General features: G+C 38.2%; 2 protein-coding genes across 2 annotated transcripts; both read right to left on the bottom strand.

The window, feature by feature from the left end:
* Positions 1 to 27,722: 27,722 nt before the first annotated feature.
* C5H6orf163 (chromosome 5 C6orf163 homolog) lies at positions 27,723 to 47,765 on the bottom strand. Its single transcript, XM_063098338.1, has 5 exons — positions 47,618 to 47,765; positions 43,200 to 43,294; positions 41,498 to 41,605; positions 36,302 to 36,504; positions 27,723 to 28,155 (listed from the first exon to the last, which is right to left on the bottom strand). Exons 1-5 carry the CDS (start codon positions 47,763 to 47,765, stop codon positions 27,723 to 27,725), a joined length of 987 nt encoding a protein of 328 aa, XP_062954408.1.
* A 4,289-nt stretch (positions 47,766 to 52,054) lies between these two features.
* Positions 52,055 to 60,924, bottom strand: SMIM8 (small integral membrane protein 8). The gene is made up of 3 exons (XM_063098029.1): positions 60,873 to 60,924; positions 54,158 to 54,315; positions 52,055 to 52,372 (listed from the first exon to the last, which is right to left on the bottom strand). Exons 2-3 carry the CDS (start codon positions 54,290 to 54,292, stop codon positions 52,214 to 52,216), a joined length of 294 nt encoding a protein of 97 aa, XP_062954099.1. The 5' UTR covers positions 54,293 to 54,315; positions 60,873 to 60,924; the 3' UTR covers positions 52,055 to 52,213.
* Positions 60,925 to 71,692: the final 10,768 nt, after the last annotated feature.

The raw sequence follows: 71,692 nt of genomic DNA, 5'->3' as shown, positions 1-71,692 counted from the left end.
TATAGTGCCCCTGACAACACTCCACGTCACCTGTTGGTGTTTGTGTCTGTTTTCCTTTACTACAGTGTGAACTTGGGGTAGGGGCAGGAACCCAATCTTATTCTCTCTGTGTTCCCAGTTCCTAGACTAATGCCTGACACACAAGATATGCTAATAACTATTTTTGTGAAAGAATAAGTATTACAAATAAATATTCTAAAGTCAAGATTCTATCAGGCTTCAGAAACAGCCCATTTTAAATCTGTCACTGACAGGTAAAAACCTTGAAGAAGAAATATGTCTTCAGACAGATCATCAAAATATTGTATATTATCTCTTAAATCACAGTCTCTTACTGGAATTGTGTCCCATTTAAAATTGATCCACAAGAGGCATGCCAGTTTGAGTAGATAATTGAGGTGGTTTGACAGGTGTCACAAGGGAAGGCTGACTGCACACGAAGCCATTCTGGCTCCAGCAATTATTAGATAGATACCTACAATATTGAAAGCATGAAAATGTGGCTAATCATTCACATATTTATTGTCTAGATTTAAAAATAGTTTATTGGGACATTTTCTATTATAAAAGTAACACATACTCTTTATGGAAATTTTGGGGAAAAAACTCTCCACCCATAATTTCTTTAACAAAAGATTAATATTATTTAGATATTTGTGTAGTTGCTCATCCTATGTGTCGATTCATGTTTATTTTACATTCCTGTCTTACTTTATGTTATTCTTTTAAACTCAACATTACAACACAGTTTCACATCTTATTATAAACTCTATTTTTAATAGCCATATAATCTGCAATTGTGTGGATATGTAATAATTTTCTGAAGTGTTCTCCTGTTATTGATTATTTTGCATGTTTTCAAGTTTTCACCATTATAAATCGCACTGGGACAGATACTTTTGAGTATAAAGTTTTTTGTAGTGCATGTAATTTCTTCAGGGAAGATTTCCAGATGTGAAATTTCTGTCTCTCTGTCTTTTTTTAAAGTCTGCTTTGCTTGCTACTCTATTCCTAGTACCTACAACAGTACCTGGCATTTTCATATATGGTAGGCATTTCATTAATATTTGCTGCATGAATATGAGATGTTAAGTAGAAAAAAGCTGACTCCACATGTAGATAGCAAAGGCATGTTACAGGCATATCATGTGACAGGTCCTAGGGAAGGCTGTCCCCACTGTTTTTCTTTAATTAACAAATTTTATTTTTTAAAGCAGGTTTATGTTCACAGCAGAACTGAGTGGAAAGTACAGAGTTTCCATCCACCCCATTCTCATCCCCCGCAACAGACAACCTCCCCTACTATCCTGCACCATGGTGGCACATTTGTTATAATTAATGAACCTACATTGATACAGCATTATCACCTAAAGTCCATAGTTTACATTAGGGTTCACTCTTGGTGTTGTGCATCCTATAGGTTTGGACAAATGTATAATGACATGTATTCACCATTATAGCATCATACAGAACCGTTTCACTGCCCTAAAAATCCTCTGTGCTCTGCCTAGTCATCCCTCTCTTTCCCCCAACTCCTGGCAACCATGGATGCTTTTACTGTCTCCATAGTTTTGCCTTTCCAGAATGTCATAGATAGTTGGAATTATGCTGTATATAGCCTTTTCAGATTGGCTTTTTCATTTAGCAATATGCATTTAAGTTTTCTCCATGTCTTTCTGTGGCTTGATGACTCATTTCTTTTTATTGCTGAGTATTATTCCATTGCATGTACAGTGTGTACCATAGTTTGTTTACCCATCCACCTACTGAAGGACATCTTGGCTGCTTCCCAGTTTAGGCAATTATGAATAAAGCTGCTATAAACTTTTGTGCACATGTTTTTGCATAGACACACGTTTTCAGCTCATTTCACGAAGTACTAAGGAGTGTAATTGCTGAATCACATTGTAGGAGTATGTTCAGTTTTGTAAGAAACTGCCAAACTGCTTTCCAAAGTGGCTGTACCATTTCGCATTCTCATTAGCAATGAAAAAGAGTTCCAGTTCCTCCACATCTATGCCAGAATTTGGTGTTGTCAGTGTTTTGTTTTTGGCCATTTCTAATACGTGTGTAGTTGTATCTCATAGTTGTTTTAATTTGAACTCCCTAATGATATATGATGTTGAGAATCTTTTCATATGCTTACTCGTCATCTATATATCTTCTTGGGTGTTTTGCAAAAATTTTCTTCAAGTCTGTGACTTGTCTTTTTATTCTCTTAAGGAGGTCTTTCTCAGAGCAGAAGTTTTTAATTTTAATAAAGTCCATCTTATGAGTTTTTTTTCTTTCGTGGATCATGCTTTTGGTGTTTTATTGAAAAGTCATTGCCAGACCCAAGATCACCTAGATTTTTTTCAGTGTTATCTGCTAGAGGCAATATGATTTTGTGTTTTACATTTAGGTATATGATCATTTCGTGTTAACTTCTGTGAAGGGTGTAGGGTTTGTATCTAAATCTTTTTTCTTTTTTTGTTTCTGAATGTCCAGTTGTTCCAGCACCATTTGTTGAAAAGATCATCTTTTCTCCTTTGAATTGCCTTTGCTTCTTTGTCAAAAGTAATTGACTATATTTGTGTGAGTCTGTTTCTGAACTCTCTGTTCTTTTCCTTTGATCTATTTGTCGATTCTTTGGCCAAAACCTCACTGTCTTGATTACTGTAGATTTGCAGTAAGTCTTTAAGTCAGGCAGTATTAGTCCTTACACTTACTTTTCATGTCTTTTCCCTCTCCTACTGCTCTAATTGGGACTTCCTGTTCAATGTTGAAGAGTACTAGTGGTAATACTGAGCTCCATTATTTTAAAAGAAATGCTTACATTATCCCATTAAGTATGGTGTTTGCTGAAAATAAATACCATTTTTTTCTGCTTAAGGAAGTTCCCTGTTACTGGTTTTATGGGAATTTTCATTTGAACAAGCATTCTAGGCTATTCTAGTTCAGGTGGTTCAGGGGTACACACTTTGCAAAAGTAATTAGTAAGTGCAGCAAGCACTTCCTCATCTCTTCAGTATTATATATAAATTCTATCTTTGATTCTGATAGACAATGATACATTTGCATATTAGCCATTTTAAAAAATAGGATAGCTCTGTTAGTGACTTAGTAATAAAAATGACTTGAAATACCAAAAATGTGAGCCCCTAGTATATTGATACTTAATCTTTTACCAACGTATATACACTGCAGGCTTATTTGTATGATCTAATCACAATTTAGTCAAGTGTGTTTAAAGGAACTTACCAGCAGTTATTAAAACTCAAATGAAAACACTACACTAGATTTTTATTTCTTTTTTTAGATTTTCACTTCTAAATGTATTTTATTGGTACAAGAATTATAAAGAAGATCTCAATTTGTCAAATATTCTTTTATAATCTATCAGTTTAATAGCAACATATTGTTTGATTATTCAAAGCATCCCATCACTCAACAGTTTATCGTCCTTTTATTTCATCATTTCAATTTAGAAAATAGACTAAATAGCAATTCTTTTTCAGTAATACTTATTCATTGAATATTCTTAATATTCTACTACTAACATTTAATGTGGTTTCCAGAGCAAGACGGCCAACTAGAAGACCCTAATGCTCGTCTCTCCTACAAAGACAGACAAAACAACAAATAAACAATCACATTTGGATGAAAATAATTAAAGGAGAGCACCAGAGCACATCAAGGGAGTAACAGAAAGGCTAGAAACTTAGGACAGCCACACAGAGAACGGAGGGAAGTGCTTGGCCTCCACCACCCCATTCTCCAGCCAGAAGCAGCTGGGAACCAGGAGGAACTTGTCCCTGCAGGGAAAAGGTAAGTGAGAGGACCCCAGCAGTCTTCATCAACACCTTGGACACCTACAGTCCTCACGTCTGGGGACTCCTGTAGTCCTCACAGACAATAAGTCCAGCTGAGGGAGCCGTCTGGAGTCCACAGAGCTGTGCTCCCCCAGAGGAGCTGACATTGTATCCTGCTCTCTGTGGCCTGCACAACTGCTGTACTATGCCATCTTGGAACTGAAACTACTGCTGAAGTGTGTCTTTGTCCCAGGAGTGAGTGACAATCTTTCATCGCAGAGGCTTAGTCACCACTAAACCACACCTGGTGGCCAGTCATCCCCAAGCAAAGCAGCTAGCAGATGTTACTCCCTACCCTGAGGGGCAAAGTGGTGGTGGAGCTGCTCCATCCACCTCTCCCAGTTACAGCTGTGCTTCTCCCCCTTGGGCAGGAATTGAAGCTGCACACTCACTCTGGGGGGTCTTCAACCACCCCTCTCAGTCATGGCTGTGCTCCACCCACCAGGACTAAGCTGAAGCAGTATATTACCCTCTGGAGAATTGGTGTCTTGGTTGAGAAGTTGTTAGGCTGAGAAGCTGCTTGGCTGAGCTGAGCAACCATGCACCCCAGGACTGAGTTGACATAGTACCTCAAATCCCAGGGAAACAGAGTAGTGACTGATCTGGAACACCCTGCCCTACAGGCTGAGCAAATCTAGTACACTGCTTCCCTGGAGCTGGACTAATCCTGTAGAAACTGAGCTGCTGAGACAACCCTCTCCTCAGGGAATTAAGTCAGTGCTGTGTTGCCCCCTGTCCCTCAAAGCCCAGATGACCATTGTACCCCACCATACTGGGTCCTTGCTGCCACTACACATGGCATTGTAGAGGCTGAGATATTACCAAGTACCACTGTCAACTGTTAACACTACATGGAGCCTTACCCCTGCAAACTGATTCATGACTGAGCTCCATTTTTTCTGGTTCCTGAACTGCAGCAATACTCTTCTCACTGGGACCAAACCTCTAGAGCACTTCTTTCCCCCTCAGAGTCAGGCCAGTACTGTGCCCTGCTCCCCAGGGTTAAAGTCACAGCTACAACCTGGCTCACTGGGCCTGAGTTGCCAGTGGGGCCTCAGAGTCACAAATCCTGGCACTACAGGCAACCTACATCCAACCCTGCCACAGAGAGTGAACTTGCACCCCAAGACTAGGTGCAACAATAAATGTGTGACACTGAGCCCAGCCACCAAAAGGAATGAATCCCCTTGGCTTAGTCTCCCTATTGTGGGGGAAAAAATAGGAGGACCCTAAAAGCCCTTGCCACTAAAGACCTTAACAACTTACATCACCACTGCTGCTACTACATGTTTAAGCTTAGGTCACTGAGGCACCCACAATTATTGTTGTTGTTGGTCACAGCTGAAGAAGCTGCCTGGAGACTATACCAGTACATCTATGAAAAACCAGAATCACCACAGCTTACTAACCAGCACACTGACTCAACTGCAGATGAAAGACTCTGTCAATGAAAGCCACTCATTGGAAAGTTTGGAAGAAGTGATTGTTTCACAAGATTCACAGACATCAATGCAGGGACACAGAAAACATGAAAAAGCAAGGAAATAGGACACCACCAAAGGAAAACAATAATGCACCAGTGGGCAGACCCCAAAGAAAATGAAATGTATAAACTGCTAGAAAATGAATTCAAAATAATGATCTTAAGAAAACTTAACAAGATACAAGAGAATACAGATGGACAATTCAATGAAATCAGGGAAACAAATCATGATTGAATAAGAAATTTAACAAAGATGTTATAAAAATGGGAATTAAACAGAAATCCTGCAGCTGAAGAATCCATTGAATGAAATTTTTAAAAAATGAAGAGCTTCAATAGCAGACTAGAGCTAGCAGAAGAAAGAATCTCTCAACTCAAAGATAGGTCATTTTAAATTACTCAGTCTGAGAAAGAAAAAGAAATAGGAATTTAAAAGAATTATGGGACACAATTAAAACAACAAATATTCAAATTATGGGTGTTCCTGAAGGAGGAGAGAAAGAAAAAGGCATTAAAAACCTATTTAAGAAAATAATAGCCAAAAACTTTCCATGTCTTGGGCAAGATATGGACATAAAATCCAGGAAGCTCAAAGGACCCAAAACAGATTTAACCCCAAAATGTCCTCTCCAAGGCATGTTATATAGTCAAAATGTCAAAAGAAAAGAGCAAGTCTAAAAATAGTAAGAGCAAAGCATCAGGTTACATATAAGGGAATCTCCATTAGTCTAAGAGCAGATTTCTCAGCAGAAACCTCACAGCACAGGATAGAATGGGATACAATATTCAGTGCTGAAAGAAAAAAATATCCAGCCAAGAATAATATATCTAGCAAGCCTATCCTTCAGGAGTAAAAGAGTGATAAAATCTTTCACAGGCAAGCAAAAGCTGAGGGAATCCATCACTTCTAGACCAGCCTTACAGGAAATACTCAAGGGAGTCCTACATCTGGAAGGATGTAGAAACAATAACTACCATCTAGAAAACACACAAAAGGGTTAAAAATCATTAAATCCTTAAAGTAGGTACACAAATAAGAAAGAGAAAGAAATCAATCCTTATTACTACAAAAAACCATCAAACCACAATGGTAAAAATAAAAGAGGAAGAAAGAAATAAAAGATATATATAAAACAACCAGAAAACAACCAACAAAATGACAGGAGTAAGTCTTTACCTATCAATAATAATCTTAAATGTAAATAAACTGAGTTCTCAAGTTAAAAGATATAGACTGGCTGTATGGATTTAAAAAACAAGCCCAATTATATGCTGTGTTTTAAAACTCACTTCACCTGTAAAGACACACATGGACTGAAAGTGAATGGATGGAAAAAAAATACTCCATGCAAATGGAAACCCAAAGCAAGCAGGAGTAGCTATACTTATATTGGATATCAGACTTTAAGTCAAAAACTGTAAAAAAAAAAAAAAGACAGAGAAGGTCATTATATAATGATAAAATGGTCAATTGAGCAAGAGGATATAACACCTGTAAATATATATGCACTCAACATTGGATCACCCAGATATACACATAAAGCAAATATGATAAGATCTACAGGGAGAAATAGACTCCAATACAATAATATTTGGTGGCTTCAACTCCCCACTCTCAGCATTAAACAGATCATCTAGACAGAAAATCAGCAAAGAAACATTGAGTTTAGATTGCCCTATAGTACAAATGTACTGTATCACTCTGTTTATAACAGATATACATGAAACTGGGTAATTTTTAAAGAAACAATATTTATTGCTTACAGCTCAGACAAGTCCAAAGTCCAGGGAACACTCATGGTGAGGGCCTTCTTTGGTGGTGACTTCAGCAATGGAGGGTATCACATTGAGAGAAAGGGATCAAGAGAGACAGCTAACTCCTTGCTCCCTCTCCTTTTGAAGACCTCAGAACCATGCCCATGACCACCATTAAACCATCAATGGATTAATCCATTTACTTGGGCATGGTCTTCACAATCTGAACACCCCGTCAAGGCCCCTTCAATTACCATAATAGAATTTCCCACCCTCTTAACTCTGTCACAATGGGGACCAAGCCTCCAACACATTAAACTTTGGGGAAGAACTTTGGGGAGGACACAATTCAATCCATAACATGTATCTTACAGACATTTATAGAACATTTTATCCAACAGCTACAGAATACACATTCTTCTCATCAGCACATGATGAGGGCTGACTATACTTTAGGCCACAAAACAAGTCTCAACAAATTTTAAAAAACTGAACTCATATCAGTCTTGAAATAGAGAAGACAAAGTTGAGTAAGAGATTTGGAGAAGCAAGAAGACAACATGAACTGAGAAATCTAGTCATTACAAACGGGTACAGGTGTAACAGTGAATTTCAAAACATTTACATTTAATGAAGTCTAACTTAATCAACCTTTTACTTCATAGTTAGTGCATTTTATGTCTTCTTTAAGAAACGTGAGCCTACCCCAAGGTCATGAAGATATTCTAAGTTGCCTTCTAGAAATTTTATTGTTTTGCTTTTCACATTTAGATCTATGATACACTGGAAATTTATTTTGATGTTTGGTGTGAAGTAAAAGTCAATATTCATTTTTTTCTATGTGGAGATCCAGTTGGTCCAACACCACTTATTCAAAAGAGCACTCTTTCCTCATCACAGTACAGTATCTCCTTAGTCATAAATTGAGTATGTGTATATGTGTTGTATGTTAGTCTGTTTGGATGCTCTATTCTGTTCTTTTTAACATATTCTTTACATCAGTGCCATTACTGTAGCTTTGTAAAAAATCTAGATAAGAGCAAAGTTCTCTAACTTTGTTCTTCTTTAGATGGTATTGGCCATTTTTGGTCACTTGCCCTTCCATATAAAATTTAAAATCATCTTGTCAATTTCCACAAAAACACTTGCTAAATTTTTGTTGGTATCTATAGATCAATTTGAATCTATATATTAATTTTTTTAAATGTTTGTAATATCAGATCTTTTAATGGATGAACATGGTATATCTTTTCATTTACTTAGTGCTTTAATTTCTCTCAATAATGTTTTGTAATTTTCTGTGTGGATGTCTTACATATCTTTTGTTAACTTGGGGACCATTGGAAAAATACTGCTGCTCAAGTCTTTTCCCAGAGATTCTGAATCAATTGGTCTGGTATAGTTTCAGGCATTGTGATTTTCCCAAGATGCCCAGGTGATTTACTGTGAAATCACAGTTCAGAAACACTGCTCCGAAAACTTCTCTCAAGGCTGACATTAATCTATTATCAGGATTTTTGAGGTGTTCATCCAGTTAAAAACAAACAGTACACACACACACACACACACACACACACACACACACACACACACACACACACAAGTACACACACACACATATACATACACACACATATATAATATAAAATCATTTTTATATAAAAAATGATTTTTATATTTTTTAAATATAAAAATATATGTTTATATTTCTTATGTATATATAAACATAAATACAAAGAAAGACTTTTATAAAGAAAGACATAGTAGGTTGAATAATGGCCACCCAAATATATCAAATCCTGATATCTGGAACCTGTAAATGTTACTCTATTTGGAAGAAGCATTTTCAGAGATGTAATTATGTAATTATGTAAGCTAAGGATTTTGAGATGAGGAGATTACCCTGGATTATCTGGGTGGGCCCTAAATGCCATTATCAGTGTCCTTATGAGAGGCAAAGGGAGATAACACATATCTACAGAGAAAAAGAAAATGTAAAGATGGAGCAGAGAAAGAGATGGGATTACAAGACAAGGAGTGCCAACAGTTGCCAGAAGCTGAAAGAGGCAAGGGACAGATTTTCCCCTAGAGCTCCCAGAGTGAGCATGGCCCTGCTGATACCTTTATTTCAGACTTCCGACCTCCAGAGCTGTGAGAGTGTATGTTTCTGTTGTTTTAAACCACCTAGTTTGTGTTAATTAGTTACAGCAACCCTAAGAAATTAATATAAAACAAATACCATATGTTTTCAAATAACATATGCTAGTCTAACCCCACAGGTTAAATATGCTAGAAAAACATATAAATAGAGCGAAGTGAGAAAACACCTAGACTTTGGACATAACCAGCTTTACTGGCAGTGTGATCTTGGGAAAGTTAAACACCATGGCCTCACTTTTCTTATCTGTACAATAATACCTACCAACCATGTGGTTCTTGTGGTATTTAAATCATTTAATATACAGGAAATCTTAGGGGAAAGCCTGGAACAAGGTTAGCACTCACGAAATGGAGTAGTTGTTGTAAGAAAAAAAAATCCCCAAAAGAGATAAAGAATATGATATAGCAAGTAGGGTGGTTAAACTTTTTTTTGTTTTTTGTTTAAGGAAAGGTATCTCTTTCTCTGAAGTCAGAGGTTTTCGATCAGACATGCGTAGAAGAGCTTCAAAGTCTGTGTGAACCTGACGCTCCATTCTGACTTTTGTATGGGCAGTTTTTTCTAGAGAGAGGGGTCATGGTTTCAACAGATTTTCAAAGGGTTTTATGATTCAAGAGCAGTTAAGACTCAACTCTGTACCCCATAAATATGTATAAATTAAAAAAAATTTACTACAAACAAAAAAAAAAAAGAGGGAGAGAGGTTAAGAGGTAAAGAACAATGAAAAAGATTGAAAGGGTGAGAACAGGGTGTATTGCAGTGGGGAGAAACCTGTTCAACAGCCTCAGGCCTCCCGTTCTCCATCTTCTCATTGAAACAAACTTCACAATCATCCTTTTGGGCAGGAGCGTCAAGGTTTAGACTCACCCTACTTCCTCAGCAAACATACAATCTAAGTAGAAATAGTGAAATAGTGGCGTGCTATGTGAGTGCAGGTCTAGACACGTTCCCACCTCTTCCAGTGTGCTGCTGCCCACAGCCTAGTTGTACAGAACACCTGAGGTGGCCAAAGTGTGAAAGGATGGAGTGAAGGTAAAACAGCTTCTGAACTGTGAAGGAACTTCCAGACTGAAAAACGAAGCAGACAACTCTGTAAAGTATTACCAAGTATTTACCGAAGGGTAACTTACATACAGAAAGGATCAGGTGGGTGACGATCCAGACGTTTGCATAGCTGCCCCCCACATCATTGGAGTTTATAAGGGGCTTGGAGACAACAGTGGAAAATTGATGAGGTCAATTTCCAGTGTCTCATGAGCAAAATTTGTTTATCCTAAGAGCTATGTGCTTCACACAGCCTTATCTTAAACTAACATAGCATTCCATTCCTTGCTGAACTCAAGTTGCTAAGTAACCTGTGCAGGAAAAGGTTATTTAGAGGACAAACAAGAGCTTTGAAGGCTGAAGATGGAGTCGGTATGGCCAGCATTCTCACACCAAGGGAATAAGATAGGTAATACATAGGGTGATTTTAGAGAACAGAGACAAGCGCTGGACTACAGAGGTGAAGGTGGTGTCGATAGAACAGGTAATCTTTCTGTTCCCTCATTTAATAAAACTGTAAAAGGAGGAGTTTGAATCAGGGGAACCCTAAGTAACCTCTTAGTCCTGTAATTCCGTTACTTTAAATTTGCAGTGATCCAGATTTGCTCCATTTATGGATTTCTCCAGCAGTTTTCCAGAACAAAGGACTCTAGCAAAGATCAAATCAACATGGAGAAATGGGATGAGACAATGGGCCGAGCTGGCTGGGATGGAGCTGGGTTTTCCAACTATGGAATTTCAGGAGGTCCATTTGACAGAAAGAGAGACTAGTACGACTACATCTGATACAGACTGAAATGAAGCTCAGGTCTGTGGAATCTACATATCAAGGAACAGTGACATGAAAAGGTTTCTGGTGGATTATCAGTGCTGTTACTAAAGTTGTACTCTAATTTTGGAGCAGTAAGAGGTCCAAATTTATGAAGTATACAGCATGTATGAGTGAGGTACATAAAACTGAATGGCAATCTTTATGAGAGAATTAGTGGGAATGTGTACTGCCGAGGGTCTGACTTTAATATTAGATTGTCATCCTCAAGAGGTAAGCATAGCTCCTAAAAAGGAAGAAATTCCCTCCTGCTGCATTAATGTCATCTTTCAGACAAAAATTAATGTGAGAAATTGCTTCCAAATTCAGCCTCAGTGACATACAATACGTGACAAGTATTCACATGACTTCAGTGATTTCCTATACAGATCACAATGCCACTTTTTTTACATGTAGGTAAGGGAGCCACCTGCTGTCAACATAGGATTCTACAGCTACGAATTCTTCCATTTATTTTTACCAACTATACAACTGCATAAATTTAGCCGCAATAATCTAGACCAAGAATTTTGCAGAATTAAAGATGACAAAATAATTTTTAGGGCAAAGTAACTCACAGTACCATGTCTTTTTTGCAGGTCAGAAAATATTTATTAAGCACTTATCCATTTATTACACATTGAAATTCTCAAAGAGGGTCCTGGCATGCTGGAATTAGTAAGGCAACCTGTAGCGACAAATGCCCCTGCCCATTTCCTTCTTAGTGTTTTTAGTAAAGCTATTGTTTTCTGAATTTATTGTTGCCTGTCCCAGTCCCACCCAACTTGCAAGCTCAGCTAAGTCTCAACCTCCTCCTCAAAGACTCTTCAGATCCACAACCCACAGAGGACTTTCCTGCCTGGACCTCTATCCCTGAGACACCACGCCTGCTGGCACTTCCTCGTAAATACAATGCTTCATTGTGATATACAGAGGGTGCTTCAAAAAGTTCATGGAATGATTAGTATTATCTTTGAGTTCTATTTTTACACGAACTTTTTGAAGCACCCTCATGTACTAACAGCTAGCATTTACCATATGTCAGTACTGTTGTAAGCGCTTCACTTTTATAAACTTTTTAAATTCACTTTTTCATTTAACTCACATATTAACCCTATGAGGTAATTATTATTATAATCCTCATTTTTTGCAAAAGAGGAAATTGAGGACTGAAGAAGTTAAAAAAAAACTTGCCCAAAGTCATCAAGGCTATTAAGCAGTGGCACCAAGATTTAAACCCATGCATCTGTCTTTCCAACTTGTCTGTAAGTACTCTGTGCATAAGGACTATGTTCTAAAATCCTTTTGAAGTTCCCATAGTGCCTAGTCTAGTGCTAGGATCTTAGAGACTGATGTTCATAGTTCTGCTACAGTTCACTAATTTTACAGGAAATCAGAAGACCCAAGAAAGAAGGTAGTTTTTAATCTCATTAATCAGGTTGACAATAAATAAGTCTGGCAGGATACTGTAGTAATAAGGCACTTGTACCGAACAGCTATTTCAAGCCTGACACTGTGGTAAGCATTTTAATATATTATTTAATCCTTATAAGTCATTTCAGAGAAGTACTATTATACGTATTTTATAGATGAGAAAACTGAAGCACAGAGAGATGAAGTAACTTGCCTAATGTCACACAGACTGCAGCCTTTGCCTAAGCTATATGCTCTCATCTCACACCTATTGTGTAAAAATGGTTATTTGCAAGGGGATTTGTAATCATGGAACATATACTGTAAGGCTTTCTCCCATAGAACAACTCCTAATCTTGTAGGATTGGTACAGGAAGGAGAATCATCACAGAAAGATTGCATATGCGAGTACTTCAAAAAAGTTCATGGAAAGATTTGTATTATCTTTTAATTTTATTTTTCCACGAACTTCTTGAAATATCCTTGTATTCCCAACTAGTTGCTGCTGCCATCACTGAGCTGGCCTCATGGGGGCACTGCTCCTCTTTTAACACCCCTCTTTTACTTGCTTTTAAAACTCACAGCAACCCTGAAACAAGGCTGGAACATTTAAACCAGGATTTAATAAAGGCCAGGGTAATAAGACAAATGAGAAAAGAGCACAACATAGAGCAGCATTAGCTGGTTACGAGCTTCGAACAAAAGGGATATTGTTGACCTTCCTTCCTGCAGTGGTTCCATTCTTATGTTTTGTACAGAAGAACACTCACCTGGTACCCTTTCTCTTCAAAGTTGGGCCCTTAGAGGCCTGGGCCCAGGAGGAGGTGGAAATTTCCTGTGGGTTGAGAATTCAGTTTTTGTATGCATGTGCACATGTGCCTGTGAGCACAGATGAGGAAAGAGGTATATGCATTTTTGTCTCCAGATACTGCAATTTGGAGTGCTCATGACTGGTAGACCACTGAGAAGGCTGCATGGGGAGACAAAATGGAGGATGGTACATTGGTGACCACTTCTATTCATGCTGCCTGTAAACCTGTTTGTGCACCTGTCCAGAGCCTGACCCACCACCTTGAGTAGACCCAGACCCATCACTGCAGTTGCTCACAAAAATTATTCATTGATTTGTACTAAGTTCCTGATTAATATTTTTATTTTTAAAATTAACTATTTCTTACTCTGGCAACAATGCTTTACCTAGAAGTTTCTTTTCTGGAGCTTGCCTTTGGGATCAATTTGGTCTTTGTCCTCTACTGAATCCTCAGCTCATCTAGCCTTAGAAGAAATGATTCTCCTGTGTTCTAGCAATTCCTCCTAATATGGCACACACCAAAAGTATAAGGAACTGTAGAGTTGGTGGTTATTGGCGAGAATAGATTAAATAGTTTATTCTACTTGAAAAATATCTCTCTTCTGACAATTTAGAAATAATGTACCCATCATGTCTGTTTTATAGTGGAACTGATTTATAAGAACATCTTCCATAAACATAGATATCTGTGATATCTTCACATACAGCAAGGCTCCATAAACTAGCCTGCTAGCAGGCCAAATCTGCCTCCCTGTGTTTTTGTATGGCTTGCAAACTAAAAATGATTTTAATATTATTATATAGTTGAAAAAATCAAAACAACAGTATTTTGTAACATGTGAGAATTGTATGAAATTCAAATTTGTGACTGACCATAATAAAGTTTTATTACAACATAGTCACGCTCATTCACCTACGTATTGTCTAAGACTGCTTTTACTCTACAATGCCAGAGTTGAGTAGCTGCGACAGAGACTGCCCAAAATAATTTCTATTATGTCATCCTTTACTGAAAAAGTTTGCCAACACTTGACATAGTGTGTGTTGATGCAGCCACTGTATCTTCATTCTTTTCTCAGATCATCTTAATGGTCTTACTTTACAGATGAAATGAGAGGCCCAACATGGTTATCAATAGTCTGAATGATACTGAGCCTGAACTAAACCTTTGGCCAAATTACTTAAGCTCTCTAAGCCTTAGCTACATCACTTATCAAAAAACAGTGTTGACCTCATACAGTGTGGTGGACCTGAAAGGAAATAAGGCTGTAAGGAGCTTAGTGCAGTGTCTGTCATGCTGTAAGTATTTACTAAGCACTGCTATTTTTATTAGGTAATAATATCATTATTACTCTTAAAACTCAGATCTTCTGATTCAGCCTGGTACCTTTTTCACTACATTAAACTTCACACTCCCCCTCTCCCCTGAATGAAGAAACAAGAATAAATTATATAATCATTGACTTAAAATGCTACTGGTGTTTATCAAGACTCAAGACAGTTTCCATTCACTCCTCAGGCATCTGACCCACTCAGGTCCTCAAGTTTCTACCAAGGTGACATCATAGTGGCCACAAATGGTCCATTGGGAGATGGATATCACTTACTTAGGAAGAATCTACAACCATTTCACCTCTTCTGATATATAAAATGAGGACAGGAATGCTCATCCTACATGACTAGAAGCTCAAAGGAGATAACAGATATGAAGACACCTTGAAAAGTGAAATGTCTTTGCAGTGAAATTATATATCTAGAAAGCCTTTTGCAAAAGTAGGTAATTCCTAAGATCATTATCCGTTCATAGGCCATTCAGAGTCTTGTCATCATGTGAGCCATGACCTAAATAAAACCTTTAGGATCTCTTCATTCTTTGATTTGTAAAGGAGCAATTGGTGTCTTGCTCCAAACTTTGGAGATTGTGCTGGTGACGGAATATGGGAGGAAGTTGTCAGAGGGAAGTGAACAAATGAGGGACCTTCTGAAGTTCCCTGCTGCTGTACCCTAGGCACCGCCTGCCCCGAGCCTCTCTCCTGCGGGCTCTCCCCCATCCCCCATCTGCCTTCCTTTCTATCCCATCTTCTTCTCTTCTCTTGTCCTCCCTGCTTGCTTCTTCCATCTTCCCACTGCAACCTTCCTCTCCTTTTCACTTTGTAATGAAGGATGTTACTTGGCATCAGTGTCTGTATGGACAAAACATTTCTGTTTCATGTCCTCAATGTTATATTATTCTTCCTTTCATGTAAATTGTTCCATGCTACTTGAGAAGAAAAAATTAAATAAAAAGGACTTTGTTTACAAAGCTCTTTCCAGGCGTTATTTAGTTAATCCTTAGGTCCTCTCAAAACCCCATGAGAAAACAGTGTTTCAAATTAAAACAATGAATAATGATAGCACAAACTTTTACCTGTTTTTTGTTTGTTTGTTTGTTTTTCCTTAATAGGCAAGTGTCTCTTGACTGAACAAAAAGTTTCCTGTGTTATGGATTTGGAGTACTACTTGGTTAATTTAATTCTCTATTTTTTGCCTTTACTATGAACATCTTTCTCTGGTGCATTTTGAAGATGTTCATAATCATGTTACTGCCTAGCAAATAAATTCTTAATTCTCTAGCATGTTGTTGGAGAGCTTCCATGATTAACTCCTAATATCTCTTTCCAGCTTTATTTCTCATGACCCCCCTTTCCATACCACACTAGATGACATTTTCCTGACTCTGCCTCTCCTCATAAATTTCTCTCTGCTTAGATTGCCTTCTTAGATTATCTTCTCCCAAAATCTGCCAATTAAAATTGCACTTGTCCTTCAAGGTCCAGGTCAAAACTAGTCATGACACTTCTCTGACCTCTCACAGCTCTTTGTTAATGCCTCTATTGGGGCACCCCTCAGATGTGGCATTGTGCTGTCATTATTATAAAGCCATCATCTCCCACTAGTGTCTGACATATCTCTGTAGGTCCCACGATCCCAGCACATGACTACGTATAGTTGGTTTTCTATAAATGCTTAATAAATGGCTGAATCTACTGTCTCCAGCCTAAATTCTCTAAGATCCCAAAAAATTAGATTTTAAAAGGTTTTATTTATATTTTTATTTGATTTAGGATTAAACCATTTTCTTTCTTTAGTACCAGCTTTTACCTTAGCATTATGATATTATGCTCAATATGCCACTGCTGAGGTTTCTGAATCTAAAATCATAGTTCTGGGAAAAATGAAAAACATCTGCCATAGGCACTTATTCAAGTACTACAATCATGTAAGGACAGGCAAACATGACTGAATCTGATGCTGACTTTTAGGATGGCTTTGGTCTTTACAAAACTATAACATGACCTCAAGGCTGGCTTTACTTTTAAATCCTAGTAATCCAGAAAACATTCCAAATTATTCTCTACTGAGAAGCAACCAAAGTGACCAATTTTTGTATGTGTTTTGTATATGTGTTTAGAATATACATTGTTTCTATATTATATATAAGCACATGTAGATATTTTATAGATATATAAATAAATATAAAAGTTTATATATCCAAATAAATGCATGAATTTTTTGTAAAGTAAAGCAAATCATAACTAAAGCCAAAATGTTTCATTATTTTAGTTATACTAAGTTTCCATTTATATTGTCAGGGCTAGAGCTCAGACCCTCCAAACCCATTGTACAGACTGGGTTACCAGACCCCTCACATGCCAGGCTGGGTCCCCAGACCCCTCACACGCAGGTCCATGCTAGGTAATTGGGAAAGACTCCAGGAGCTGTTGGCAGATGACATGAACTCAGTCCTCAGCTTCCTCAGCAGCAGCAGCAGCAGCAGCATACAGGTCTGGTAGCTTACAGGTCTGGCAGTGGCAGTGGCCTTGCAGAGGGTCTCGGGGGCACTAGCAGCAGCAGCCTCCAGCAGCAGTAGTGGCCTCCCCATCCTCCACCCCCGTGGGTGGGGGACATCCCAGGGATGGGAGGTGCCGTGGATCAGAGCCACTCATCCTTATACTTAAGTTCATAATCCAGGACACCTGGGTGCACATGCACAATTACACTAGAGGACAACCAAGGAACACCTGAGTGCATATGCCTATTTATATCAAATGCTCGGCAAGATTCTGAACATCTGAGGGGCCCTGACCATTTTCCTATATTTTCCCAACATTGTTTATGTAAATAGTAACATGCATCCTACTCATGGTTCTAAATACCATATATATATATAAACAAATACACATATATATAAACAAATATACAAATTTGTTGATATAATTAGTAACATACACATGATTCTGAATACCATCTACAGATGACACTATTTAGACAATCATTTGCATGTCTGATAAATATTTCAAATTCCTGATCTTTCCGTCCACCTGCAGCTTTCCCATTCAGTCACTAGCAGCCCCAGCCTTTGGGTTACTCAGTCACTCATCCTTGACTCCTCTCTTTCTTCACACTCTCACCTAGTGTGTCAGGAAAGTCTGTGACTACTTTGAGACATTTCCAGAATCTGACACTGCTCCTCACCCCCTCTGCTGTCACCCAGTCACGGCCACCAGCATCTCTCACCAGGACCACTGCCATCCTGGTGCTCTCCCTACTTCCACCTTGTCTCAGTCTGTTCTCCTCAGAACACTGGAGGGTTCCCTGTCAACTGTAGTTCATAAACATCACTCCTCGCCTCGAAACCCCACAAGGGCTGGCTTTTACTCAGAATAACCAGTAAAATCTTTCCAAGGCCCTTCATGGACCTCCCTCGTTACCCTCCTACTCTCCTTCCTGGCTCAGTCTGCTCAGCTTCGCGGGCCTCTGCTGTTCCCCACACTCGCCAGATACAGCCTGCGTTAGGGCCTTTTCTAGCTCCTTCTGCCTGTAACTCTCTTCTCTCAGATACTCTTTTGGCTAACGCCCTCACCTCCTTCAAGTCTTTGTTCAAATCTCTCCTTCCAAGGCCCAGCCTGACCATGCTATTCAACAGCGCACGTTATTTTCTTCCCCAGCGCCAGCCCTCTGGACCTCCATGCCCTGCTCTACTTTTTCTTTTACCCATAGAACTTACCCATTTCTAATATACTATATAATGTTGATGTTTGTCATTTATTGACTGTCTCCCTTGACAGAATGTAAGCTCCACAGTGGTAGAGATCTTTGTCTTTTTTTACTTCTTGATATATCTCATGTCTAGTGTGATGTCTGACAAATAGCAGATGCTCAAAGGTATTTGTTGAATATGTGAATGTGTATATAAATTATACTTTGCATATCATTTTTGTATCTTGACTTTTCACTTAACAATATATTCATCCTACAGATGTATCTTGGAAATCTTGGGAATTTCCTGAACTGGGTGTTGCAACACTGTGTTCTTACCAACTGAGCTCGCTGGCCAGCCCAGCCCAGCCCAGCCCATACATTTGTTTTCTCATTCTTCTTTTACAAAGGCATATTATTTCATCAGAAAGCTGTACCATAATTTACATAAACAGTTCTATTTAAGTTGTTTCTAGTCTTTGTTATTGTTGTTGTTTTACAAATAATACTGTAATGTCAATCTGATCCATATGTTATTTTGTGTGTGTAAGAATATCTGTGGGATAGATTCCTAGAAGTGGAATTGTTGGGTCAAAAGGTATATGCTTTTTAATTTTAATAGATATTGGCAAATTGAATTCCATAGAACTTGTACCAATTTATGCTTCCTCCAGCAATACAGGAGTGTGTTTGCATTTTCATACTTTCACCAGCACAGTTTTATAATTTTATGGTCTTTGCCAGTCTGGTAGATAAAAAATGACCCCTCAGTGTAGTTTTAACTTATATTTCTCTTATTTTGAATGATTGGATAATCTTTTCATATGTTTCAACAATATTTGCTTATTTTATATTTTCTATTCATGATTTTTATCTAGTTACAGAGATATTAATACGTTTTTTTGATTCCTAGGACTTCCCTATACAGTAGAAAAATTTTGATAGGAATTTTGATAGCCCTTTGTGATAGGAGATGCAAATATTTCTCTCTGGCTTGTGGTTTGTCTTTTGACCTTGCTTACGGTTTTTGACCTAGTGTGATTTAAAAAAATTTTTTTTGAAGTTGAATTCATCAATTCTTTTTATTAACACTTTCCCCCCCTGGACTTTGTGTCGAATGTAGAAGGCCTTTCTCAAAATGATTTATTTAAAAATTCTCACGTGGCTTCTTCTCATACTTTTGCAGTTTTATTTTTACTTGTAAATGTTGATCCACCTGGAATATATTTTGATGAATTGTGAGAGAGGATTCAACAATTTTGGCCCTCAATGACTATCCAGTTTCCCCTAAACAATGAATTGAATAAGTCATCTTTTTTCCACTACTTTAAAATGCCATCTTTGCCATATACTAAATTAAGAAATGCATAAGTGCATTTGTATCTAGTTCTGCAAATTCTGTTCTGTGCCATTGATTCTTTTGTCTATTCATGCCCCAGGACTACTGTTTCAGTTTCTATCAACATTTACTGAAAAAGATAGTGCTCCGTCGTTGCATTTATTGTCAGAATTTCTCTAGATATTCTTCCTGCTTATCTTCCCACATGGAATTGGTTTTATTTTGCTTTTATTTTAAAGGAGTGTCTTTTTTAATTGACACGTATTGATTGTACATATATATGAGGTCCAGAGTTATATTTCAGTACATGTATACAATGTGTGATGATCGTACCAGTGTGATTAGCATATTCATTATCACAAAACTTTATTATTTCTTTGTGCTGAGAACATTTGATCTCCTCTCTTCTAGCCATTTGAGAACATACAGGAAATTATTGATAATTCTAGATGCCTAGCACTACTGCACACCACTAGAACTTGTTTCTTCTGTCTAACTGCAAATCTGTGCCCATCAACCATCCTCTCTCCTCTCCCTCCTCCCCTTCCCAGCCTCTAGTCACCACAGTTCTACTCTTCTCTATGAGCTCTCAAACAAGACCAATACTAAGGACAAGATTTAGCCCAAGACCAACAACAATAATAGCAAAAACAACAACCCTGTGGTATTTTTGTGGGCTCCTATTATTCAGCTCCGATCTTTAGCTATTGCCTTTAGCATATTTTAATCGCTGAAAAACAAAGTCTCTTTCTAATTCGTCTCTGAGTTCATTCTTTCTGGACTTCTGGTTGCAGCTGCTAGCTTAATTTTACCTCCACCACTGGCCTGGGTTGCTATTCTGGATTCTGTGTCTCAACTATCTTGATATCCTTCTATTCAGTTTTTCTTCCTTATCAGTTCATGCTACAGCATAATTTAAAGTGGTTTGTTCAAAATTATAATTGTAAGGGGCTTACCGGATGCACCTTTCATTAACTTCTTTTAGACAGAAGCCCTCATAATCTTGAAACAATCTTTCAGTTGTTCCAGTTCAAACTGTATTTTGTGGTTCTGACCTTTAAATTTGTAAGTATACTTTCCACTTGAGTTGTTCTTCAAGGCTTAGACAAACGACTGGTTTCTATGCAGCTATGCTAGCGAAGTGCATATTCTACCTTGCAGTTTTCCATCCATGAGCAATATGCTTAACATCTGTAGTCAATAAATATACTCCACAGGGCAAAAGAGAAAAAAGAAATTGGGTAAAAGAATCTTAACGTTAAATGTCAGCAGGCATTTTATAAGGTTAGTTTTTTTAAAGCTAAAATAAAAGTTCTACCCACCATTGACTAAATATATTTTAAAGCCTAGAAGCAGAGATAAACTATAATTCATACACATATATAAGAAAATATAAAAAGACTGAAGAAACCAAATATGATAAAATTGGCACATTTAAAACATTACAACAAATGCCTGTAGGATTTGTGTGAGATGTATAGGACCATATATGTCTGCAGTCTCATTTTTGTGGGAATAAAAAATAACTAACATTTGGAGTACTTTCTTTGTCTCAGGTACTATGCTAAGCATTCTGTTGAATCCTCACTATGACCCTGTGGGTTAGATACAATTTTTATCCTCATTTGGCAAAGAAGGAAACCTGAGGCTTAACAAGCAATCTGTCCAAAGCTAGCCAGTTACCATCTGGAAGACCAGGATTTAGGCAGCATGATCCCAGAACACTATACTGCTGCTATGCACAAACAAGCAGCTGGAATTGGAACCTTGTTTTTTTTTTTCCAGACAGGGCAGTTATGAGTAATTTTTTAAAATCAGCTTTATTGGGTATAATATTCATAAAATAAAATTCACCAATATTACAATTAGATGCATCTAGAAAAAAATGTATACAGTAATTATCACCCAAATCATAATATAGAACATTTCCATCATTCTAAAAAGTTCCCCCATGCCCCTGCACAGGTGACCCCCTCACCCCCTCACCCCCATGCTCTCTGGTTCTTATAAGACACTGGTCTCTTTTCTGTCATGAGAGTTTTGCCTTTTCTAAAATTTAGTATAAATTGAATCATATAGTAGTAGTCTTCTGAGGATGAATTTTTAAATTTACATAATGCTTTTCAGATTCATTATGTTGTTCTATGTATTAATAAGTATTCCTTTTTATGGTTGAGTAATATTTCATTGCATGGGTATGCCACAATTAGTTTATCTGTTCCCCAGTTGATGGGCATTTGGGCTATTTCCAATTAGAGGCAATTATAAATGATGCTGATGTGAACACTTGAATACAAGTCCTTGTGCGGACACATGTTTTATTTTCTCCTGGGTAAGCACTAGGAATATGACTTCTGGGTGACATGGCAAGTGGTCACATGGATCACAAGAATACAAAAAGGATTCTTAGATATGCTCAAAATCATGATGATGATATGCAAATTGCCTTCTGTTAACTGACCCAAGGAGCCTATGAAACCATACTAATATAAAAAGACATCTTTTATTTTCAGTTAATTTTAAAAAAATTTTTCACCTCTTACTTGTAAATAATTAAAGGATCTTAAATTACTTTTCATTAATTATCCAGAAATTAAGGGATAAAATGCAAAACAAAATGTCATATTCTAGGCAGACCTTGACTCTCTTGGGCTCCCTGGTGACTGCAATTGTAGGATTTTCTTTCATATCTCTCAAGCCTTTCCTAAAAGGGCTAATATTGTCTTTGTACTCCAAAGAAGCCAGAGATGGTATTTTGTCAGGTAGGAACCTGTTGGCCTGAATCAATAGGAAAAACAACCATCTACTCTTGGCCATCTGACAACCTGGAGAAGAACAAAACCATGTGAGAACATGGAAAATTTGTTCTTGAGATCATAGAATCCACTTTGCATGCTGAAACAAAATTTTGAATCAAGGCATTTCTTCACTAACATGGAAAGGACTTAGCACTACACAAGAATATCAATTAGGCTAGAAGGCTACTGATGGTAAGTGTTAACAACCGATAGCAGAGCATGATATCAATTATAAAATAAGGCTCTCATTATTATTGCTTCTCCAGCCCTCAAACATATTATAACAAATGTACTCACTGTCTTTTTATCCATTTAGATGAGTTCTCTAACAGTAAGCGTTCCTGCCTATTTTATGTACCAAGAACCCCAGCATCTAACACAGCACCTGACATACAATAGGTTGCTTCCTTCCTGATGAATGTTGAACAAACAAAATTACTAATTATCTATGAATAATTCTATTATGTAATTAAATGATATTCTTAAAATGGACAAATGATACCAAAAGCCCTTCTTGGGGACACTGAGTTGGGGTGAAGGGATAAGAAATACTTATGCAGCATGCAGTAATATGTCAAGGATACCGTCTGGTCTTTGGGTTTTGTTTGTATCCTTAGCAGAGGAAGCCCTGTATGGTCTTAAGGCCCAACAGTGGGAAACAGATACCCAAAATGGGTGAGAGGGAAAGTTCCTATGAAAAATAGGAAATATTACATGTAGTTAAAAGTAAGGGAGACAAATGGGCTTAAATCCTGACTTTGCTACTTACCAGTTTGAACTTGGGGGAATATATTCAACCTCTTTGTGCCTCAGTTTCTTTTCTATTCATTTACTTATTCATTATTGAAACACGGTTGTACATATTTGCAAGGTACAGAGTTGAATATCAATACCAGTGTGCAATATGTGATGCTCAAATCAGTATAATTAGTATATTCAACCGTATACAATGTAATCAATTTTCGTGGCCCTTTACCAATTCCTCCCTTACATCCTTTGTGCCTTGGTTTCATTACTTGTAAAATGGGGATTGAAATTGTTCTCATGTCATATAGTTGTTGCAAGGATCAAATGAGTTAATATAACATATGATAAATACTTAGAGTGCCTTGTACATAGAAGTACATAAATGTTAGCTCTCATAATGTATCATGGAATAACACATAGTAGAGGTGGAAGTAAGGTGCAGTAGTAGGACATTAGGAGATGGAATCCATCATTTTCCAGCTGTGACCCTAGGTGAGTAACTTTTGGTAAACTTCAATTCCCTCATGTGTAAAGTGAGAATAATTAATCCTTACCTCTGAGGAATGTTGACAGAATCGCAGACAGTGTGCATAAAGCCAGTGCCAGGCATAAAACATTCAATAAGCAGGAACTATGCTGTCTTCTCTTTTAGGTCTAAGGATGCAAAATTAAAGGCCTAACATGCAGTTGCTCTGTGTTAAGACATAATTTTAACTTCACTCAACTGAATATTAAAGTGTTTCTGTCTGGAACTAACTAGAGTAAAAAGACTTATTTTCAATCCTGTACTTTTAAATCGGTTAGAAATGTATTAAATGATTCTTTAATTTTTTCAGATGGAAAATGGAGTTAGGCAGAATCCCTAACCTCTAAGTGCCTGGATTTCTTTACCTGGTTGATGTGAGGCAACAGTTGAATAATGCGGGTGACGCACTCCCACACTGCCTGGCTTAGCAAGAAATGCCAGCACTTCCTCCCTTCCTTTTCTGAGTGATGTCAGCCAAGCACAAAGAAGAGTTTATTAGAGATAGCAAAATGTCAAAATCCCCTAATCTGTAAATGAAACTGTTTTGCCAAATAGTGTCTACATGGTGTCAGTGGAAATAAACCCCCAAATCTAGAATATGCAAGCTTTAAATAGGTCAAAAGGAATCAGAGTTAGAGAAAGAAACAGTGTGATTTCTTTGTAACATAAAAGGTCCAGTGATTACTAAACAGCTTGACCCCCCTGTGCTTTGTGACTGGGGTGGGGGCTTCTCCATCTGTGTGAGTGATGCTACACATCTGATTTCCAGCACAACATTCTCTTTCTTGCAAAAACAAAGTTCATTTCTTGGTAGAATAACTTCCAGAAAATTAAACTGCAGTAATTTCTTAGAGTTCTTCGGTTGATTTCCCAGATGGCCTTCAAGAATTAAAACAACTTCCTAATGATCAGAAACCACAAGTACGGTGTGCACACCTACCCTACAGGTAGCAGATCTAAGATAACTGAGAAAAACGCACTTCTTTATGTTCTCTTTAAAGTAACTTTCCAAAATGTTTACGATTTTAATAACTTATATGGCGCTTAGTATAGTAATACACTTAGGATGGGTCTATGGTGGCCTCTCCCATTGTACTCAAAGTAAGTGGTACCAGGAGAGTTATTAGTGTTCTCTCAAGTCAAGTCATGCTAAAAACGGGTTTACTTGGGAATTTTTCTTTTGAAAGTAGCCTAACTTAAGCTCAGTCTCAGTCACTTTTCACTAGAAAACCTTAGTGTAAAGGTCCTAGTGAGATTTCAAAAATATACCTCACTTTCAATTTTCATTTGCCTTTGTGGAAAGAGCCTAGTATAATATCTAATACACAGTGGATGCTCAATAAACAGTCACTGCTGTATTTTCCATTCTTTCTTTCTTTTTTTTTTTTTTTTAATCCATCAGGATCATCCTTATCAGTGTCATAGAAATGAGAGACTGCTGCAAGGCCCTTAAGAATAACGGGATGACTGGGACACTGGAAATACTGAGTGAGGTCTTGTTTTTAGTCTACCATCTGCCTTTTCAGGTTTTCAGGGCAAATTATCCAACCACTTTGAACTTTAATTCTCAGGGGAGTATTATCTGGAAGGCATTCAAACTAGAAGAACTGTGGGCTAAGGTGATCGAATCAAGGTGAAGGATCGGGGTAAGAACAAAGATGATGTTTCTTCAGTCTGGCCTTGGGAGAGCAAGAGAACTGAACCAAGATCTCCCCCACCACACGTGCGCGCACACACACACACACACCCTTTTTTGGTGCTGACTCTAGGCTATAAGGTGAGTGGTGAATGGGGGGGCTGGGATCTGATCAGTCTGTCCTGATAGGATCCCTTGTAATCACCCCTATGACATGAGGGAAGAGTAGCCCTGTGGCTGTGGGAGAAAGAACAGAGGAGTCCTGTGGCCTTCAGGGAGTCCTCTCAGGGGTCAAGGATCAGGACAGTCACAAGATCGCTAACTCTTTCAAATCACTTTGAAAACCCTAAGGAGGCTGTTGATTGGGATTAGGGTGGGAGCAGGAACTGGAGTATGAACCAGTAAAATACTAAAAACATGGATAATTTAATTTCTTCCAAGCTGGTTGAAGACTGAGAAGCTACGTTCCTTTTTCCAAATCAAAAATAAATTGCCATGCCCTTTTTTCATGTTACTCACCATGTCACCGATCCCAAAGGTGACACGCTCAACGGTAGCCACGAAGCCAATCCCTTCAGAAGATGGCATCCCTCGGTTCCCCTACGGCACTGAATAACTCCAATAAATCAGATACAATACCAATAAGTATAACTTCCTTTTACCTCTAGATGAGACAAAACTGATGTGTGACATGAAAGACAGACCATGCTCTTCCAGTTCTCATCACAGACCTCACATGTAAACACACTTGCTGAGTCAACAAAGGAGCCACATTCAGGTTGAACAAAATGATGGCCAAAAGCACGGATTCAAGAGCCATATACTCTATGGTTTGAAATGGACTCTGCCCCTGACTAGCTGTATGACCTTGAGAAAGTGACTTAACCTGTCTGTACCTCAGTCTCTCCATCTTTAAAATGTCTGTGTTATGGTTCCTACACAAAAATATTGCTGTGAAAATGAATGAGTCCACATGCGTATTGTGCTCAGCATGGCATTAGCAGATGTTATTGTCTATTCAGTTCTAAAAAAACCTTACGTCACTCTCATGCAATCGGCTGCCTGTACTTTGTAATATTTTAAGTTCTGGCTCTGTCACTTACAAGGTGTGCACCCTAGGGAAAGTTATTTAATATCCCTGAGGCTCAGTTTCCCATTCTATAAATTGGGGGCAATAATGATTACTTCCAAAAGTTGTCGTGAGGATTAAATATTAATGTTTTTAAAGTATCTCACACATGGAAATACTTAAGTACATGGTAGTTTTTATTTTATCATCTGTAAAAAATGGGATAAGAACAACCCCTGATCTGTGTATCTTACAGATTTTTGTAAGAAGAATGTACATGTAAAAGCGGTATAAAGCAGTATCAGGAAGTTATACACCGAGGAGAATGCAGCGCATTATGCAGTCGTTAATAAATTACTGCCTTTACCATTAGGAAATTGCAGACTGGTCAGTCTAAACAAATCTACCCAAAGCTTGCTTGAGAATAGTGTTTTTTAATTGACTGAAAACTGCTTTCCAAGTTTTTAGTTTTTAACAAACCAATATAGGTTGGTGACTAGTAAATTAAAATGTCACTTTATAGTGGGTAGATTTTTGGGGAAGTCTTTGTGGCTTGGGTTTTCTTCCATTTTAATTTAGTAAATACTAACCTGTGTTAGTCCTTGTGGTACTTAAAAGTCTTCTGCATTTCAACCCAAAAGGGATGAGTTCAAGGTATTCCTGGGTTTGAGTATAAACACACAAGTGGACTCCCCTTCCTTGAGAGTGGGGTCTGACCTCTAAGGACATATTTTTCTTTCATATTTCACAACTCGCAAATATAAGTGAGTCCTTCCTGAATTATTTTATATGGGAGTCCCAGAATTTCAATTTTAACTTACTGAATTTGAGGGAAATTGCCTTTTCCTTCTACAGTGCTATTGCAATTCACCAAATAATAATCTCTTTCCTGGAAGTTACCACAACTCTCCACAACGGGAACAATCTAAAAACATGTCCCTTTCTTGTTTTTAACTGCAACAAATGCTAAAATAGCTACCTGTCTGATGTGAAAGTGAATAAAGCCGGGCACGGAAGTGAATTTAGATTTCCTCCGAGGAACAGTTCCCTCCTGGTCAGTGTGATCCCTCTCACTCCTTTCTCTCCTCAATTAGATTTGGCACTACTGTAACCTGGAATGCACTTTTGAATATTTTGGTTTTCCACTGAAATGCTTACAGCCCAATAGTACCTGCATAAGACTGGGGATCAATAAATGGTTTTTAAGGAAGTTTATTTAGTCTTTGCAATGATGTCTTTTGTAGTGAAATTTCAGTTGAAGTCTTCTACTCATTTGTTTTGTTCTCCTTAATAACAAGATTAGAAGGTGTTTTTTTTCTTTCTGGCAGAATAAAATCAGCATGTCCTGGTGAAAGCTTAGGAAAAGTATAATTGATGTATTTTTGAAATGCCGCCCTGGTTTCCTCTAGTTCCTCCTCCAGGAAATCTTTCCAATTTGTCATGATTCCCAGTTGTTTCGCTAAGGACAGCAGCTCCCCCTGGGTGTTAACCAGTTTATCCATCACATTGCCAAGAGTGGCTTGATGTGTTTTCTCTGCTTCTTGAAGCACTTCCTGTACCTCTTCTTGCCTCTGCCTTTGAGCCATGCCATAGTAGATGTTCATTTGATGTTCTTTTGCCTTTATCAATTGGTCTACATTTGATTTCTGGTCCTTAATAGCTGTCACACCAGTATTCACAAGTTCCTCAATGGCTTTGCTAGAAAAGATAGTATGGATTTATAAGTTAGAAGGATTAGCTACTAAAAAAAATGATTTTGTCTCTAACCACAGATGTATGAGAAATCACGACATTGTCCAGATAAGACACCAGCCTGAGACAGACTGGTATACATGAACTTCTGGATTGCATTAGCTGTTAACCATCAAAAAATATTTTTAAGAGCGGGGAGGGTGCCCATTGACTTCCCTGCTGTGGGCTTGGGCAAAGCCACTAATCTAATGTAATGGCAACTTTAGGGACCTGGGTCCACATTGTCCAGGAAAATATAAATTCATTGTGCTTAAAAATGAGGAAATAGGGTCAGAGTTCCAAACCCCCAGAGAAAGTTTTTCTTTATATCAATCCAGCTGCTTACCTTTAGCCAGAGGACAGAAAACTTTACACTCACAGGTTAGATTTAGCTTTAATCTTGATTTTATCTGAGTACTCTGTGACAGCTGCCTCAAAGTTTTTGATCTCAGGATCCCTTTACACTTGGAAAGTTATTGAGAAACCCAAAGAACTTTTGTTTATATGAGTTGTATCTATTGACATTAACAGTATTAGAAACTAAAAGTGAGACATTTAAAAAATATTTATTAATTCATGTAAAATAAAGCAAATCCATTATACATTAACACATTTTTTTCTTATAAAAAACACATTTTCCAAAACAATAAAATATTTGGTGAGGAGAATGGCATAATCACACATATTTTTTTTTTCTGCAAAACTCTTTTACATCTGGCTTAATAGAAAATAAGCTGAATTTTCATATTGTTTCAATCTGTTGTGATATCACACATCATAAAACCCCTGGAAAATGCCATTTTACATTCATTGGAGAAGGAGTGAAAAAGGCAAATAACATCGACCTAATGGGCCCCTTATTAAAGGGTCTCAGGGACCCTGAAAGAGCCTTGGACCACGCTTTGAGAATCCCTGCTGGATGAGTCATAGACCTCTGCTTATGTACGTAATTATATACAATTTGTAACAGCTAACAGTATGATCTCTTACCATGTGCCAAGCAGGTCGATGAACAGTCTGTGCATATGTTAACTCAGTGACTCCTCAAAAATGACCCTGTGAGATGGTTCTGTTACTATGCTTACTTTATGATGAGGACACTGAGGCTCAGAGAGTTTATGTAAATTGCCCAAGTTCACTTAATTAGTAAAAGTGGCAAAACCAGCACCGTAACCCAGGCAGTCTGAGTCCAGGGCAAAAGCTCCTACCCACTGTGACACACTTCCAGTAGATTTCTGCAGTTAACCTAGTTTGAGCAGAACCTCTAAAGATGTGAGGATTAAAAATATCTGCAAACTTTGGATTCAAATAGTTATGGTTGTTAATAAAAATCCCTCGCCTCAGCCTCCCAGTCTAATCCAGGCTTTCCAAGATTTACCACCTGCCCTATCTTATAAATTCCATCCTCCAAAATGCAATTCCTCATCTTCTCTGGTTCTTTCAACTTGACTTTCAAACTTGACAGACTTAGCCTCTTAGCTACTATGTTATTTCTTTTCTTCCTTTTCCTACCAACTAGGCTCTATCCGTTTTTAATAACACGGGCTAATGTTCATGGGTACTTACTGTGTCCCAGGGACTGTGCTACTCACTCTACATGCATTATATTTCTTTTAATTTTCTCAAGAACCTACTGAAGCTGGTACTATTTTTATTTATTACATATTATGATTCCCATGTAACACAACAGAAAATTGAGGCTTAGAGAGATTAAGTTGCTGTTCAATGTCACACAGTTGAGCAAATGCGAGAGTTCTTGCCTTTAACCATTACCTGCTTCAATCTCATGAGAGGTCACTATAAATGGTTTGTCAGAATTTATAATACAGTGAAAATAACATCTAGAATTGTTATTCTGGTAACAGTGGGTTAACCGAATTTTAGGGGATGAGGTAGAGAGACCAATTAGTATCATTTTATAATATTCTAGAGGTGCAATAAAGAGGGTTTGAACTAATGACAAATAATTGAATACTTTATTAGAGAGAGGGGTAGGAAGAGGCAGCGGTAGGGATAAACCCAAGAAATATCACAAAGTCACAACTCCCAGAATCTGTGACTGCTAGGATATAGGAAATGCAGAAGAAAGAGGAATCAAAACCAACTTCCTGATTTTCAACCTGGGTTGCAGAAGAATGAAGTTGCTGTTATTAGAAGTAATGCCATGGATAGGGTTGGGAGTGCCTCCACACACATCCTTACAATTTAATCTGATGTTTTATAAGATCCTTGTGTTCTTGGTGAGACTGTAAAGGTGATGGTTAGGGCCCCTGGGGTCTAGATCAGAATCTAGAGCTGGAAGGAAACTCCTTGACTCAGCCCCAAATCCTCAGAAAGGAAGCTGTACTCCCTGGGTGTCCTCCTCTAGAGCCACAGCTCTGTCACAAGCAGGCATGAGCTCCCTGCCAGGTTACTTGGCTTTCTCCTCGCCCCCACGCAGGAGATGTTCATCTACAGGCCGAATAGAAGGCTTCACCTGAGCTGACTTCAGGTAAAACTGATCCAATAAATTGTATCTTGGACAACTCCAACTCCCAACCCCAATGACAGTTCCTTTTAAACTCCCCGATATCAAAATCTGTTCTCACTATGAGGATCTATTTTTCTTTTTTTGAATGTCCTCTCCACCTTCTCCCAGCCTGCCTTTGACTCTTTGGGATTCACACTTTTTGGCTTAAGGTCAGGGTGTCTCTGAATTTTATTCTGATGATTTCCTTGAAGTTGTGGAATTGGAGCCAGGAGTGGGTGGGGTGCAGTGAATGGAGGGTGTAGACTGGGGTACCCGTTTATCTTTGTATCTCTCCTGCCTAGCATGGTGCCTGATATGGACACAACAGGCAATCAAAGAATGTGTGAATAAGTAAATGAGTGATCCAGATATAGTTCTCTCTTGTATATTTTGTTGTGCCAAATAATACCAAATTTTAAAACAGCTAAATTGGAGCATTACAAAAGTTTAAAAGAATTCATACTTACAAAGGAGCCTTAACATAAGCAGAATATTTCCCATAGGAAAATAGTCTATTCTTGTAGTTTACAGGTATTTAAAAAATTTTTGACTTATACAAATTAGTCTACCTCCTTTTTTTCCCCCCAAAAGAGGGCCTACAAAGTGTATTGTATTAGGAAGGACTGAAGGAATTGTGAATATTAGTACTTTTTTGTTTTTCCTTCCTTTTTCCAAACTAAATGTTGGATATAATCTCTCTCCTCAAATATTCAAAGGATCACTGTGCATACAGGAAGGCAGAGCCAGAAGCCCAGGATGGAAGTAAAGGTGAGAACCGGCATATTCTGGATCCACCTCAGGAACAACATAAGTGGAGGTGTTCAGCACTTGAATCAATCACTCAACCAGCAGTAACACTCCTGTCACAGGAGGAGGCTCACCAGCGACTGCTGGCATTCAGCAGAAAAGATGACAGGTTCAACTCCATAACCTTTAACACCCATGACAATGTGAAGCGAATGTCTAGGCTTCTTTCAAGTAAGCAGTGAGGTCCATCTGCCGCCTCTATCTTTAAGAGGCTATAAACTTGGGAATACACACCATATTTAAGGGTGGTACTGGGCACAAATGTGACTGTTTTCAAAATAGTTGTAGTGTTTGCTCACATCTACAGGATTCAGTCTGATATTTTAAAAAATTGATTCTTGGAGAATGAAAACAGGTTACAGAATAAAAATATAATCTAATATCTAATAACTCAATCTTGCAGGTTGGGGAAAAAAATAAAGCATGGGAAATCCATACTAGTGATCGATTTGTCCTTTGCATACTTTAGAACCTCTCTTAGCTCTCCTTTTTGTTATTTTTTGGGAGGCTATTGAAATGCTACAAGATATATTGCTCACAGGTTTAAAGAAAAACATCAGTAGGTGTTCTCTCACTTCTACTTATTAAGTGAATGTTTCATTTTCCTTATGTATGTTGCTAACAGCCATCAACCTCCTTTTTATGCCCATCAATAAATATCCTGTATCTTAAGACAATAAGAACCAGTGCTTCATTTCCCCCATAGGCAATTCCTAGATTATGAAGTGATTTGTTTCTAAAATTCATCTGTACATAAAGCGTTTGGAGCAATGTTGAACACAGCACATCGTATGCCTGGTTAGCCCATAATAAGCTATTAATCCATTTTTTATTAGAACTACAGGGCCGTTAAGTATAGCATCAGGTATAACCATTGTGCTTACATGGAAAATACATTCTGGTTTTCCACCTGGCACACTGGGAACTCATGGCTCCCTGGTTTGGCAGTAGGATTGATGATACCCCTGAGCTGGGGCTGTAGGTATTATAGAAGTTAGAGGTGTGGGGGACATCTCTGGGCATTGGCAGTGCATTTATATCCCAAAGTTATTAATACTCTTGAACCTAACCTTGATGCTGCCTCATTAAACATCACACCTTCTCCTTCCATGTCTTTGCTCATTCTGTTCTCATTCTTTTGCCTGTTTCACAAATGAGACCTCCTACTTCTCTCTAAAGCCGAACCCAAGACGAACTTCCTCTAAAAAACCTGCCTCACTACAAATCCCACCCACATTTTGCTTGATCTTCCCGACTTTGGAGCCTTCCAGTACCTCTGATTTATTTGTAGCAGTCCATCCAGCCTTGCTAATATGGGGCAGCCATGCTTTGGTTACTTCCTGTAATGTCGAGGAAGGGCCCTTATTTCTTTGTGCAAGAGCTTCAGTGCCACATCCACAGAAGGCACTGGTGAAGTGGACAGACCCTCCAGATAACTCACATAACTTCTTCACCCATAGAACAGTGTAGCATAATGGAAGATCACACATTTTGGCATCACACAGGCCAGGGTTCAAATCAGGTCCTGTCACCTCCTTTCCATGTGACCTTTGGTAGTTTGTTTAGTTTCTAAAACTCAGAATCTTAATTTGAAGATGTGCAGAATGACAGAATCCCCCAGGAAGGGATATGAGGACTCAGTGAGAATTACACAAATGGCCTTGCATGTGCTGGGTGTTGAATAAAGGCTAGCTCTCATTAGAAATTATAGCCACGACCACAAACAGTCCTGAGTGGTCACTTAATTCATGCTTGCCTTGGGCTACAAACAATTAGAACCTTTCCAAGGAGAGATGTTTGTATTTTTTTAAAAAACTTTAAGAGTCCAATGTCTCCTCAGTAATCCATTTAGAATCCAATCACCTCATCCACAAAAACGTTTTCTGTACATTAAACAAATTTCTCATAATATGTAAGTGTTCTGAATCCTCAAGTCTGGTGAAAGTTTATAGCCAAATAAAAGATCTATGGCAGAATTCTAAACAGTGGTCTCTCTCCATGTATTAGATTCTACAAATGCTCTGAAGAACACTGGAATCTAGTAATGTCTAGAAATAAGATCTGGTGTGCTGCACAGTGAGTTTGGCTGATTGGAGAAAATTTAAACCATTTGTTCAATAAATGTTTAAAGAATGCCTACAATGTGCCAGGCTCTCTTCCAGGCACTTGAGAAACATTAATGAAAAAAATGGACATTCTAGTTGGATATATTTAAACAACAGACATGGCAGTTCCCTAATTTTAGTGTACTGATTCAATAAAAGGTGGCCATTGAAAACTTTCCATTCAAACCCACAGAGGAAAGGGCTGGAGGGGGTGCCAAAGCAATAGAGCAAGGCAGGGAGCAGGAGACTGCAGGTGTGTGTGAGGAGGGACCCAGAGGCTTCTAAAGGAGGGCAGAGCTCCTGCAGATGATGGGGGGAAAGGGAAGAAAGGAGAAAAGGGGGTCCATCTTCCACTGCACTGGACCACAACTCATTCTCTAACCTTCTCTTGAAATCCTCTCTCACCTTTTCATTCTACCTCCACCATGATTATAGTTTATGCAGGAAGGCAGGTACCACTGAAACTGCCAGAGCTGCAGCCCTCAATCTGATTTATCTGTACCTCCTCCAGGATTTTAACTTTGACCCTGTTCTAAACAGTTCTAATGAGAAAGATTTTACCCACGAGTTACACACAAGTGGATTCACTTGTTAAGCAAAGCAGCAAAGCAAAAGAACAAGCCACAGGCCTCAGTCTTGGTTCTGCTGCTACACCAGTGATCTTGGCAGGTCACTTAATATCTGGAAATCATGGTTTTCTCTTGTACCTGGCAAATCCTTGGGCTCCTGACTGATGTCCTGTTCCATCAAATACACGCATAGAAATGGTTACCTTGGTATTCTTAAAATTTTTTTGTAAATATGTATATGTCTGCAAATGATGAGAGGAAGCACTAGTCAAACAAAGACTTGTAAAAAAAAACAGACAAATGAGATTGCATCAAACATAAAAGCTTCTGCACAGCAAAGGACACAATCAACAAAGTGAAGAGACAACATACAAAATGGGAGAAAGTATTTGCAAACTTAAGCATCTGACAAGGGACTAATATCTGGAATGAATAAGGAACTCAAACAACTCAACAGCAAAAAAACCAAACCAAACCAAACAAACCCAAGTAACCCTATTAAAAAATGGGCAAATGAGCTGAATAGACATTTCTCAGAAGAAAACATACAAATGGCCAACAGGTATGTGAAAAAATGCTAAACATCACTAATCATCAGGCAAATGCAAATTAAAACCACAATAAGATATCATCCAGTTACTCCAGTTAGAACGGCTATTATCAAAAAGACAGAAAACAACAAATGTTGGTGAGAGTGTGGGGAAAAGAGAACTCTCATGTACTGTTTGTGGGAATGTAAGTTAGTACAGCTATTATTATGGAAAACAGTATGGAGGTTCCTCAAAAAATTAAAAGTAGAAGTACTATATAATCCAGCAATCCCACAACTGAGTATGTATTTGAAAAAAATTAAATTAATGTATTGAGAAGACAACTGCAATCCCATGTTCATTGCAGCACTATTCACAATAACCAAGAGATGGAATCAACCTAAATGTCCATCAATGAATGAATGGGGGGAAAAAGTGATATATATATACAGAATGGAATACTATTCAGCTATAAAAAAGAATGAAATCCTGTCATTTGCAGGGTGGAACTGGAGACCATTATGTTAGGTGAAGAAAGCCAGGCACAGAAAGACAAATACTGCATAATCTCACTCATAAGTGGAATCTAAAAAAAAAAAAAAAAGTGGTTCTCACAGAAGTAGAGAGCAGAATGGCAGTTACCAGAGGCTGGGAGAGGAGAGAAGAGGTTGGTCAACAGGTACAACAAAGTTACAGTCAGAAAGAATAATGTTCTGGTATTCTAGGGTGACTACAGCTAATAATAGTGTATTGTACATTTCGAAATGGCTAGAAAAGAGGATCTTGAACATTATTACTGCAAAGAAAAGATAAATCTTTAGGCAATGGATATACTAACTTCCTGGAGGGGATCATTATACAACATATGTATGTATTGAAACAACACACTGTACCCCATAAACGTGAACAATTAAATATACGATTAAAAAATATATATATGATCTGATTTATGTAAAAATGATTTGCGATTATGCACACATATATTGTTATAAATACATCAAAAGGGCATGGAAAGATACAAACCCTGTTATTTAAAATGATTGTCTCTGGGAGGCACAGAATAGGTGGGGAAGCAATGAGTCAGGACTTGTAATTTTTACTCTATGTATTTCTATAACGTCAACTTCTTTTGCAACATATATTACTTGTGTCCTAAGAAAAAGACCAAAAAGTTACACATCAACAAGAGTGTATGATCTAGGCTAGAGAAGGTGACAATTGTCTTTTATGTGTTATGGGAAAATGTTTCTTGATTCCTTTCCTCCACCTCTTAAAACTGGTGATACAGAATGAAAAACAAATTTAGAAGAGTAGTTATATGTTGATGGGGGAGAAAGGAAATGTGATTGAGGAAGAATACATGGGAGCTTCAGAGTGTTGGCAATTTTCAATCCCTTAAGGTCCTTGAGTATTTATGTTACTATTTCTCTCTCTCTCAAATATGTATTATTCTCTATGTTTGATAAGTTCCATAATAAAAATGTGAAAACACAAAAACTAGGCAATATCCATCTATGTACCTTAACCTTATTCCCTTCTCCAAGTTGATTGTGATAGAGTAAGAGACTAATCTGCAAATGTTCTCTGGAATACCTTCTCTGGGCTGAGATTGCGTCCTGGGCGATCCGCCTCTCTTCAGCTCTGGCTTTGTTCACAGCCTCGACCTTCTCCCTGTGGCACTCCATCATAATCCTTTGAATTCTATGGACCATGCGTTGTTCCGCAGCTGAGTGCTCTCTCATCATTTCGTCGTCCATGTTTTTATACATCTCTATTTTGGTTTTAGCTGCCATTATCTTAAGCAACAGCAAAAAATAGGTTTAGATATTACAGGTTTGAGATTTAAAAATGCACTCTAAGAGGCTACTGAAATCATAGTTTTGTCTACCTTATAGAATGTGCACCTGTTAACATTGAGGATTTGATAAAAGAGTGTATATGATGTAGAAAACTTCATTTATAGATAATTAAAACCAAAAATGTACCAACTATGTAGCATAAATATAGATAGATAGATTATATTGAAAGGGAATATGCAAAAAGGAAAATAGTTGAGTTAGAGGGTAGGGTTAAAGGTCTTTTTTTCCTTGATTGTCCAAATATTCTAGGATGTACTATCATTATACACAATTAGTAATACATAACACAATTCAACTGTAGTAAATAAGTCCAGGAAGATGGCAGAAATAATTATTATGCCTCCCGACTGTCTCCTGGGTAGGACTGAACATGAGACTTCAGGCAGAGAACAGTCGCACATTATTGCAGTCACAGGAACTTGCCTGCCAGTCTGACTGCTGTTGGAGCATTCCAGCTAATTAGTGTTGAGGAGCCCTTTCTCGTTCATGGAAGGGACTGGAACAAGTGCTCCACTGCCCTGGGGAAGAGGATCTATAGATGGCCTTTGACCAAATAATGAGAGGAAGCACTAGTCAATCCAAGACTTGCAGAAAACAGACTCACAAATAGTCCTAAAAGAAAACCCTGTCACCAATTTGGAAATGCCTACTAACTCCACAATGTGCCCAGGTGCTACAAACACAAGAAGGCTGGGATCCCTGTCAGGGGACTCACTGTCCAGTGGAGGAGACCAACAACCTAATCACGCAAGAAGTATTGTAACAGAAATACATGCAAGAAAAGAGGAGCAGTGAATTCTGTCCAGGACTTTTAACACTGTCATTTAAAAATAAGTTTTGGTCTTTATTTTAGACATCAATAGAACGAAAAGAAATTTAGTTATTTCACATAGTGAGTCAGTAGAAGAACTAGGATTCTCAACTGCCACTTTCTCCTTCATTGCTTGCAGTGATACTGGAATCTTTCCAGAGATTCACCAACTTATTTTCATTCCAGAGACCCCGTACAGTCGTACAAGGCAGAGTAGTGGGTTTTCCTCATCTCTTTTTTTTTTTTTAACTTTTTTTTTTAATAGATGCAGAATCCCTTCCTCAAATGACATCTTACCCAGAGTGAAAAGGAATAAAACCAGAGTTCTACTGGCTGAAGATCACTCAACACCCTTTAACACCATTTCTGTGGGGGCTCCTGAGGGAGTCTGCTCAGCTCCATTTACAGTGTATCGAGAGAGAATTCTCAGGGGAAGCTGAGAGTCAAGAGAATGCTAAGTTTCAAGGGAAACTGGAATTGCTTTTAGTTTCTTAGAAAAATATTTCAACAATTAAAATATTTCTTAGACAGACCTTAGCTTTTTCAAGAGAGGGAAAGTTTTCAACTTCTCATGTTGGCTACTCCAAGGGTGGAAAAAAAAAAAAAAATGAAACAGACAACAGAAATAAATTTTTAAAAATCTCCAGAATGGCCTTCATTCATGTATTTAGAAAACCTTTTTAGAAAAAACATTACATGTTTAGAAATATTAGCTGGTTTTTCTACACTGCATAAGGCTTTGTCTCTTAAATCATTACAATTTTTTAATAAAATATTTTGAATGGAAATGTTTCTAAATGTCTTTAACACTTACCTTACTTCATGATAAGAATATAATGAAACACTCTAACATTTTGTTGATGATCTGGGTTCAGTAGACAAAGATGAATAATTGCACTGGGCTAAAAACTTCATATGGCACTTAATAATTGTTCAAGTTCATAGGACCATTTGTCTCTGTCACAAGTAACTCCAGACTGCTTTGCTTTTTGATATTTGTTATCTGCTTCTTGTAATTTTTCTTGTTCTTCCCACGCCATCAGGCTGAGGACTCCCTGCTCTGCTATCAGTGAGCTCCTTTTTTGTCATTTCTAGTTTCTAGAATTTAATCTATTTTAGATCTGAAAAATCAAGGAACCAAGTCCGTTGGGTTCAGGTTGTCAAGCAAGTGTAAGATCTGTGTGTAATGATATCTGCATACATGGGGGTGGGAGATACTGCTAGGGGTAATAATCCTGAGTTTTCTCTTGTAGTCAGAGGCCTTTATTTAACACATTAGGGGCTATTTTAACTTATTTCTGGGTTTTCAGGTATATTTTCAGTAATTGAGACTGCTGGGTGTTTGAGCTTCAGATAGGTGAAGTGTTATCATAATATATTTCTACTTGAATCACAGAATTTAAAAGGGACATATCAGCCCTTTATTTTGCCTGGGTTCTGAACTAGGATTCAGAGAATTAAACTCAGTCCCTCTTTCATGTAATTTAGTAAAACCAAAATCATTTTACTGCTTCACATGTGTCATACATATTTGAAGTTCCAAAAATAATTCAATAACCTACTGTTTGGCAGTGTTATTCAATGTAAGGTCTCCCCATTTGCTTTTACTGAAATGCATTTTGAGTGAGTCAGCCCACATTTTGAGATATTATAAGAAACAGCTTCATGAACTCTATCATGTTTACTGTACAGATGTTTGACAGGCATTTTTCACACAATGTCTCCCACAGAAGTTTCTCTCAGGTGTCACAGCTAGGAATATCTGAGCCTCTCCTGAGTACTTGCTTTGTTTTTACCTTATGCTCACGGTAACTCGTGGCATTTTCCTCTTTGCTCTGCCTGCCAGAAAGCTCAAGGCCCAATTAGTGATAATTGCACAGAACTTCATGGCATACATACATTTTTAAGTTTTAAATTCACCCATGACTTCATTATATTTCCTACTTTACTTTTTCTTTTCTTACTTTCTCTTAGTTTCCATTTTCTCATTTACTTTTTGATATTATCTTTGAATAAGATAATATAAACATCTTTTCAAAATAGTATCTATCCATTGGATAAGATACTGAAATTGTAACAGCATGCATTGGGACATCCCTAACTCCTAACATTATATGAGGACAATACCTGGTGGTTTCTACATATCAGAATTTAATGATACTTGGTTCCAGAAGAACTTGGTTTTCTGCTGTATACTGGAAATCTCAAACTTTATTATGTGTGAAAAATCACTTCAGCTGCTGACTGATTCTGAAGGTCAGGGTGGGTTCTAGGAATCTGCATGTTAAGCTCCAAGTGAATAGATTCTGACGTGGATGGTTTATAGGCACCCCCTTGAGAAGCAGTACTAATGTCTATGGCTGGGTATCCTACAGACATAACAGGTTGAAATAGTAACCCTACACACCACTATTAAACAAGTCACTCCTTCATACACAAAAAATGTTCCTGAGATGTCGGTATAAAGGTAAATTCCCGACTCCTAGGATTTCAGAAAGGTCAACCTCCAACTTTTTCCTTTTAAATTTTCTCAGGACTTCTTTCTACTGACGCACTAAGTGCATCAGCTCCACCCAGAGGCTATATGGGGCATAATCAAATTGCATAAAGACCAGGATGTGGATTTCTTGAAACAGGCATCACCTTTTCCTTATATCTTCATAACCTAATGCCAGGAGTGATATTCAAAGTGTGTATCCACCAGTACCACTAGGGGCCACTGGTCTGAAAGGCCCCTGGCTGCAGCATTAGAGTAGGGTCCTAGAGCCCCCTGCCAAGCCATTAGCTATACCTTTAACTTACTGGTTTGAGAGAGGTCCAGAGGTCTGGGGGGAAGCAACTAGGGTGACAATGGTGTTAGAGGGGTTGGAAGGTGGCTATTTATTAACTGATAGAGATATATTTCAATATTTTAATTACTGGTATGGCCATTCTGGTTCATGTCAGCTGAATAGCAGGCCTAAGACATGCTTTAAATACTCTTCACATTTTGAACTGAAGTAGGGGATGGGCAGTGTGGGCCACTGCAACCAAGCCCTCAGAGACCATGATGCCTGGTTGAGGTAGGCCACTGGAAACAAGAAGGGAGTATCCCACTGTTTTTTAGGAACCCTAGGGAGGATTTCCTTTTCCTGCCAGCAAGTCCTCTTAGGGCAAGGACAGTCCATTTAATCTTCCCTAGCACAGATCTAATATATGGTAGGTGCTTATTGTTGAAACAATAAATAAATGGGCCCATAATCCCCGAACTGTTTATTAGTTATGTTCTTATTAAGTTAGGACACACCTGGGGCTGGGACTCTGCCACTTTCCTCCAGCCTCTGCCCGTGTATCATCACACCTGCACTGTTCCATCCTATCCCTCCCTTGGCCAAAATGTGAAAAGAGTTCTTTACTTTTTCCTTTGAGCAGACTTCATAACCGAGGTACTGAACTAAACAATGAATCCTGGAGCCTCTGCCTGGAAAGTTTACTAGTAACCTAGAGTCATATGCTTGAACAGGTTACAGGTTAGAAAGAGTTCCCCTCATCTTGTGACCTATGGTCCTGCAGGAAATACTTGAAGAACAGCTCAGATGTCCCTCTTGGTAGCGCAGTAAATGCAAGTTTAGAAAGAAGGATGTAATCAGAGAGCCCAGGAAAAAGAAGAGAACAGCCTGCTCCATTTGTGCAACAACTACTTGAGCACCTACTAATTCAAGGCACTGTGCTGGTGGGCACAGGCCTAGTGCCTTAAAGAGATGGACGTGCTGCAGTCATGCAGCGGAGTGAGACACTAAACAAGGGATTGCACAATCAATTATTTAATTGTGATGGTGATGACTGCTATGAAAGAGATCAGGGTGTCATGGATAGTGTGCGGGTAGCAGGGTTGGGTAGAGCTTCCCTGGGGAAGTAAGTTACGGGGTTCTCCTTCACCCACTTATCACTGCTTCATAGAGCTCCGTGTCTCTTCTGTGAACCTCAGGAGCCTCCTAACCAACCTCTATGAAACACCAACTTAGATTTTACATATTATTATTATTTTTTCATTCCCTTGCCAACTTAAGTACTTTATTATATACTTTTTTTACTAAAGTACTTTTAAAAAGACAACAAACAAGCCAGTATTAAAAAAACCTGTAAATCTTTCTGATGTTCCTCTTCCAAAATGTGAATTTCAATTTTGTGTCTGGCATTTGCTTCTTCAAGTGCTTTCTCCACTGCTTGTTTTTGGCGTTCATTAGCCTTTGAAAGAAAAAGTCCATTTATCAATTAATACATCAGGATGAACATAGAGCAACCCGTCATTGTTTGGGATGTTGGTAAATCAGGTTTTCAATATTTTCAGTTTACTGAAAATTAGCAACCACCATGATGTCCCTGATTACTTGCTTCATTCCTGTCTCAAACCTCCCATAGCAAACTAGCTGCCTTAGCCAGTGATGCCATAACACATCCCCAGCCTTGGCTAACGTCGCTGTTTCAGGAATTGCTAAACACAGGACAGCTTTAGAGTATTGTAGGCTGGTGGGTTGTCTTTTCTCTTTGGCACTTTATTTCTTTCTTAGTTGACTATCAAAGTAATACATGCTCATTGGAGAAAATCTGGAAAACAGAGGAGTGAAAAGATAAAGCTGGGTAAAAGTAAAAGATCAAGCTAGTTTTGTAAAGCTAGGAGAAGCTGAGTAGAAAGGTTGAGTACCATCCCAGATCCCGTGTGTCAGGTCTTCAGAAAGAAGTTTAATTACTTTAGGTGAAGAGAATACCCAGAACACTAGATAAACTTACATTCAAATTGTGGACTATTCAAAATAGCATCCCCTTGTATTAGGGTATACAATAATTGATGGATCACAATTTGAATTTTATTACTAATAAAAATAGATGACTACTAAGATTTTGATGCATATTATCCTTTGCACTAGAGTATTTTGTGCATTCAAAATACTTTCATACAATGCATTTGCTGGCACTAATACTGGACAATTCCAGTAATATTTGCTATAATGTCCATTTTGTCATGAAACAGAAGTAATCTAAACAATGTGGCTTGATCTATGCACATGGCTTGTCCTGCCCTCAGAGAACTTTAATTCTCTTCAGAAAGTCATTCATTGTTATTCTATCTATGATTGGAAGAAGTGAGAGCTGTAGGATTGAGGCTTTGCTTCAGTTTGATGTCTTGGATCCCACTGTGAGCCCCAATATTCAAATTGGCCTTAGGCTCTCAGCAGTCATAAGAACCCCCAGCAGTCATAAGGACAAGGTATCAGGATTTTGGAGAGAGGGGCTGAAAAGGGTAGTAGGCCAGGATGAAGAATTTGGAAAAAAGAAGCACTTAGTCCAGGGGTATGACATACTGCACAAATGGATGGCCTATATATTAAATGTTGGCCATAATAAACAATTATCAACAAGGGTGTATTCTTGTACCTTTTTTTCTTTTTTCTTTTCTTTTTAGTTCTGGTTTTTAAAAGGAGAACAAAGCAAGCAGGAGTCATCCATATAGAGAGGGTGATTTAGAAGACAGAAAGCTCCTGATGATGCCTGTTACTTACTAAGCACCTACTGCATGCCATGCACATTATTTCATTGAACTGTCTCAATGATCCTATAGAATGGGTATTATTATTATTATCCTCTTTCACAGATGAAGAAGCCAAGACTGCAGAGGTTGAAGAACTTGACCAAGGTCTCACAGCTAACTGCGATCAAGTCAGTTCTGTCTGACTCTGTAATCTGTGCTCTTGAGTACTATGCTATATTATTACTTCAGACAAATCCAAAATATGAAGGAAGTGGAAAGATGTATTTTAGATTCATTTCTAATTTCTTTTACCTGAGTCCATACTTCAGCTTCTGCTTTTGCAATACGCTGTCTGAGCACAGCCTCTTGAAATTGCTCTTCTTTATTCAGAATATTTGCCCCAATATCTGTATGTTTGAAGAGAAATGATCACAAATCTCAAAGACTGTTTCTGGCTTTCCATTCCACCATTATCTAGTTATTTATGAGGGCTACCTAGGAGATATATCCTTTTAGGAGACATCAGTCTTTTCTTTAAAGATACCCATTGAAAGGGTAAGTTTCCCCCTAATTCATTAGGAGGGAACTCACAGCACTGTTAGGCCTGGAGAGTCAACTGTTCTCCTCATCACACCCGGTCCCTGCAGCAGGCAACCGGGGAAGTTAAATAAATGCCCCGCAGAAAGGGGCGCATTTTGTACACACAAAGTAGAAAGGCGAGCGAATATTCAAGAGATGTTAGCACATGATGCAGTTCCCCTCTGCCCACTCCTGTCTGTTGCAGTGCTACCTCCATCAGGAGAGTGGAAGCAGAATGCCTTCTTTGACACATACCTTCAGTGTCTGGGTTTTCCTGGGTTTAACTGCTTCGGTTTGGGAGTAAGCTAAGGGGTAGTATTTTATTATTTCTCTGTCAATGATCTAACTTGATTTTCAAATAATAATATTCCCCTAATAACATCCTCCATACTCAGACAAAGAAATGAAAGTCTAGAGAGGTTAGAGGGCCACACAATATCAGATAGCTAGGGACAGAGCTGGATGTGGAACCAAGATCTGAGCTCCTTGAGCTAGGCACAGGGTTTCTCCATTTTCTCCCATCAGAGTGTGTTGTCAGAGGTGGCTCACAAACTGTTATGAGAATGACAGGCCCTTTGGGTCCTGAAATCACACACAATGATCTTTCTCTCCAATCAAAACTCTTATAGTATTTATTTTTCATTCCACTCATTTTTCACATATTAGACTTGTTGAATCATTTTCATGCAATCAGGTCTTGATCAACTCCCTAAAATTACAAAGCACATCTTATACTGCAGTGTATCTCTCATGACGCCAAGTTTGGCAATAGCACAGATAAGATGTGTGCTTGCCTGCTCAACATCTCTTCTCTCCCTCTGGCAATAGAATCCATTTCTCTCAAGAAATTCCTCCCTCACTCCTGGTTGCTCTGGTGGGACTGCCAGTCGCAGCACCCAGCCTTCTTGGCCCTTTTTACTTCTTCCTCCAGGACACAATAATTGGCTCAGGATTAGGCACACCTCAAGCCTGGTCAACCAGGCTCTTCCCTGGGATTTTATATAAGGGTGTAAGGAAAACATAGCTCTTTTTCTTCTGGGATATCTAAGCTGGAGGTAATGCTTAGAGTTATTTGGATCCACATGCCTCCCTTCCCAGCTGCTAGAGTAAGCCTAGCTGCAATAGTAAACAATTAAGCCAACTCACTAAGACAGTAAGCATAGACAGATTGAAAGCCCTGACACTAGAATCCCCTTAGTTTCTCTGTTAAAAGGGTCAAGAAATTCCATTTTATACATAGTCTATACTGAGTTGTGTTTCTGTCATCTGCAATTGAAGAGTATATGTTTGGTGGCATATAGTCTCTGCTACTGGATCATCAGTAAGTCTTAAAACATAGGTCAGTAATTCACAACATGGATGAATTTAGAGAAAACTATGTTAAATGAAATAAGCCAGGCACAGAAAGAGAAATACCGCATGTACTTACTCATAAATGGGAGCTAAAAACCAAAAAACAACAAACAACAACAACTAATAAATAAAAGATATAACGATCACAATAAATCACAATAATACATTGAACTTTCAAAAGGAGAGAACAGAACTGAGGTTACCAGAGGTGGGAAAGGGGGAAGGGGGTTAGTGAGAAATTGGGAAAGGGCTCTAAAAAATGATTACATTGTGTAATGTTGAATATACTAATTAACCTGATTTGAGCATCACATATTGCACACAGTTACTGATATTCAGTGCAGTACCCCATAGATATGTACGAACAATTATGTTTCAATAAAAAAATAAATTAAGTAAAAATGTTGATTTCCAAAAAAAATCCCCCCCAAAACCAAAAAACATAAGGCAGTAAATACTATGGTATAGATGAACACATACTGTAAAAGCCCAACATCGTGTACATAGAATTATGAAAGATCTTCTAGGAAGAAATGTGACTAAGCATGGACCATCTGTTTGTTGAACTTCATAAAAATCTGATACAAGTGTAAGCTGTTGTTACTCCTTTTTCTGCTTAAACTCCATTATTTTATATTAGTTGTTCTCAAATCCAATTGTACAACAGGATTCCTGTAGAACTTTTTAAAAGAGCACATGCTGAAAAAGGAACAACTATTAATACAAACAACAATTTGGATGAATCTTAAGGGCATTATGCTGAGTAAAAACCAGCCAATCTCAAAGAGTTACATACTGCATGATTCTGTTAGGTAGCATTTTCACAGTGATAAAATTATAGAGACAGAACAGATTATTGGTTGCCAGGGGTTTGAATTAGGGAATAAGAGTGTGACTGTTAAGGGCTAACACAAGTGAGTTTTTTCTGGTGGTGATGGGTGCTGAGTGTGGTGACAGTTACAATAATATACACATGTAATAAATTTCATAAAACTATATAACAAGGAAAAAAGTGCATGTAATGTCTGTATCTGAGTTAATGGTATTGTAATGCCAATTTCCTTTTTTTGACAATGTATCAGGCTTATGTAAAATATCAATGGAAGAAGCTGGATGAAAGGTACATGGGAACTCTCTGATCTATTTTTGCAACTTGTGAATCAAACTTTTCAAAATAAAGTTATTAAAAAGTGTGAGAAAAAAATACATATGCTGAGGACTGACCCTGGAGGTTCTAATTTAGTAGGTCTGTGTTAGGTTAGTACTAAATCCAGTGGGTCTTTGTATTTGGATATTAAAAATGAATTTTTCAAAGTTCTATAGTGCAGTGCTAGGGCTGAGAACTACTGTCCCATGAAATACTCATTAGCTCTATAGATATTTCAACATGCTTTTGATACTACTTATAAAGAACAGATTTTTGACTGTCTTGACTTAAAACAGTTCAATGACAGATATGGGTCACTGAATATTAAAGATTAATTTCTAACTAGATCAATTTAACATCCACTTAATCTTCAGATTAAGATATCCTATAAGGCACAATGAGTCAATCATTGAGGTACATCTAAGAATGGAGATACACTGTCCTGGGTATAAAATGTCAAGTCATTTTAGAGATTATAATTATTAATTCATAATAAGCATTTACTAAAAGTTAAAGTGAGTTTTGGTATTGATATATCAAGAGGATGATTCTAATTTGATCTCACCCTGCATTTTAGTTTTTTTTTTTTAAACACCTCCACTCTCTAGCTTCCTATATTTTTGAAGATCAGGAGTGAAATCAAATCACCATTAGTTTACCATGTTAAAGGAAGAGAGGATCAGAGAGGTATTCTGAGAGTCCTTAGGAAAACACTTATAAGGCTCAAAGTCAGATTGGAAACTTGTATGATGATAAAAGGGAGAAGGAACCTGTAATCACAATTTGATTTGCTTATTTATTACATATACATGTATAACAAATATTCTCATGTTATCTATAATTATTTACTTTTATGTCATCAGGTACTAAAGGTAATAGTTTCTTTCACTCATTTATTACGATATTATTTAGAGCTCTTTCCTCTTCTACATGTATGGAAGGTCCTGTCTTAGTCTGTTTTGTGTTGCCAAAACAGTACACCAAAGACCAGGTAAGTTCTGGAGGCTGGGAGGTCCAAGGTTGAGGGGCCACATCTGGGGAGGGCCTTGGTGCTACATCATCCCGGATAGAAGGCAGAAGGTTAAGACAGTGCAAGAGAGCAAAAGGGCTAAACTCACTTTTATAACAAGCCTACTCTCATGATAACTAATCTACTCCCACAATAACAACATTAATTCATTCATGAGGACAGGTCCTTCATAACCTAATCACCTCTCAAAGGTCATACCTCTCAACACTGTTGCATTGGGGATTAAGTTTTCAACACATGAACTTTGGGGCCATATTCAAACCATAGCAGTGGTTTGAATGTGGGCAAGGGTGAAAATAACTCACATATACTATTATGTGCCAGGCTTTATCATAGGTACAAATATTTCACTAAAGCCTCATAATAACCTGCAAGATAGGTGCTAATGTCCTTACTTACATATAAAGAAACAGACTGAAGGGCTACATACCCTATCCAATGCATATAATAGGTAAGTAGGGAAGCTGGATTCCAATCAACAATTTTTTCATGCCAAACAGATGCCCCTGTAGGGAGAAGCAACTCTGAACAGAGAAAAGCGGATAAAAGCATATGCAACAGGAAGAATGACATATAATGTTATGAAACATTAGAACAAAGGAAAATCATGAAGTCACTTACCCAGTATATCTTTGTGAGTGTAAAAGCGTGTCTTAAATGGCTTGTATTCATGGATCCGTTTGAAAGTTTCTCCAAAAGGGGCTGGTGGAATTACTTTATTACAAACAGCACAGCAAACAAAGTTTGTGTAATCCGGATTTCTGATCATAGCTAAATTTCAGATGTCCTACTTTTTTACAATTAAATAATGTTAGGATCAGAAAAAGTAGTTTTAAGAAAAACTAGAAGTTTAAGAAAGCTGGAAGAAGTTCAGGGTTTTAGGACAATGCTAGAGGCTGGTAAGGATTAAATGATTTGCCATGATTAGATGGTGGTTATGTGCCTAACATAAAAGAATGGTACTAATAGCCTCCACCATGTAAGTATGGGCACTGGATTTGGGAAGATTTAAGCAGTTGCTCCCTCCCAGACTCTAGCTTGAAGTTGTTAACTTACTTAGCAACTGTTGCTAGGTAAGACAAGCTTTGCTCATAAAAGCAACTTGAAATAATAACAAAGAGTGAATGATGCAAGCATTCATTTTTCTGATACTTTCTGTATTAGTTTCCTATTGCCACTGTAACAAATTAACACAAACATCATTGCTTAAATTCAACACAAATTTATTCTCTTGCATTTCTGGAGGTCAGAAGTCTAAAATGAGTCCTATAGGGCTAAAAATCAAGATGTCAGCAGCGCTGGTTCCTTCTGGAGGCTTTAAAGGAGAATGTTTCCTTGCCTTTTCCAGCTTCTAAAGGCCATCCATGTGAAAGAAAGTGAGCCGAGATGCCGGGTACCATTCAAGCGTTATTAAAGAAGGAAATCTGCTGGGCTGTGCTCAAAGTGGCAGGCAGCCCAGGGCTGCTCTGAAAAGGGGACAGCACCAGGTGTGGGGGTGGTAGAGCTTATATAGTGTGCCAAGGGCTGGCTGACACCATCATGGCGGGTCATTATGCTAATGTGGATCGGGGTGGGGAACTGCGTCCTTGAGGAAGCGAAAGGGGTTTCTGTTTAAGTCAGGAGGCTTCTAGTAAAGGGAAGCGGGGGGAGGGGAGGAGGTGGGTGGTGCCATTTTGTACTTGGGCTTGTCTAAAGTGGCACTGGTTATGCTGCAGATCTATTACCATGTTCCTTGGGCCCACGGTCTCACATCATATAGCCTTTTCTCCCTCTGCTTCCATGGTGATATTATTTTTCCTCTGGTCTTCTGCCTCCCTCTAAGGACTCCTGTGATTATACTAAGCCCATCCAGATAATCCAGGATAATCTCCCCATCTCAAAATCCTAAACTTAATTACATCTGCAAGGTCCCCTTTGTAACAAATTCACAGGTTCCAGAGACTAGAATCTGGACATCTTTACAGGGGAGGGGAGCATTATTCGGTCTACCACACTTTCTTTTACATGGATTTTTAAAAGATTTAATTTCATTTAAGACCAGCAGTGAAGGTAGTTTGTTAATTTTTTTCATGTTATTTATAAATGTGATGTTTTGGTGCCATGGCAATAAAACTGAGAAATATCACGGTATATTAAAGGAAAATTACTTTCATTAAGTCAGCATTCAAAATTACTAAGACTGGATTTTAAAATCACATAGTTAACTAATTTGTCTCTATAACTTTAGACAAAAAGCCTTAGAAATTCTGCCTATCACAAATATCTGTGCAACTGATTACACAAAGCGACTGAATTTTTAAAAATTACCTAACAATGTCATACACAGCATCTACCCAGCAGGACATATTTTATAATGAATTGATGCTATCAGTGAGATTAATTTCAGCGACAGAACTCCTGTAGGGCCCTGGGCTAAGTGCCACAAAAGTTACCCTATAATTTCTTCATGAATCACGTTTATATTGACTCATATGGCCTGATGATTTGCTGAAGACCTTAAATAACTATCAAATTGGGCCAGATATGACATCAAGAAAAGGGTTAACTGGGACTGGGATAGGGATTAAAAAGAAAGAGATGAATTACTACTGAGAACTGAGACTACTGCATCTACACAGTTAACTATCTGGAAGAGAATTGAGGCCACCAGTGTCAATGACTCTCCTGTCTGTTACTGGAAATTCTTGCCTGCCGGTCTTGATTTGCCTGGAACTGTCCCCATTTTAAAACAAAGTTCTGCCTCACAAAAATCCCCTCCATGCCTGGCAAACTGGAAGTGCTGGTCACCCTATGGAAAATAAGGCTGCAAAACCAATAAATAACTTTACTGCTTTAAGAAATTCTTGAACACCTATTTATCAATTGAACACCTTGCTGATCTGGGCAAATAGCTCTTCTATCAGAACAAGAGATTACTCCCCTGGGCAAAAGGTCACTCACCATTTATCCGTTTACTTATCAAGACTTCAAGACCTAATCTATTACATCAGGAGTTTTGCCTAACCTCAACCAGATTCCCACCCAGAAAGACCCTTATTGAACCACTGAGGTTAGACTCCAGAATGCTGTAAATGTCTTCCCCTAACCATCCCCCTCTTAAAACAACCGGCTTCCGTTAGTGCAGGAGGTTTAATAAACATAGTTGTGTTTTATCAACAGGTTGTTCTGATGGTCTTTTGGGGGAGTTGGCAGTTAACTATCCTTCACATAATTGTTTTCAAATACAGGAATGTGTCTGTACTTAAGACCTAAACATCTTATATTTAAGGGCTAATGTTGCTCCTTAATCATTATGTGGACATACACATTTAACAGATGGTATAGTATGGTAAAAGGATCTATAGACTTTGGTGCAAGGAGATCCAGGTTCCAGTCCTGTCTCTGAGAATCACTGTGATCATGAGTAAATCTTTTAACCATTCTGAGCCTATTGTCTTAACCTTAAACTAATAGGACTGGACCTGCTGAAGTCCAAAATCCTATGACTATTTCAAAAGGTATTTTATTCTTAGCAATTATGCCTTCATTCATGGATGAAAACATCCACACACAGCCATGCAGCCTTTGACACTCTGCACACACAAAGACTGTGCTAGAACCTGTAACCACTTTGTAAAAAATATCCTAGTAGGTACCTGTTCCTAAAATTCAGTGTGATTCTTCCCTCACACTATTTTTCTGCTGCTACCTTGTTTCATTCACATAGATGTTACAGGGCTTAAGGCTGCACACTGTACAGTTTCTGCTGCCCTCCTGTACTGCAATCATCTCTTGATAGTTCACCCAACTAATATCTTTCCTGCCACCAATTATCAACTTATTTATTGAATAGTAAAAGAATTCTAAAAGATGGCAATGTGGCAAATGCATAAGTTGAAAACAGAAGAAATCTAGTTCTGTGACAAACAAAATATATGGAAGCCAAAAGCAAAAGATAATATTTAAGCTAAAAGGCATTTTGTAACACTTCAGGGCACTTTAAACTACATTATAATATAGAGAGGCATAGCAAAGAAATATTTAGGGCTCAGTAGTGAAGATTTAATTTAGTTCCATGAAGATAATTAGCTACGCTCTTTAAATATCTACAAATCAGACATAATTACATTTACATGTACTTTGCAAAACCACAAGAAACTTCTAGAAATTAAAACTAACATTATAATCATAAACTATGCCTGTGCTGTAATTATTACTTAGTAATAACAAATGAAATAAAATTTCAGAGATGAGATTTACTACTGAAACCCAATTGCAATGATTTGGAAAATGGGGTAAATGTCTAAAAATGAACAGGTCTAGAACCCTTGTCAGAAAGATTTAAATTATATAAGGTACACCCAGTACAGTGAGGAGACCTCATATATATATATTTTTATCTATCGAGTAGTTCTAGTCTTTAAATAACTATAAGAACACTCGATCTTATATTTATAACATCACTTTAACATTAATTTACAAAAACTAAAATAGATGAGTTAGTTGTAGTCAAATAAAAACATCATGTCTCAGTGTAACACTTTTTTTTTTTTTAAAGAAAAATTCCAACTACTTTGGGTTATCTCATTTAATCTTTATTTTAGTACCTAAGTGGGGGTCCCATCTTTTAAATTTAAATAAAGTTCTGGACCCAAAATTGCTGAAATGGGAACCAAAATATACAGGCATCTTTAACTCTGTAAAAACTACTTGTGAGAGCCAGCTCAGTTTTCGTTTCTCACATCTTAATGTTGACTTCAGGCTTTAAAAATTACCATTTCTCTCTCTCTTTTTGCTTTTTTTTTCTTAAATATAGGTTCCATACAAGGTAGAAAATGAACATTTCCCTTGCAAAGAGAAAAACAAAAGTCCCACAACAGTTGTGTAACAGCATAACTCACCTTGAAATATTAAAAACACCATGCAAATTTAACAGCACCGGGTACTTTTATTATACAGAACTTAATAATTAACAAAAATGACTTCCATTCTCATGGCACTTTTATAAGAGGATTTATTAAAAGAAAAATACTGAGAAGCTCTTCCTGTGGAAAAAGAATGAGATAACGGCTGCCGCTGTGAAAGGACAAAATTTATTACAGTGGTCTGGTTGCAGCTACTATCTTCTCTCCTCATTAACATACTCTAGAACAAGAAACATGGTACTGTGCACTTCAAATCTTTCACCTGAAGATTTCACAGCCCTAAATAAAGCTCCATCTGCAGTAACCAGCACGATTAATCCCATTTAGACGTTTTCCTCCTCATATAACTGTGTCCCTCACTATCAACAGCTTCATAGAGGTCCTTTTTATTCTCTTGTGTTGCATGTAGATAACCAATGTAGGCCACGCAAAGTGAAAGGGTTACCAATCCGAAAGCCATTACAGTTTTGTTCTGTTAAAGAAAAAAAAATTATTAAGACTAATAATTTGAGGAGACCCAAATATCTGTTGCACTTTCCTCCTGACACACCACGTCTTTCTTACCACACTAGCATTCCTATGGCAATATTTCAATTGTAATCATTTACTCAGTTCTTCATTTAGACCTGGATCATGTAGAAGACTCTTGCCTCACCTCTCCATTCTTTCTCCTCTCTACAGCCTGGACACCTCAGACCTCCAACCTCAGAAAGGTGACTGCTGGGAGAGGAGTGAGGCAGGGAAATTGGTCCGGTGCTCAGTTTTCAGTGTTATCTGTGTGATGTGGTGAAGTTGCTTACCTTCTCTGGGCCCAAGTCGCCACGTTTGCAAACCCCAAATTAGTTCATTTTATTAAGAAGTGAGGAATAAAGTACACATGCTACTCTTGTTGCCCAAGTTGTGCATAACTAGCAAAAAGCCTTTTATAACATAATGCTGGGCACAGCAATAATGACAATGTATACACTCTTCTCTGGGAACCTACTCTATTACCTCAAGAAGTTTAGTGACTGGAACAGATATTATGCATTACAATAACCTTGATTTACTGCTGGAAAATCCAATACCCTAAGAGACAAAGTGATGTAGCTTTGAATTTAAAAAAAGAAAAAAGCTTTGAAATATAGTTGAGATGTTCACAACTCCAGAGAAGTGTTTTGTCTCAGACCCCCCTTTTTGTGTGTTCACACTCGACAAATTGTGCTTTCCTAGTTCAGGGTAAATGCACAGTAGTGTTTTCTGCTTCTGTCACCATACCTGCTGTATTACTACTATTTCACATCTTAATCACAAAAGAATAGGGTCAAACTCTTTCACCTGAATGATCATCTAAGAAAGGCCACAAGCTCAGGGCAATTTAAATCTGCAATTCTTGAAATGCTTTTAGCAATTAAAAGAACACATTAGTTCAACATTTTTAAAATAGTCTACCTTGATTTGATGATTTGTTTAGTTGACCCATTTAAGCATAAAACAGTTTACACTAGCAACTACATTATTAAAATTCTAATTAGATTCAATACACATATTCAATACAGATATTTGTCATATTTTATAATTTGATTTCATTTACATTTAAAATAGAATTTACATCTAAAAATAAAATCCATCATATCAAATATATTCACTAATTAGCAACTAAAATATAAACAATTAGTTATCTCCATAACAGAGTACAAATGTATGTTTTGAAATTTTTCACAAAATGTTTACAATATCACTTAGATAAATATATTATTAATATAGGCTGGAATTGCAGTCTGTAAGAATGGTCAGATTTTCATTTTGATTCTTTGTTTCAATAGAAGGTCTTATTTGCCTAATAGTGCCTGATCAAACAATAAAAATTGCTTTCAAATTAATGAAACCATTAAATTAGTACTTTAAATAGTTTGAGAAGTGGATCCATTAAAGTGTAACCATTTTCCATTTTAATTCTCAAATACCCTCAAAATATTTAGTTTTATTTTATATATATATATATATATATATATATGTGAAACAGCATTTAAAAGTCTTCCTTCTACCTGTTTTTATTCACCAAGAGGTCTTATTAGTCAAACATTACAGTAAAATAAAAACTTTCTATTTCTGATAGCGTGGTTAGATTAAACATAAAGTGTTACCCAGGATGTATTTTTAAAAATTTTTTTTGGCAGCTGGCCAGTATGGGGATCTGAACCCAAGACCTTGGTGTTACCAGCAACACACTCTCCCAAGTGAGTTAATTGGCCAGTCCCTTGGATGTATTTCTTACAGGTTTAATGAAGAGCTCTGGATTCACAGCTCGAAATACGGTCGTTGTGCGCACCCCTCTGAGCCCTGGGTTTCGAAAGTCTTTCTCTTTGGGTGGTTCCTTTTTAAATGGTGGAGGTTCAGGTGTGGAAGACATCTTGACTAATGATGATTTATTACCTAAAACAAAATAATACATTTTTTCCTTCATAATAGTTGTTTATTTGGTAAACTCTTAAAAAAATCATTGTTATACTCATTCTTTTTTTGAATTCCAGCCCAGACATATACCCAAAGTGATTGTCAATTATCTTACTACTCTATATACATGCTTTGTAAATGGTGCTTTAAGTTTTTTTTGATAAGATGGTTCATTACTTTATTTTTCATCTCTTAAAACAAACCAGTGAAGCGGGCAAAGACTGTTTTCCTACTTTTACAGAAGTCTGGAGAATTGTTTGTTGGTATGAGTCACATTGTATCCTGTTACACAAGGCCAGGACTAAGGGTAGGAGAGTCCAGTGGGTTACCTACTCCCTTCTTTATTTCCTTCCATTTTCACGCTTCCTCACCTTCCAACAGCCCTTCCAGGGCATCAACCTTAAGGAAGTTATTTGTTCAGTTCTTCTCCTATAGCTTCTTCCCGGCCTACCCAAGCACTCACTGTCCCATGCACTCAAGATGAGTAGCTGTCTGTATTCACTACTCCTCTGCCTATCAGTGACTTTCTGGGGGGGACATCCTCAGCTGTCTCCTTAGTCTTTTCTCTTAGCTGCTCTAAATCTATCCTATGAAATCCAAATGTGTGTTTTGTCTTATGGTTCTCCTAGCTAGAGTATCAACATCTGGGGAATACTTTTCTCTGGTAGGTATTAATTGGGAAAAGTTTATTCTTATTCCTGCCAACTAATGCTGGGATGGGGGCTGGGGTTGGAAGGGGTTGGAAAGGAGAAGGTAGAGAAAGAAACCCTCCAAAAACTGAAATTAATTACAATATAACAAAATGCTTTGAGGAAATGCTGCAAATCACGGTACTGTACATTCATATTTAAACACTCATTGGGGCTTTGTTTGTACAAGTATTCTTTATTCATGAAGTTTTCTATTTTATAGACTTTATAAAACCAATTATTTTTGCAACTTTATAGTTATGAAGAAAACTAGGAGCTCAGCTTTTCAAAACACTTTGTGTTGCAGTGGTCATTAAATATTCATCTATAACATTTAATTGGGTAAACAGCTCATTGGGAATATCTGCTTGAAGGAAAAGTATTCTCCAGACACTTTCTACACTTGCAGAGGCTTCAGAAATGTTCACTGTTGGCTGTTCCCTCACTTGTTCCCCAGGTTTCTTATGGTTATCTGTCATTGTCTTCATCACCATCATCATCACAGCTTTCTGGTTCCATTTTTATATCAGTTAGCATTCCTGTAACAATTTCAGGATTTGCTAACTCTTGGGAAAAAACTGCTATCTGTAGCCACAAAGTCTTCATAACCAAACTGCTTTGGAACACCAGTGACAATAGCAGCTGAATACCAGATTGGTTCAAATACCATGTTTGGTTGCAGTCTTCTTCCAGGTGGACCTCAGGGGATTCCACAGGAATCATGCCTTCTTTCTGCTAGCACTTCCCTACTGTAGATGACTTTATAGACCACCAGGTCTCCACAATCACATCAATAACTTGCTTCATGTTGATTTTCTCTGTTTTTTCTTCATCATCTAAATTTAGAAAGAGTTGTTTCAGCAACTGGTTTCAGTAGTGAGCTTTCACTGTGTGAATTATACCCTGATCTGATGGCTACCCAATGGCTGTGTGGTTCAGTGGGAAAAATTCAAGACATACACGATCCAAGCATGGGAGAATGTTGTGGGCAGAGCAATTGTCTACCAGCAAGAGCATATTACATATTGCTCCTTTCATTGTCTTATCAACATTTCTCAGCTATTCATTAATAATTTCTCATCATTCAGGCACGTGAATTGGTGTGGTAATCACAGGGGAGCAAATGAACATTTCTGAAACATTGGAGGTTGGGTGACTTGCTCGTAACAGGTGGTCCAGAATGCATCACAGCACAAAGGAGCAGTCATCAATCTGTTTACTTCCTTTGCGAAATCCACCTCTGGTATGAAGCATATGATGAGAAAACAAGTGGTAAAGCATACCTGTTTCATCACCTTTTAAAACACCATTCAAGATATAACCAGCAATTGTTTGTTTTCTTAATTTTCCCTGCACATAAGTTACTAATTTTCTCTACTGGAACGGTGTTTTCTTCACTACAGTCATCTTTTGAAACAATTCCATAACACATTTGAAATACATTCAGCCAGCACACACTTGCCTGAAAATCACCATGCTCAAGGTTGGCAAAAAATCCAATGCTTTCTGCTGCATAGTGATGTCTTTACATGTCCATTTCTTGCATGAACTCCTTGATACCATGCAAAAAGAGCTCCAAAGGGAACTTGTATTCACTTCTGCTTTATTCCCAGAATCCCTTTTTTAACTTTCTCTTCAAACCTGGCTCAATATTTCAAAAATGTGGATTATATAAGGAGAGTGATGCTAAATTCCTTTGCTGAAGAATTATAACAGGAGATGAAACATGGCTTTACCAGTGAGATCCCGAAGACGAAGCACAAAAGTCATGGCTACCAAGAAGTGGAAGTGGTTCAGTCAAAGCAAAAGCAAACTGGTCAAGAGCAAAGGTCATGGCAAACGTTTTTTGGGATGCTCAAAGCATTTTGCTTACTGGTGTTCTGGAAGTCCAAAGAATGGTAACATCTGCTTATTATGAGGATGTTCTGAGAAAGTTAGCCAAATCTTTAGCAGAAAAATGCCTCAGAAAGCTTTACCACAGAGTCATTTTCCACAGTGTCAATGCTCCTGCTCTTTCCTTTCATCAAACAAGGGCAATTTTGCAAGAGTTTTGATGGTAAATCATTAGGCATCCACCTTATAGTCCTGATGTGGCTCCTTCTGACTTCTTTTTGTTTCCTAATCTTAAAAAAATCTTTAAAGGGCACCCATTTTCCTTCAGTTAATATTGTAAAAAAGATGCATTGACATGGCTAAATTCCCAGGACCCTCAGTTCTTTAGGGATGGACTAAATAGCTGGTGTGAGAAATGCCCTCACCGGTCCAATGCCAAAGGATGGACATGGAGACATGAGGTACAGGGAAGCGAAACTTTAATTAAAGCCTTGCAAGTTTCAGGTGTCTGAAAGACAGGCACCCAGAAAAGGGTTGTAGCAAGCAATTTATTCCCTAGTGTGCTAGTCCCTCCCCCACTTCCTCATTGGCTGAGAGTACTATGGAGTGCACAATCTTCCTGGATGACGCCTAAGATTACCCTAATTTATTATCCCCTTGTAAGAAATTTCTTTGTCTGAGGGTTCAGGACAAGCCCGCGAAAAGGGCCTGCTGAGACCCTGTGAAAGGAGAAACACTAAGGAATGAAGAGAACAATAAAGGGCTAGTAAATCATTACCATCTCAAGAAGAGCTTTATCTGTTTGAAGTAAACAATTAAGGGCTGATAACTCATTACCATCTCAAGGAGAGTTTTATCTGTTCAGCGACCCTTCAGGAGTGGGCTGGACCAGTCAGACAACTTTTGGGCTGGGCCTGAATCAGTTAAAACACCCTCAGATAAGTCATTTTTGAAAATGAATCACTTAGATTATTTTCTTACAGATGGTATCATCACTTTGAACTTGATGGACCCTTATGTTGAGAAATAAAGTTTATATTTTTAATTCTCATCTTTTAATTCCATTTCCCCATGAACTTTCTGAAGTACTCTCATGTATGGTATTGTAACACAAATTGTAGTGACTTAATCTTAGTTGCAAGATTCCTCAAACTCCTTTTTTCTTTAGCAGAACCTACATTTCCTTTGTAATGAATCAAGGAAATAAGCAATCAAGGTAGTATTTGTATATTGTAACCTCCGGACATCCACATCCAGCTTAATAATGCATTGTTTATGTTACACTCTTTACCAGAAAGGACAATTGAAGAATACTTGGACTGGAAGCCCACGTGTATGTTTTAAAAGACTTAATATACCATAATTTCCATTGTGTTATTTTTTAGAATATATGAAAGTAATATCTTCCATTATTTATCATTCTTTTATTAGAAGTGGAATAATACAGTTCAATAGCATTGCTGCATATCCTTTTATGAGCCAGTCACTGAGATGTTACAATAGTTCTCAGATTGCATGAACTTATTTATACTGTCTGTCAAGCTAATAAAGAATTTTTAACAATCATCTATACTTTAAATAAAAAGTACAGGTTTCTGAGGCCCAAAAGAGTCTTGGTAGATAATATTTTGTTAAATATAACTATAAAAAACAAACAAACAACCTTTTTACGTAGGAGAAGGTTCTTACATATTTCTTCACATGCCTGGCTTATAGAGCTATTCAATAGTGTATGGTTGGGGCAGAAATTAAAGATATATTGGTTGAATAAGTAAAGAATGTAGGATGCAAAACCTTAGTTGTTTCAATCTTTAGTACTTTTTGAGAAAACAAATCTCTATTTCAACAAATAAACTTTTAATCTAGAAGTAAAAGCTGACTAGCTATTTTCAACTACAGAACTAATAAAAGTTCTATTTTAAAAAGCTGCAGAACTAATCATAAGGTCAAAGCATGGCAATAACTAATTCTGACATTACCACCCAAATGAACTGTACCTAAGACAAAAACAGTTAACACCTAGCATGGCAACCAGGCAAGCGACAGAGCCAGTCACCCAGATGCAGGGTCCTGAGACAGGAGCCAAGGTCCCCTCCCACCCCACAGCATCTTAGAATGTACTTATTAGCCATGTGTGTTTCTTTGGGATGTGTGACTTATCTGCTCATGTCCTATACCAAATTTCTGCTTAGATTTTTCTAATTCATTTTTAAGAGTTCTTTTTGCATTAAGGATGTTAATATTTGAGTGTTAAATTTGTTCCTTATCAATTGACTTTAAATTTAATTTGTGATGTTTTCCTGTGTTTCTACCTTGACAAAATAATTTCCTATCTAAACATTAAATACAAAAAAAAAAAAAAAAAAAAATCTAGCACACTTCCATCAGAACTTACTAAGTCTTCCCATCACTTTCTCCAACTTCTTCCCCTCCCCCCTTTTTGTTTCCCACTGCAGGTATCTAGCATTTATATATTTGCATATGATATTGACCAATCTGTAGTTCTATTCACTTTGAGGATGTTTATTTTTAAGCTGCATTTTATAAGCCTCATTTATTGCATTAAAAGGGGATTTACACAAAACACACATACATACAGATTAGCAGGGATGATGGGAATTTGGCACTGCACTGCTCCTAGCTAAGCAATTTGGTGATTAATTTATGTTTGGAATCACAGAATGTTAATGTACAGGAACCTTAACAATAATCAAAGGCTTTCTTTTAAAAGACTCAGGGAATTACAAGATGAACAAAATATTTTAATGAGAGTATAAATACACTTATTTTAGTCTCACATACTACACTACCTTAATACTTAAGAACATGAAGTCTGGGATAGAACATCTTAGAAATAATTTAAATTAGTATAAACAAGTTTGGGATAGAACAGAGTTCCTTATGGTTTGGGGGAATCTAGCACAGCTTCGGATTCCCACTTTGCTACTTATGAGCTGTGTGTCTTTGAGTAAGTCACAACTTCTCTGATTCTAAGATTCCACCTTCATAAAAGGAACTAATACTATACTGCATACAATAGATGTGTATTAAAATATGTGTGGATTAAATGAGATAACATTTTTAAAAGAATACAGCACATGTTCAATTAATGGTAGCTACTGTCATCCTCACAATCTAGTCCAACTGCTCCTTTTAAACAAAGAGAAACTTAGACCCAAAGAGTATCTGTCTTGCTAGGAAGAAGGTGAGGCAACCCGGGTCTCCCAATTTCCAGCCCACAGTTATTCGATCACCACACCCCGTCTCACTCCTAAATCAATAAAAGAACTTTGCATTGATAAGCTCTAACAACATTTAAGAAACAAAATTGTAATCACTTATGTTTTAGAAGTGGATTCTATATTTGTTATGTTAAATTTAAAATATACTTTTTTGAAAGTATCTTCCCGTCTTTTGAATTTGCTGTACCAGGAGAAAGGTCTTGCCAATGGCTGTTGCAGACAGTAGGGCTGTAACGTCCTCCTTGGCTTCCCTCAGTGCTGCGGGAACTACCGTCAGTACAGAGGGCTCACCCAACGACAGAAAAAGCCTTCATTCAACTAACTGCCGGACATTTGTGTTCCAGGGATGAAAAAGCTCGACTGTCAGCACAGTTACAAAAGAAAACAGGCATCTCGTGAAAATGACAAAACCACACTCCCCTAAATACGAGAGTGTGGAGAGCTGGGACACCAAGGAACGGCAGAGGAAACGGGAGGTTTCTTGGGGTGGGGGGTGTCCTTGGACGAGTCACCAACCAGAGTGTCAGGCGCCTGGAATATGAAGGTCCGAGAAGTGAGCTCGGTGGGACCAGAGATTTCCAAGACTTAGGGTGGGGGCGCAGGGTGCCCCCGCGTGGCAAAGATCCGGGGTGCCGCCGAGGTCGCGGCACCTGAGAATGAGGCCGGCAGGGCTGCCGGGCCCTCAAAGCCAGAGAAGGGCCCGCGGCGGGGCGGCCACTCTGTCCCCTCCCGCCCCGTGCCCTGTCACCCAGTATCGACCGCGTCAGCTCACCCTCCGCGAGGTGCCCTTCACTCCGCGCCCGACACAGCTCCGCCTCGCCGCCGCCTGCCACAGAGCGGCCGAGCGCGCCCGGCTCAGTCCGCGCCACTGCGCCCCCTACTGCCCGGAGGCTGCGGTGCGGGGGCGCGGGGCTGCGGGGACTTCTCGCTTGCTCTCGCCCTGAGGTCCTCGCGCTGGCCGCCAGGGCTTCTGCGGGCTGGGGTTTGCGAGGGACCTGTAATTTTCAGCCTCCCAGCTTCAAATAACCTTCCAGTTTCGCGTTTGTATGTTCTGTATAAGTAAAAGGAGACACCTCCTAGAAACGTATACAGTGTATTGAATAAAAGTGGAAAGCATTGTGATTTGAGAAAGAAGCCCGAGTTCTGGTTTCCTCCCCACCCCCGTTTTAGGGGCACAGTCATTTACGTGTACAGTTAATTCACTGCCATTCTGTTAGGTCCTTGAGATTTCAAGATGCAAGATGTATGCAGCTGCGATTGAGGCAAGAATAGGTATGGATGCCTGTTTGCACCGACTTTGCTGATGTTTATTAGGATACGAGTTATATTAAAACAATCAAACTAGTTAGAATAGGAGGCAGCCAGACTTGGGCATGGGTTTTATGTAAAGCTTTGGCAAGTGAATTTTGAATTTAAAACTTGTGCTTCCAAGCCAAATTAACTTTACATTTGATCTGAGGTTTAATTTTTAAAAGGTTATTGACTGCTGGTATTACTAGGCAATCTTTTGACAAGGTAAGTAAAATTTCAATTAAAAAGCTGTTTGTGCAGTAGATAAGAACAACTGCAGTGCCACAAAACATGGTGTCGAATCCTCAACAGACCCAAATTTTCTTATCACTTGGGGTTCTCCTCACTAATTCATAACATGCCAAATATCACTCTGGAAACAAAAGTACTTGTACGGCCATGATCAGTCCAAAGTGATTAGATGAAAGAATAAATGAAACATAAAACATATAAGAAGGGAGCATTAGCGGTTGGTAAAGACAACAGAGAAAAGCCTAAAGGCCTTGCTAATTTCATGGAAATGGATACAATGAATGATATGACTAAACAATAATTCATTCCATTTTATGATGCTTTCAAGAAATTACTTTGAAGAGTGACACCAGTTTGGATTCAGCTTTTATAATCCTTGTTCCAGCACCATCAATATTTAATAATATTTAACAGGAGATTTTATATTTGATGAGATTGCATAAAGCAAAGGTTCATTTGTAAGAAAACACATTCTAATTCATCAAAGAGATCTGTTTTAATCAGGTTCCCAAAGTGTGCTTTGGGGACAACACTGGTGTTCTGGGAGCTTTCTCAAGGGGTCTTGATGACAATGATGCTTTTTATTTCAAGAAAGAATTAATGATTGATCTATAATATTTAATAAAAATCATACATTATTGGTGTTTTGTCAAAAGAAGTTTTTTTAAAAAAAAGATAACATAAACGCTGGCTATTTTTTTTTTCCCTAGCAGAAAGTCAAGCCAAAATAGGTGATATAATTAATATGGGCCAAGAATATCTGTCTCCCTTGAATGAATTGTTAGTTGGCAAGTGAGAAAATTAAGCATGTTGTGGTAGTTTGCAAAAATAGTCCCAACTGTTCACCCTTTCCTGTATCCAACCCTCATCTATGCCCTCCCACTCTGACTGTGGGGTCGGCCTTATGACTTATTTTGGCTAATGTGATATCAGCAAATGTGACACAAAAGAGGCTGGAAAAGTGCTTGAACTGATAAATACACTACTACTAGCCCATTGGAGATGAAAAACACATAGAACAAAGCCAAGTCATCTTTGTCATTCCAACTGAGGCCATCCTAGGTTGGCCATTAGTTAGCTAGTCCCAGACATATGAGCAAGCCCTGCTGGGCTCACTCAAGCCTGCCCAGATCAACTGAACTCTGCAGATGCATAAGCTTAAATATCTGTATTTTTGTTTGCCATGCTGAGGTTTTGTTGGTTGTTATGCAGCATTATTGCTGCAATAATGTGTACATTAACTGATACACATGTCCTCCATTGTAAATTCCCTGGAACCAAAGAGTATTTACCTAGAAGCTTGAGGAGTAGTCTGCTTTCCAGTGGGGGTTGTAAAAAGGACATCTTACTATTTTTGAAAACCACATAGTTGTCTGGCATCACAGGAATGTCTGCTCTGGGAAGAAAATGAAATCTATCAAATGGTATGAGACATAAATGACTAAAAAAAAAAAAAAGAAAAGAAAAAAGTTAGAATGAGGAACTGATATTATTTTGGGGATCATAATTTATTACTGTTTTTCTTCTATATAGTTTTAGCAAATTTTTTTTGATACTTTTCATGTTGGATCATTTTATATTTATTTCTATCACATTTCAAAATGCTAGAAATAATAATGATTTAGTCTATATTAATATTTCTAAGGTCTCATAATCTCAAAGCAACTTAAAAAGGAAATAAAATGAAAACATTTTTATTCTATCTATTCTTCTTTTGAAGTAGAAGTTCATTATCAGAGCAGTTTAGGCTCAGTTTAGCAAAAAATTTTGGTGCATTCATTGTGCCAGATGCTATCCTGGGCACCAGAAATTCAAAGACATAAGACATAGTCTTTGCCCTTGAGGATCTTTAAGACTAGTGAGAGAGTCAATATATAAAAACAGATAATTTCAATGTAATGTGATTTGCACAAAGTTCTGTGGAAGCATAGAGAATGAGATATCACTTGGCCTGGATATACCACAGAGAACGGTGTGTAGCTGATGACTGAACTGAGAATCACAATCAGAAGCAATAATCAAGGTGAGGAAGTTAGAAAGGATGTTTCAGGCCAGAGGAGACAGAATGAACACAGGCCTCAAAGCATGAAGCTGTATAATGTGATGTGTGGTTCTTACTCACCAGAGAGTGAATAATAATAAAATGGAATGTGGAAGAAAATGAGGTTGGAGAAACACATAGGGGCCAGTCCAGGAAGGCCCATCTCCATTATAAGGGACTTGGACGTTATTCCAGAGGTCTAGGGTAGTCACCAAAGCAATTTAAATCAGAAGTGACATAGTCATATTTGTGTTTTACATAGGTCTCTCTGTGAACAGAATGGACTAGAGTATAGAACTAGTTAAAAAGCCAATGTAGTATTTTAGGACAGAGAGGAAAGCCTGGATGAGGACAGTAGTAGGAAGTATAGAGAATATGGGGCAGACTTTGGCAATATTAGTAGGTGAAATTGGCACAACTAGTAACTGGTTTGGATTGGGGTGGGGGGTGAGAAAAAAAGGGAAATTAGGATGAAGTAGTGAATCCTTTCTGCTCTGTCCAGATTCCCTGTTTGGGTGATGCAGGAAGACCTGATTGATGTTCCTTCTCTGGACATTCTCTTGGCTTCAGGAAACTGGCCTCACCCAGTTGTGCTCTTTCAGGGGTGGCCTGTGACCAATGACTGGCCAATGAGGAGATACAAAGGCCCAGCCCTCTTGCCTCCATTTGGGAAAACTCTGATGAGCCATCCCAGCTTCAGAAATCCCAGTAGGATCTGCTAAAGCCTCAATTACAACCAAATGTGAGTTAGCTTCTCCCTCTGCCCAATCCTACCTCCTCACTTCCTTATAGCTGTATCTCCCAAGAGCACACCCAATCAACTTTCTGAATGCAACTCTCCATTTGAGAATACGTCTTTAGGAAACTGAGCCTCAGACAGATGACCAACAGGGTTTTAACTTAGGTGATTGGTGGGCGGTAGGGCCATTAGCCAAGATCCAAACTACAAGAGCAAGAGCAGGTTTGGGAGATGCAGGTGGATGAAGAAAAGGAGTCTGATTTGAGTTATATGTGAGATATCCATATATATATATCCATATATGTATACATACACACACAGAATTTAATTAAGTGAATGCATCTGAAGTTTGAGGAAATAAAGATTTAGAAATTATCAACATAAAGATGATAGATAAAACCATGAGAGTGGATGTAGATATGTAAGGAGAGGAGGCGAAGAGGGAACAATGGGCCAGTACAAGACACTGGGAATGCCAACATTTAGAGAATGAGCAGAGCAGAAAGAGCCCATGAAAGGATATGAGAAGGAATGGTCAGAATGATGTGAGGAAGACCAAGAGAGGAGTATCTTGAAAGCCAAACGGAGTCAGGATGATTAATATTAATGCACCAGCTACTTTGCCATCAGCCAAACTTTTCAATGCGCTACTTTCCTCCTTCCTAAACCACAATTCTGTTCGTGTCACTCTTCTGCTGCATACTTCCTGATGGGACACCCTCTCCTGCCCCTACCCTTTGCTTCACAATTAGGAAAATCATGGAGGCATCATATCCACAGGTCAGCTTGGCTTGGTGTGTAGGCATTATCTTCTCTGGGAGCTGACCCTGGAGAAGAACTGGAGCTATGCAAGAAAAAGATTCTTCTTTTGGGATTCTTGCGTAAGGCTAAGAAACTGAAGCAATTTTATGAGGATAATATAGCAGCAAAATCCTGAGTCCTTGCAGAGACTGGGCAAATGAAGCCAGCAAACCCTTCTCCCACCACCCCAAGACTCTGGAGTCTATTTGTAAGAGTTGATATACAAGGAGGTTCCTTCTTAATTGATTAAGAGGGAGGGAAGAGATTTGTGCATTAGCTCAAGGATACAAAAGAAATGGAAAAGAGTAGGGTTTCTTGTTCCTTGGCCAATTGAGAACAAGATCTGACCCCTGAAAGATGGTCAGTGGGCAGAAACTGAAGGGAGCAATTTTTAGATATAGGATCTTGGGAGACTCAGTGTACAACTGTTATTTCAGTTGCAAATGATAGAAACCTGACTGAAACTAACTTGAGTTCAAAAGGACTTGTATTACTTCTTGTAATGGGAAGTCTAGGGAGGGAATAGGTTTCAACAGTGAGATATGGGACATCCGAACATGTCAACAGGACTCTTATCTCTCTACTCTGCTTCTTAGATACACTTACTCTATATATCAGTACATCCCTGCTGGCAGTTCCAGGCTTCTATCATGTTAAAGTACATCCAAGTAGAAAGGGAGCTTTTCCATCATCCATACATGAAATCTCATATGACTCTTTTGGCCTTATTCAGGTCATGTGCTGATGGATTGTTATGGACAAGAGGAAGGATACCATGGCTGGCAAGGCCTGGGTAAAGGTCATATTATCATAGTTTTGCAAGAATGGGAGAGAGGTGCTAGGAAAACAAAAATCAGCAGATGCCCAGTCAATAAGTAGACCTGCTTTCAATTTCAGGTGACACAGATCTGGGGATAAAAGTATGCTACTGAAAAGCAGCATCCAGTAGGGACTATAGAACAGCCCTTCCCACTGAGTGGTGTTGCTGCCACATTCTTGTAATGAAGAAATGCCTTCTTCCAATGGTGGCTGATTAGTTGATGTGGCCAGAGTGGAAAAAATAGGTAAGTTAGGTAATGAGTACAGATGAGAGATTCTCAAGGGACTTAAAAATAGCTTATCATTACCTGGAATCATATTATTAATATCTTCATTGTCTCTCTTCTTCATTAGGATGTAACTTCCTGGAAGGTAGGGTTGCCCCTTGGAAGCTCCATGGAGCTCCATGTTTTGCTACAGCTATACTGCCAGACACATTGAAGAGCTCCAGAAGCATTCACTGAAGGAATGTTGATCTAGACTAGGGAGATATTAAGGAGGAGGGGTATAGGGAAATAAAGCCAATCAATGCATTGCACTGTGCTGTAGATTCTGAGGGGCACTTTCCCAGGATGCAGGTGGGAGTGGGATATTGTCAAAGAGGGAGAAGTGAGGAGCATGGAGCTGCCAAGATGGGCTTGCAGCCTCTGCTCAGGACCCAGTCAATTCTGTGACTTCTTCCCACAGTACACAGGGGTACAGAAACAACTTATCTCGAGGTACTTTTACTCCTTTATAAACTTGCTCCCACCAATGATAAAAACACAAACTCCCAAACCCGCTCTTCTTCTTACTCTTCTACCCTTGCCCAAGCCCACTTTGCAGAAATGAGGAAAAGTAGGGAAGCCCTCTGAGGTAAGGAGGGGACCAGGAGAGGATTGGCTGCAAATCTATTGTAACTAGTTATGCCCTTGGGTGGGGAGAGCAAATATGTAAGTGAAATGACGGTATCAATGTTCAAGTTACCCAGATACTAGAGAAAAGGAACATTTAGGTTGTATTCACTGCACGATGCCTGTGAAATAAAACAACTTTAATGTTATGACATGAAATGTAGTGCATTACAAAATGTACAGTTATTTAGGAGGCATGTCACAGAGCCTAATACATGACCTCACAAGTTTGCTTAGCATTTCTTAGACATCTACACCCTTAGCATTACCCTGTATCAGGGGTCCTCAAACTTGAGCACCCATCAGAATACCTGGAGGATCTCGTTAAAACACAGATTACAAAATACTTCTCCCAGAGACTCTGATTCTGTAGGTCTGGATGGGGACTGAGAATTTCCATTTTTATCAAATTTCAGGTTATGCTGCTGCTGCTGTTCCTTTAATTGCACTAACCTACCTTATAAAGCAGTTCTTTCCTTTTCCATTGCCAAATAAGGCATAATTGCTTTTTATTATATAGTTTTTACTTTGAGGAGAGGGATGTGTGATATATTAACTCATTTAAGAACATCCTCTGAAGATTTAAATTTCTGACCCAATGAAGTGTCCAGCGAAACAGACAAAACCATTTCAGATGGCTGGAATTTAAATACAACTAGTGTTAATCACAAATCTTTATGGACTATGATCAGTGCAAATACAACAAGTGGGACAATTTTATTTGGATACAATGACATTTATCCTGAGAAGGTGCTTCCCAAGACAATAAACAAAACAAAACAGAAATTCTGGGAAGATTAGAAACTTTATTCTAATTATTTTTAACTCCTTTTAGAACTTCAAACAAATAACTGAATTACTTAGATGCATAAAATATTGTTGTCAGGGCCGACCTCATGGCTCACTTGGGAGAGTGCAGCACTGGGAGTGCCGAGGCCACGAGTTCAGATCCTATATAGGGATGGCCGGTGCGCTCACTGGCTGAGCACAGTGCGGACGACACCAAGCCAAGGCTTACGATCCCCTTACCGGACACGGACACGGACACACGGACGGACGGACGGACACACACACACACACACACACACACACACACACACACACACACACACACACACACACACACACACACACACAAAATATTGTTGTCAACCAGTACCCTGAGTGGAGATGGTGGGAGATGAAGAGACACTTTATGGGGTCAGGAAGACCTTATAGGATGCTGACCTATAAGGCATCTCAGTTTATCTTAGATTCCTTTTTATAAACCAGTGAAAATAACAAATCATACTGACTAAATCAATTATATCTGGTACCAAACTATTTATAGAACATTTTCAGCTGCCACAGCACTTGAGGATTCATGGCTAAATAATTATCAACAAAATAAGAACATAAGTTTCTCATTTACAAAACTCTCAGGGTCCTGGGTTCAATCAAAGGTCAGACCTCAAAGGGAGGGAGAAGGGGGAAAAAGGCAAAATGGGAAGACAGCCTTGCTGGCTTCTTTCCCAGAATAACAAGGACTTTGTCAGCTTGCTATTTAGTACTTCACATTTACCCCTTCTGTATTTTGTGTGATGACAACCCCAGGACCTCCCATCTGAAGCCACGATTGGTGGGTGGTGGTACAAAGTTGCTGTAATCGTTGGTTGCTACAATGGAAGCAGACTGAAAATTATAAAGGCTATTAACAAATACAATATCTGCTGTACAGTGTACAAGGGATGCAATTGAGAGTTTCATTGGTTACAGGAGATATTAACCATTACCATGTGGCATTATTTCAAAATTTCCCACAAGCAGCACATTGGGAGGAGCTACACAGGAGCATAAACCATAGGAAACCACAAGATTTTGAACTTGGCCTATGATAGATACAGTAACAACACTCAATGAAGCAACCAATCTTCACAAATCTGGATGGGCTATACCCTGCATTGTATACCATATACTAGTCACCCAACCCCCGGGTACCACCCAGTTGGACGGCAGCTGGGATTCTAGGTGACAATGAGACCAATCCCATAATGCCTTCTCATCATCTGAAGGAAACCCAACAGGGTGGTGGAATATGGAAATGGGATAATAACATTCCAGCCAGTGGGGGTGTTTGACAAAAGGCTGTCTATGTTGATCTTCATAGGAAGGCAGCCCTGGGGGTGCTCCTTGAACACCAGTTCTTTTATTATTTCATCTCATCAAATCCATACATTATTACAGTCTGTATATGAACTCCTGGGTGAGGTTGGAGTCTTTCTGAAGGCGCTTCTGTCCCATGTGCCAATTTTCCTTGGATGCGGGTATGAAAGCAACTGAACCTAGGCTTGGTGGTAAAACAAATGGGTAAAGCAGAAGAGTGAGCAGAGTAATTAACAGACCTATGGACTTCAGGAATTATAGATCCATCCGCCATATAGCCCCGTTATTTATTTATTTAATTAAAAGAAAAAGCTATACATCAAGGTTTTACAGTTAAGACAAAACATTTTGTTATAGGTTGGGTTTATAATTAAAAAGCCTGTAGCAAAGACATACATAATCTTGTTTGATTAGTAAGCCAAACACAAGCTAACAATGAGGCATGTGCAGGGCTTTGGGAGAAACCCAGCAGACAGTTCTTTTATAGCTTTTAGTCCTTAAACAAAAATTAAACAGGTATCAAACATACTACAAAATGTGTTGACCTAAAAGCAAATTTAGGCAGAAGGTTTAAATTAAATTTTGAAAACATATTTATTGTATCAACAATTTTGGAAAATTAAAGTCACATGAACTTAAAGTATACTTATTTATTTAATAAGCACACATTAATTATAAGCCAATTTGGAACTATGTAGACGATACAAACAAACACACATACAGACATGACCATGTGAACATGTAGGCATAACATACATTTATGTACACATATATGTAGACATAGACAGATAAAATAGAAAACTTACCAGTATAAAAGGACAGTTAGATTTGAATTGTTTTCTTTTTTAAAAAATGTCAAAATTTATCTGTGAGGCCTCACTCTATTTTAGAGAAAATAAGGTAACAAAACAGGTTGATTTTAGTTTAGATTTTTGTTTTTTAAGTGAGTTACTGAGTTTAAGGCTGAGTTAAAGAGCAAACAGAGATAAAGCCATTGACTTTTGGGGTTTCAAGAGAAAAGCATCAGAACCAAAGGAGGTCTGGTTGGCACCAGGGCTGTGTTTCTCATAAAGCCCCAATAAATTAAGAACAAAATGTAGCAAAAGTTTTAGAAGTATAACCTGGAGCATTTTCTGTCCTGATGCATTTGGGCATTCCCAGAATAGTGAAGAAATAAACAATGAGTAATAACATGCTTAGTAGCTTCTCCAGTTCTTGCTGAAGCCACAAGAAAGCTGAAAATTCAATGTCCTGTGAAACTAAATCAAATATCGACTGTCCGAATATAAGTTAAAGGGACTGTCCTGTAATAAGGAAAAAGCATAAATAGCAGTGTGAAGTTCAACGCGCTATGCAGAGGAGGCTTGAACATATCTAGAAAAAGGTTGGTCATCAATAAATACTGCTGATAGTCCAGTGCTGGAATCATCAGTAAACATGAGGGAAGCATTAGATAAAGGAATCGAAGAAGTATTTTTAGGAAGGATGAAGGAAGTATGCTGAAAAATTTGTAACAGTTTATTCTGAAGGCAAATGGATAGAGATTTGACCAGTAAACTCTACAAAGGCTTCTTGCCAAGCAGTGACAGAGCTCATTAACCATTGAAACTGCTGTGATGAGAAAGGACTAACAGTATTATGAGGGTCAATTCTAAACAACTGTTGCAATTCATGCTGCCCTTTGATAATCAAAGCTTTGAGAAACAGGTAATAAGGAGTTAAGGTATGAGTCTGATGAGATGGTAAAAAAAGCCACCCCAATGGGCCGTGTTTTTGCCATATTAATGCAGTGGGAATAAAAGGTGTGGGAAATGGGATAAGAAATATGGGTGAAGATGGGTTTACATGAAAAACCTGTGCTTTGTGAATGGCTTGTTCTACTTTCTGCAATGCATGGATTGATGCAGGAGTCAAACTTCTGGGAGAATGAGGTGATGAGTCACCCTTTAAGATGTCCAATAAAGGCTGAAGATCCACGGTTGTAAGTCAGAGGGAAGGGCGAGGCCAGCTAATATCTCTCAGTAATTTTTGGAAATCATTAAGTGTTTTCAAAGAATCAAGCCTGATTTGAATTTTTTGTGGGTGGATGGTCTTTCTGTCTATGATATGACCCAAATAGGAAAAGGGGTGTTGCATTTGAATTTTTTCCAGAGATAGAACCAAACCATAAGTAGCTAATACCTTAGAAAGGGAATCAAATATTGAAAGTAAACACTGTTGATTTTCATGGGCAATTAGAATGTCATCCATATAATGGATGATATATGCCTGAGGATATTGGCATCATAAAGACTCAGAACATTAGAAATATATTTTTGACATAATGTAGGACTATTAGCCATACCTTGTGGCAAAACCTTCCATTGGTATCTTTTGATGGGGGCTTGAAAATTAAAAGAGGGTACACTAAAAACGAACCATTCACAATCTGAAGGAGACTAGGGAATGGAAAAGAAACAGTCCTGCAGGGCCAGGACTATTAAATAAAATGAAGCCGGGATGGCTATAGGAGATGGAAGGCCAGGTTGTAAAATGCCCATGGGTTTCATAACTGCATTAATAGATCAGAGGTCTTGCAAAAGTCTCCATGAGCCAGAATTTTTCTTACTGACAAA

This window comes from Cynocephalus volans, chromosome 5, assembly GCF_027409185.1.
Source record: "Cynocephalus volans isolate mCynVol1 chromosome 5, mCynVol1.pri, whole genome shotgun sequence".
NCBI lineage: Eukaryota > Metazoa > Chordata > Mammalia > Dermoptera > Cynocephalidae > Cynocephalus > Cynocephalus volans.
The sequence above is the reverse complement of the archived record's forward strand: the minus strand, read 5'-3'. Positions and strand labels throughout refer to the sequence as shown.

Bases quoted from the DNA above. Each gene is read 5' to 3' on its own strand.
- SMIM8 (XM_063098029.1), bottom strand. From the start codon at position 54,292: ATGTCTTCCACACCTGAACCTCCACCATTTAAAAAGGAACCACCCAAA. The intron at 52,373-54,157 runs GTAAGAAATACA...TTTCTTTAACAG, and splicing joins CAGAGCTCTTCATTAAACCT to AACAAAACTGTAATGGCTTT.
- C5H6orf163 (XM_063098338.1), bottom strand. From the start codon at position 47,765: ATGATCAGAAATCCGGATTACACAAACTTTGTTTGCTGTGCTGTTTGT. The intron at 43,295-47,617 runs GTAAGTGACTTC...TCAAACATACAG, and splicing joins CACTCACAAAGATATACTGG to ATATTGGGGCAAATATTCTG. The intron at 36,505-41,497 runs GTTTTTTTAATA...CTGTTGCTTAAG, and splicing joins AACATCAGAAAGATTTACAG to ATAATGGCAGCTAAAACCAA.